The sequence below is a fragment of the Mobula birostris genome, chromosome 12 (genome assembly GCF_030028105.1).
Source record: "Mobula birostris isolate sMobBir1 chromosome 12, sMobBir1.hap1, whole genome shotgun sequence".
In the NCBI taxonomy this organism is placed as follows: domain Eukaryota; kingdom Metazoa; phylum Chordata; class Chondrichthyes; order Myliobatiformes; family Myliobatidae; genus Mobula; species Mobula birostris.
The window spans coordinates 18,036,464-18,108,552 of record NC_092381.1 but is presented as its reverse complement, the minus strand read 5'-3'; positions in this window follow the sequence as shown (position 1 = coordinate 18,108,552).

Here is a 72,089-nt window from a genome sequence, read left to right as displayed (position 1 = left end):
TTGGGCACAGGAGTACATTCCGCCAGAGACTCATTCCACCGAGATGCAACTCTGAGCGTCATAGGAAGTCATTCCTGCCTGTGGCTAGTAAACTTTACAACTCCTCCCTTGGAGGGTCAGACTCCCTGAGCTAATTAGGCTGGTCCTGGACTTATTTCCATCTGGCATAATTTACATATTATTATCTAATTATTTATGGTTTTATATTGTTATATTTATATTCTATGCTTGGTTGGTGCAACTGTAACGAAACTCAATTTCCCTTGGGATCAATAAGGTATGTCTGTCTGTCTCTGTCTGTCATCTGGGAGATACATTTGGCTTTGGAGCATTGTTTTTCAGTTGCTCTCTCTGCTTGAAAAGAAGATGGGATATCACATAGGGAGATAATTGATTGGGGGGGGGGGTCATGCCGTTTCAGGATGACCATGGGTAGAAGGAGAGGGTATCTGTTGAAAGGGTGAACAGGGTAAACTTGAGGACATCAGCTTAGGTTGAGGGGGTGGAGGAAGTAATAGGAGTCTTGAATGACAAAGAGAATTGAAAGGTGCCACCTCTCAGCCCATCATGGTTGAAACTTGTGCAACAACACTGGTCAGAGACCGTCAGTTCGGAAACCACCCCTCTGTCAGTGCCCTCTGATTCCCATGGCCAGATCAAGTTTGTATTCAACCTCCCAACTCACCGTGGATCCCATGTGACTTAATCTCATGGAACAGCCTTCGGGGGGGGGGGGGACAAATGTTTTACTAAAGTCCACGTGGATTGCCCTACTCTCATTAATCATCTTTGTTATCTCTTCTAAAAACTTGAGCAAATTTGGAAGATGACTTCCATTACACAAAGTCGTGCTGACCAAGCTTAATAAGTCCATTTTCCAAATGCAAGTATGGTATTGGATTATCATTGTCTCATGTGCCAAGATATAGTCAAAAGCTTGTCTTGCACACTGTTCATACAGATTAAATCATTACATGATGCATTGAGGTACATTAGAATAAGATAAAACAATAACAGTATGGAATAATGTGTGTGCTTGCCCATCATCGATGTCGATGAGGACCTCAACACCATTATGATGGTGTCGAGACTAGCGTGTGATTTGGATTTAAGTGAGGGAGAGTTGTGCAGCGTCAGCCTCGCTCTCTCTTCCCAATTCCCATCTGGATCCAGTGGCAAGACAGAGTCGAGACGGCTGGAGATGGGACCAGGCGCAGTGGATGACCAGGATGTCTTCTGTGTCTTGTCCTGCTCTACACGTTCCATGAAGATTGCAGAGACCGCCGTCTTGAACGTTGGACCTTCCATTGGTCTCGTCCACTCAATCCGCCGGAGTCTGTCTTCACATGCTGGGATAGACAACTCCCTATCTCACCGAGGGTTTGAGACCTGTTGGCTACCCTCACCTGGTTTAGCCGGCTTGTCGAAGCCATTGCCCGGGGTGTGGCCGCTGTCGCATGCAAACAGCTACGGGGAGCCACAGGTGAGAGCTGAGTGCCAGGTGGGGACCGAAGGTGGACTAACCACCTTGAAAAGGACGCAAACAACAGGAATTCTGCAGATGCTGGAAATTCAAGCAACACACATCAAAGTTGCTGGTGAACGCAGCAGGCCAGGCAGCATCTGTAGGAAGAGGTGCAGTCGACGTTTCAGGCCGAGACCCTTCGTCAGGACTAACTGAAGGAAGAGTGAGTGATTACTGGCCTGCTGCGTTCACCAGCAACTTTGATGTATGTTGCTTGAAAAGGATGCGACATGTTACCCCACCAGAGGTGCTACCCCTCCCTGACACCCTATACACCTCAAATAATGTGTAAAAGCTACCAAAAAAGCAGTGCAGGTAAATGGTAAAAATGCAATATCAAAGAGGTAGTTTGTGAAGCGAAAAATCCAACTAATCCATACACGAGGTCCATTTATGAGTCTGATTACCGTGGGATGGAAGCTGTCCTTGAGCCTGGTGGTATGTGCTTTCTGGATTTCATATCTTCTGCCCGATAGGAGAGAGGATAAAAGAGAGTATCGGCGGTGGGCTCTTTCATTTTGAGGCAGCAAGAAGTGTTCTCCAGTAATTTCTCAATAACTGTAAGGCTCACTAGCCCCTGGAATTTCCCTGTTTCTTAAACAAAGGAACAACATTGGTTATTCTCCCCCAGCATCGGGGAGAGGTACAGGAGTCTAAAGGCCCACACTCAACATTTTAGGAACATCTTCTTGCTTTTGCCATCAAATTTCTGAACAGTTCATGAACCCACAACACCACCTCATTGTTCATCTTTTGCACTTTATTTATTTTTCGAACTATAATGACTTTCATGTATTGCACTGTACTGCTGTTGCAAAACAAGCACATTTCACGACATATGCCAATGATAATAAACTGATTTTGATTCTTATACCAACTTCACCTATCCAAAGAGGACAGAAGAATCTTCGTTAAGGCCTCAGCAATCTTCTCCCTTGCCTTCGTCAGTATTCTGAGATAGTTTCCATCAGACCCTGGGTACTTATCCTTCTTAATATTTCATAAGATATCTAACCCCTTCTTGTTAATATGAAAATGCCCTAGAATATGAACAGAGCTGTCCTTGATCTCACCATCATCTATGTCTTCCTTAGTGAATACTGATGTGAAATATTTATTCAGGACCTTCACCCACTTCCTCTGCCTCCAAGCATAATTTCCTTCCTTTGTCCTTGAGTGGTCCCACTCTTTCCCTAGCAAACCTCTTGCTCCTAATATATGTATTAAATGCCTTGGGATACTTGCCAAGGGCATTTCATGAACCCTTTTAGCCTTCCAAATTCCATGTTTAAACTCTCTCTTGCTTCCTTTATATTCCTCAAGGGTCTTAAGTGATTTCAGCCCTCTGGGATATTACACCTGCTTCTTTTTTATTTTTGATTAAATTTATAGTATCTCTTGTCATCCAAGTCTCCCGAATTTTTCACACTAGTCTTGAACTGGTCTTTAATATTCCAACATCAAATGTGGATTTCCCTGAAAGCAGCTGCTGCCAATCAGATTACGTTTGTTACAGTGGATAAATATTTGTCAGGGCACTGAGAATTTGGGCGGTATCCTGTTTCAAATCTCTTCTCAAAGGCAGTGCTGCCAACAGAGCAGCTCCTCCTCATTTCTGTATAGGAGTACCACCTTGGAAAGTCTAAGAACTAGGGCAGACACTCCCTCAAGCCAAATCTGTCATTCAATAAGATTGTGGCAAATCTGATTAACTTTATCTTCATTTTTTTTTGCCTGATCTCTATAACCCTTGATTTCATCATAGACAAAAATATCCATTGCAGCCCTAATTCATGTCACATTGTGAGAAGTTCCACCCTATATCCACCTAAAGTGGCCAGTCTTTTAATTGCCCCCCTGTTCTACACTTTTCCACCAAGGATCCACTTTATCAAATCCTCTCAGAATCTTGTATAATTCAGGGAGTCACAGAGTCTACAGAATAGAAACAACCCCCTCAACCCACCCTATCGTTGATGATCACCAAATATCTAACCAGACTAAAATTGAGAAATTGTTTTATGATTGTCACATGTACAGTGAAAAACTTTGTTTTGCTTGCCTACCATTTCATCACGCCAGTACATTGACTTGGTGTGATGGAAATTCAATTACAGAATGCAGAGTAAAGTGTTAAAGAACAGAGAAAGAGTAGACAATATACACTCTGGACACGTAATTAGGTACACCTGTACACTTGCTCATTAATGCAAATATATCTAATTAGTCAATCATGTGGCAGCAACTCAATGTATAAAAGCATGCAGACATGGTCATGAGGTTCAGTTGTTGTTCAGACTGAACATCAGAATGGAGAGGAAGTGTGATCCAAGTGACTTTGAGTGCGGAATGATTGTTGGTGCCAGGCAGGGTGGTTTGAGTATCTCAGAAACTTCTGACCTCCTGGGATTTTTACACATAAGTCTCTGGAGTTTACGGAGAATGGCACAAAAAACAAAACAAAAAAAATCCTAGGGAGTAACACACACAGAATATTGGAGGAACTCAACAGGCCAAGCAGCATCTGTGGAAAATAGTACAGTCAACGTATTCTTTTCCATAGATGCTGCCTGGCCTGCTGAGTTCCTCCAGCATTCTGTGTGTTGCTTGAATTTCCAGCATCTGCAGATTTTCTCTTGTTTGTGATATCCCAGTGAGTGGCAGCTCTGTGGGAAAAAATACCTTGTTAATGAAAGATGTCAGAGGAGAATGGACAAACTGGTTCAAGCCTACATGAAGGTAACAGTAACTCAACTAACCATGCATTTTGACAGTGGCGTGCAGGAGAGCATCTTAAACTCACAGAACATCAATACTTGAGGTGGGTAGGCTACAGCAGCAGAAGACTACAAGTCTGCACTCAACAATTACTTTAATTGGTACAGGATTGCCTAATGAAGTGGCCACTGAGTGTAGATGTGCAGTGATGAGTATACGGACTGGCTGCATACGGCCTGGCATGGAATCCCCGGTGCAAAAGGACAGAATCACCTACAAAGGGCGGTAGATACAGCTCAGTCTGTCACAAAAAGAGCCCTTCCCACTACTGAGCACATCTACAAGTAGTGGTGCTGCAAGAAAGCAGTGTCTGTTACCAAAGACCCCCACCATCCAGGCCATACACTCTTTTCACTGCTGCTAACGGGCAGTGGGTACATGAGCCTTTGTGTCACACACCACTAGGTCAGGAACAGTTGTTACCCTTCAACCATTAGGCTCCTAAATTACCGTGGATAACTTCACTCACCACAACACTGAACTGATCATCAAACACAACCTGTGGACTCACTTTCAAAGGCTCTACAACTCATGTTCTCAGTACACTTTATTTATTTATTTATCATTTATATTGGCACCGTTTCTCTTTTGACAATTGGTTGCTTGTCTGCCTTTATGTGCACTTTCTCATTGATTCCATTGTATTCCTTTGTTCTTTCTGTGAATGCCTGCAAGAAAATAATCTCAGGATAATATCCGGCGATATTTGCCCACTTTGTTAATAAATTTACTTTGAACTTTGAGAGTAAGGTGTATGTCTACACACAAAATGATGGAGGAACTCAGCAGGCCAGGTAGCATCCATGGAAAAGAGTACGGTCGATGTTTCGGGCCGAGACCCTTCAGCGGGACTGGAGATAAAAAGATGAGGAGTAGAGTTAAAAGGTTATGGGGGGGGGGTGGTGGGAGAAATGCGAGGTGATAGGTGAAACTGGGAGGGGGAGTGGTGAAGTAAAGAGCTGGGAAGTTGATTGGGGAAGCTGCCTGACCTGTTGAGTTCCTCCAGCATTTTGTGTGTGTTGCTTGGATTTCTAGCATCGGCAGATTTTCTTGTGTAAGTGTTAGTCCATGATGAGTTAGACTGTGAGGTCAAAATTTCATCTCATTATACAAGAAGTGAATTTACTAGTCTTACAACAGCTGGACAGAAGCTGTTGTTCAACCTGGTGGTACATGCTTTTGGGCTTTTCTATGTTCAGCCTGAGGGAAGGAGGGATAAAAAGTGCATGTTAAGGTTTGGACGAGTTTTTGATTATATTGACTGCTTTGCTGTGGCAGGGAGAAGTGTAGCCAGAATCCACGGAGGGGAAGCTGGTCTCTGTGATATGGTGAGTTGTTTCCACAACTCTCTGCAGTTTCTTACATTACAAAACCATAACACTGTTGAACTCTGTGGGCATGCTATTTTGTCACCAGAAGCATGGCAACGCTAATGAGTTGCCCTCAGCATAACCTCAGACAGTGTTGGTTGTTAACGCAATCAACATATTTCACTATATGAGTCGATGTACATGCGACAATAAACCTAATCCTGAAATCTTGAACCTTGAATCATCTGACAGAAGGCTTTTTATGGAGCACCTATAAAAAATTAGTGAGGGTCAATAGGTTCATGCCAAATTTCTTTAGCCTCCTGATGAAGTAGAGGTGCTGGTGGGCTTCCTTGGTAAATTCCATTTATCAGCTCTTGGTCCAGAGACTTCTATATCTTTGCAGTTCAAGTGGTTACCTAGAGAGTTGCCAAATACTGTGAGAGTTTTTGCCTGCACTGCTAATGGTCCAACAAGAAGACCACAGCCTTGTGGTTTGGAGAATGGCGTGCCTCAATGACCTGGAGTGCTACTGTTGGCTGGAGTCAGGGCTTTGTGCTTTGGCTCTTGGTAGGGTCACCCATGCCAAACAAGTGCAAGGGTAGAGGTCAGACTGAGTGGTCCACTGGTCCTCCCGGTTCGGGGGTTCAGCACAGGGCTAGCAATCCTGACTGGTAAAACAAAATACTTACAGAAACAGCAGTGAAGAATCCTTCCACATCTGAGTGAGACGATATTTCCGAGTCTGCACCCGAGACTTGTGTGACTGACGGTAGTGAAGACCGAGAGAAGGTTACTGAGATGATGAAGGAAACCCTGAACACCACCAGGGATGGGGACCTTCATCGCTGCCCTAAACATCAGTGCCATAAGAGGCAGTAACACACACATTTGGGCAGTGCGTTCCAGATTCTGATCATCATCTGTGTAAAGAAGATGTCTTCCTTTTATTCCTCTGAATCCTTTACTCCTCATCTTACATCAATGGCTAATGGTTATAAATATCTCTGTTCTGGGGAAAAATTTACTATCTTTTACCTCATATTTTTGTCCACTTCTAGCATATCCTCCCCCACCTTTTCTACTCAAAGTGGAGCAAACCCAGCTTTAGTTGCTTCTTCTCACAACTCAGGCATTCTAACCAAGTAGGCTCTTCAGTGCAATCATGTCCTCTCTATATCCTGATGACTAAAATTTCATACTATATACTAGTTGCAGTCTTACAATGCTTCATTAAGCTGTACTGCAAATCTCTTGTTATTATATTCTGTTCTGCTGCTGATGAAGGCTAGAATCCTGTTTGTCTTCTTTGCCCCCTCTCTATCCGTGTTGCCAATTTGGGATCTTCCGAACCTGTATGCCAAATTCTCTCTGTTTATCAGTACTTCCTATTACCCTACCACCCATTGTGGATGTCCTACCCTTATTTAACCTCAAATGCATATTTCCATAAGACCATAAGATATAGGAACAGAATTAGGCCATTGTCCCGTTGAGTCTGCTCTCCAACTTTCCCTCTCAGCTCTAATCTCCCGTCTTTTCCCCGTGTCCCTTCATGCCCTGATCAATACCAATTTCAATACAGTCAACTCTCATTGTTCTAAATCTTCAAGACTGTGGACATAATTTTTCCTCATAAGGCAACATTCTCACCCTCGGATTCAACCCAATAAATCTCCACGTTAAGGACCCCCAACACCCTCTTCTCATTGCTACATCAGGGAGGAGGTACAGGAGCCCGAAGACTCAACATTTTAGAAACAGCTTCTTCTCCTTTGCTATCAGATGTCTGAACAGTCCACAAACTGATCCATGAACATTACCTCACTTTTTTTCTTTCTTTTTTGAACTAATTACTGTATTTTTATATGTAAATTTCTTCCAGTGTCCTATTGTATTTTTAATATATTGCACTGTACTGTTGCTGGAAAACAACAGATTTCACAATATACACATCAGTGATATTAAACATGATTCTGATTCTACTTCTAACAACCTCCAAAGCATGTGTATCCATTAAAAAGTAAAACTCTATTCTTAGCATAGTCTCAATAAACCCAAGAACAATATATTATTTTCTTATTTTCTTTTCACTATTATTTTCTTACTTTGCTCCCTTTTTGAACTGCTTGTTCATTTAATTATATACAGTTTATTTTTTTTATTGTAATTTGTAGTTTTGCACTGTACTGCTGGTGCATAACAAGAGATTTCATGCCATACGCCAATGATATTAAACCTCATTCTGAAAGACCAGAACAGGACTTGAGCCCACAATTATCTGACTCGGAGGTAAAAGTGTTATCAAATGAGCTGCATTTGACAATGGCAGCAATGCCCAGTTTATAGGTGTAATGATGAGGCCTGAAAGCTTTACACGACAATATTTTCACTCAACCTTGGCACATATGGAAGGGTTGCTGAGGGAAATAATGTGATTTGCCTCTGCCCCTGTCAGCGAATTGGCTGAATCAACACCAAGTGTGTAAAACCTATTTCGAGGGGCCTGCTGTAGTGACAATTGAGCAGAGTGAGGCAACAGAGTGCTCCTGGGGAGCTTTTTGTTAAAACATTGCTTTGGAAGTGACCGGCATGGTATCACACCTGTACTTCTGGATGCTGTTATTACTGTCGACTGGAAAGAAATAAACCATTCGCGCAGCTGACATTGTCATCCCACCCCTTGACAGGAACAGCTATTAAAATTAATAATAAGAAAGATCAACATGATTCACTTTGTCAAAGCAGAGGCTTCTGTCCTAGTTAGGTGTGGTTCTGTGGCATTTTCAATAAGAGAGTTGCAATGCCAGTAAACTTATTGCCTTTCTCTCTTTCCCCAGACACCATGTGAGGATGCAAAATTGATTCTCAGGGGAAAAGAGGAGCTACACTCCAGCTGCACACCCTCCTGATTAAGGGTAGGGTCATACTTCTTCAACACATTGAACTTTTATCTGGTCCGGCTGCATTATTAGCCACATAAATTAAATCCCTATGGTCTAATTTGATTGCAAAGGTTACCAAGACGGGCCTCCGGCTGAAGATTGCAGTTATTCAGATTTCTGCAATAGATTCTTTTCTTTAAACTTGACTTCTTGAAAAATATTCAGCTTGATTTTAAGTGTTTTAAAAGCAGTTAAATCTTGCTTCATTGAGAGCTGGTCAGAGTTAATGAAAACACTCCATTATTGTTGTCAAGTCTAATCGTGGGTTCAGGAGGTTTTTCCCTTTTCTTTAAGGTACATTTGTAGCTTAATGACATTACACATTTCTCGCAGAAACCACGTTCCAGACTCCGGTTTCTATCACGGAACTGAGCCTGAGGAAGTTTGATCATACTTGAAGGTTTCTAGAGCACCTTTCCATTTTGTGACTCAGATTCAGTTTAATTTATCATGTGTACTTCAGAACATACAGTGAAATTCAAATTCAAAGATTGAAAATATATTTATTATCAAACTATGTATGCAGTATACAACCCTGAGATTCATCTTCCCACAGTCAGCTATGGAACAAAGAAACACCATGGAACCGGTTCAAAGAAAACTTCAATTACCCAACGTGCAAAAAAAGAACAGATCACGCAAATGGGGAAAAAGGAGTGAAAACCACAGAATTTAAAAAAAAACAAACCACAAAGTCATTGATACAGTCTAGGAATATTCAGTTTAGTTCAGTTCAGTTTAATTTAGCGTTGTGTCATTCACTGACTTCAGGCCACAGAGCCCAATCAAAATCACACAAAATAGCAACAAATAAGGAGTAACCACAAACCAGAAACATATCATAACATGAACTGGAGTCCAATCCACAAACCACATTGATTAATCCTTACCCAAGGACCCGACTCCTGCAGCATTGGGAGAGGGGGAGGGGCGGGTGAGAGGGAGAGATACCTGCTTGTCTTCCATTCTGTCCTCATTTCTTTCAGTCTTCCTCAGCACTTTAATTGGCAAGAAATGGTGTTGATCATGGGCCTGCGCCCTGTCGCCAGGTTTCTTGGCCTTCAAGCTGCACACTTCACTCGAAACCTCACTGAATTCCTTTGAGAACAGCAAAGCTCTAGATCACTCAATCAGCTGGAAAAGACCCCATCAAAATGTAAATCATAGGTTCCAAAAGTAGCAGAATCATATTCGAAAGAAGTAAAAGAAGTAGTTTTGTGAACTTTCTGAAGGATGTCTCCTTTAGTTGCATTGTTTGCTGGCGCCATCTTCATCAGATAAGATTGTATATAGGTGTTTGTTTTAACAAACAACACCCTCCCCAACAACCTAAAGATGTGCTGGAGGCAACCTGCAAGTGTTGTCACACATTCTAGTACTAACTTAGCAGAGACATAACAAACAAACACGGACAGTCCCCGGACTCCAGAGCTGGGCTCCAGGCCATCAGATAGTGGATTTCAACTTCCAGATTTCTGATTGACCATCGAGAAATGAGTTTTGCTGCTAAGCTCTGGACTAGTTGATAAGAGGATACCCAAATACCAGACTTAAACTCCGGGCTCACCAACTTGCTGACCCTGGCATCTCCATGTGCCTTCTGCTCGCAGTGACATCCAGTCCCAAGACCCATGGATCTGGGATGGCCTGACATTTATGATTGCACTGCATCTGAACCTGGTGGAGGGAATCGGCCTGAAATGTTGACTGTTTATTCCTCTCCATAGATGCTGCTTGACCTGTAGAGTTATTCTAGCATTTTGTGTGTGTTTATGTGTGCTTTTTAAATGTATTTGTACATGGACATAGATATGCCGTGGCAGTGTGGTGGTTAGCACAACACTATTACAGCTTGGGACATCGGAGTTCGGAATTCAATTCCAACATCATCTATAAGGAGTTTGTACGACCTCCCTGTTGAATGTGCGGGTTTTCTGCAGGTGCTTCGGTTTCCTCGCACAGCTCAAAGACATATAGTTTAGTAGGTTAATTGGTCATTGTAAGTTGTCCTGTGATGGTGATAGGGTTAAACTGAGATTGTTGGGCTGTGCTGCTTGAAAGGCCAGAAGGGATTATTCTGCGCTGAATCTCTAAATGAAATAAATAAATAGCTTGGGCCAGAAAAGAGAGAAGGTCAGCTGAGAATTGATGGGGGAAGAAGAGTGAAGCAAGGCAGAAGATTGTGGGAGATGCAGTCTGGAAAAATCACTGATTCCCGTTCCCATTCCCATTAAAGATACTCTCTGATGTACTCAAGTCAAGTCTATTATGAAAGTATATACCTAACTACAACGATGCCAGAACACCCAATGGCATCATTGTTCTTGAGTTTAATGGGGATTAGTGACAAGGGCCGTTTCTCACTATTTCTAGTTAGGGTGAGGCCTGTTTATAATGTTGATGTAATTGGAGCTATGAACCATTACAGTTCAGTGATTTCATTAATGACAGAATATCAAGGATGTCGATAAGCATGAAGACTAGGGCAAAATAGATAGTTCTTCCAATAGCCAATACAAATCCTCTTGTAGTGATTTTAAGATATTGATTTTACACTTCTATTCTCACTCAGATGGTTGAGAAGGGTCAGAGAGTTCCCCTGGGGTTTGAAAAGGAGAGATGGATGACTTGTGCGTCGCTCTCTATCTCTGTTACAACATCGACATTAACTCACAACAGCATGATAAAACATACTGAACCACTGCTCGAGAATGTTAACAAACAAAATTTGATGCCAAGACACACAAGAACTTTTCAATTAGTGTGTTGATGTTCAGATGAAATTTGAACCCTGCATTTGAGGTAAACAAAAAATAGACTAAAATTGGGAAGAAAACTTGATCAAAGCATAAAATTGAGGTTTTCTAATGCACCACAAATCACTGCTTTTGAGGAATGTGCAATGAGTTAATATTCTCAATGCTTGTGTTTTGTGTAACTCTGGAATTTACTGGAGCTGTGATAATTCAATTCTAAAACAAAATTGTTCAGGAAAATGGGCACCTCAATTTCTTTACTAACTTCAGAAAAATTGCTGGATTTGGTTAATCCTCTGCATGCTACAGTTCCTGAGGTGACATTAGAATTGAGTAACTGGAGAGAGATTTCTAAAGAAGCCAATGGAGCAGTCAGGACAATCTATGTTCCAGAGTTTCCCAGGAGGTGTAGCAGAAGGGAGACTTCAAAAGAAATGACTGAAGCAGTTGGGACATTCTGTGTGCTACAGATCCATAGGATTCTTTGAGGTGTGCATAATTAGGCACTTTGCAAGGGTCAATAAAAATAAGTTAGGTTTAAGCTCAAGTGGCCATTGTGGGAATGGCCATAGTATGAGTGGGCCTGTGTTAGAGTGGGGAGGCTACAGCAAGGAGAGGCAGAGGCGGTAGGTAGATTTTTTTCATTTAATATTTTTTTCTTTCTTATTGCATATTTAGAGGAGTAGGGACACCAGGCAGGATATTGGAATGCTCCTTTTGTGAGATGTGGAAAGGCAGGGATGTGTCCATGACGACTACACATGTAAGAAGTGCATCCAGCTGCAACTTCTTTCAGGCTGTGCTGAGGAGTTGGAGGTGGAACTCGATGAGCTCCAGATTTTTCAGGAGGCTGAGGGGTTGGTAGGCAGGACATACAAGAAGGTAGTTACACCCAAGGTAAAAGACACAGGTAACTGGGTGACTGTCAAGAGGGGGAAGGGGATAAGCAGCCCGTGCAGAGTACCCCTGTGATTGTTCCCTTCAGTAACAGGTACACCACTTTGGATACTGCTGGGAGGGATAACTTAGCAGAGGAAAGTCACAGCAGTCAGGTCTCTGACACTGAGTTTGACTCTGTGGTTCAGAAGGGAAGGGATGATAAGACGTGAGCTGTAGTGATAAGGGATTAATTGGTTAGGGAAACGTATAGCAGGTTCTGTGAGATGAGAATGAGATTGCTGGATGGTATGTTGCCTCTCAGGTGCCAGGGTCTAGGATATCTCTGATCGAGTCCATAGCATTCTTAAGTGGGAGGGTGAGTAGATAGAGGTCGTTTTCCGATGACATGGGTAGAAAGGGTGATGAGGTCCTTCAAAGTTCACAGTTCAAAGTAAATTTATTATCAAAGTACATAAATATCACCATATCAAACCCAGAGATTTACTTTCTTGTGGGAAGACTCAACTAATCTATAGAATAGTAACTATAACAGAATCAGTGAATGACCACCAGACTAGCACTTTCAACCAGAGTGCAGAAGACAACAAACTGTGCAAATGCAAAAAGAAGAAACAATAATATAAATAAATAAGGTGAACTTGAGATGCAGAGTCCTTAAGGGTCAGTCCATTGGTTGTGGGAACATTTCAATAATGGGGCAAGTGAAGTTATCTCCTTTGTTCAGCAGCTGATGGTTGAGGGGTAATAACTGTTCCTAAAACTGGTGGTGCCAGACCCAAGGCTCTTGTACCTCCTTCCTGATGGCAGCAGTGAGAAGAGAGCATGTCCTGGGTGGAGGGGTTCCCTGATGATAGATGCTGATTTCTGTTCAAGGGCATTGGTGTTTCCATACCAGGCTATGATGTAGCCAGTCAATACACTCTCCACAACACATCAATGGAAGTTTGTCAAAGTTTTAGATGTCATGCCAAAAGAAGTAGTGGCACTGTTGTGCTTTCTTCACCACCTGATTCATCACCATCTTTGACTTGGCCCACAATAGTGGTGCTATCAGCAAACTTGAATATGGCATTGGAGCTGTACTTAGCCACAAAGTTGTAAGGGTAAAGCAAGCAGAGCAGGAGGCTAATCACACAGCCTTCAGGTGCACTTGTGCTGATGGAGATCGTGGAGGAGATGTTGCCAATCTGAGCTGACTGGGGTCTACAATTGCACAAGGAGGTATTGAGGTCAAGGTCTTGGAGCTTTTTGATTTGTTCTGAGGTGATGATAGAAGCATAGAAAACACACAGCACAATACAAGCCCTTTGGCCCACAAAGCTGTGCCGAACATATCCCCTCCTTAGAACTACCTAGGCTTTACCCATAGCCCTTTATTTTTCTAAGCTCCATGTAGCCATCCAGGAGTCTCTTAAAAGACCCTATCATTTCCGCCTCCACCACTGCTGGCAGCCCATTCCACGCACTCACCACACTCCGCATAAAAAACTCACCCCTGACATCTCCTCTGTATCTACTTCCAAGCACCTTAAAACTATGCCCTCTCGTGCTAGCCATTTCAGCCCTGGGCAAAAGCCTCTGACTATCCACATGATAAATACCTCCCATTATCTTGTACACCCCTATCAACTCACCTCTCATCCTCCATCACTCCAAGGAGAAAAGACCGAGTTCACTCAACCTATTCTCATAAGGCATGCTCCCCAATCCAGGCAACATCCTTGTAAATCTCCTCTGCACCCTTTCTATGGTTTCCACATCCTTCCTATAGTGAGGCGACCAGAAATGAGCACAGTATTCCAAATGTGGTCTGACCAGGGTCCTATATAGCTGCAATATTACCTCTCGGCTCTTAAACTCAATCCCATGATTGATGAAGGCCAATGCACCGTATACCTTCTTAACCACAGATTCAACCTGCTCAGCAGCTTTGAGTGTCCTCTGGACTCAGACCACAAGATCCCTCTGATCCTTCACACTGCCAAGAGTTTTACCATTAATGCTACATCCTGCTATCATATTTGACCTACCAAAATGGACTACCTCACACTTAACTGGGTTGAACTCCATCTGCCACTTCTCAGCCCACTTTTGCATCCTATCAATGTCCCATTGTAACCTCTGACAGTCCTCCACACTATCCACAACACCCCCAACCTTTGTGTCTTCAGAAAATTTACTAACCCATCCCTCCACTTCCTCATCCAGATCATTTATAAAAATCACAAAGAGTAGGGGTCCTAGGCACACCACTGGTCATCGGCCTCCATGCAGAATATAACCCATCTACAACCACTCTTTGTCTTCTATGGGCAAACCAGTTCTGGATCCACAAAGCAATGTCCCCTTGGATCCCATGCCTCCTTACTTTCTCAATAAATGTTGCATGGGGTACCTTATCAAATGCTTTGCTAAAATCCATGTACACTACATCTAAGGCTCTACCTTCATCAATGTGCTTAGTCACATCCTCAAAAAATTCAGTCAGCCTCGTAAGGCACGACCTGCTTTTGACAAAGCCATGCTGACTATTCCTAATCATATTATGCCTCTCCAAATGATCATAAATCCTGCCTCTCAGGATCTTCTCCATCAACTTATCAACCACTGAAGTAAGACTCACTGATCTATAATTTCCTGCGCTATCCCTACTCCCTTTCTTGAATAAGGAAACAACATCCGCAACACTCCAATCCTCTGGAACCTCTCCCATCCCCATTGATGTTGCAAAGATCATTGCCAGAGGCTCATCAATCTCCTCCCTCACTTCCCAGAGTAGCCTTGGGTACATCCTGTCTGGTCCCAGTGACTTATCCAACTTGGTGCTTTCCAAAAGCTCCAGCACATCCTCTTCCTTAATATCTACATTCTCAAGCTTTTCAGTCCACTGCAAGTCATCCCTACAATCACCTTTTCTGTAGTGAATACTGAAGCAAAGTATTCATTATGTACCTCAGCTATTTCCTCCGGTTCCATACACACTTCCTTTGTCACACTTGATTGGTCCTATTCTCTCACGTCTTAACCTCTTTCTCTTCACATACTTGTAGAATGCCTTGGGGTTTTCCTTAATCCTGTCCACCAAGGCCTTCTCATGGCCCCTTCTGGCTCTCCTGATTTCATTCTTAAGCTCCTTCCTGCTAGTCTTATAATCTTCTAGACTCATATCATTATTGAATGATATTGAATGTTGAGCTGCAGTTGATAAAAGAGTATCTTGATGTATGCATCTTTGCTGTCCAGATGTTCCAGAGTTGAGTGAAGACCCAAACTGATATCATTTGCTGTAGACATGTTGCTCCGATAGGCAAATTGGAGTGGATATAAGTTGCTTCTCAGGCAACAGTTGATATGTTTCATCACCAGCCTCTCAAAGCACTTCATCACTGTGGATGTAAGAGCTACTGAGGGATAGTGGTTGAGGTAGATCACTATGTTCTTCTTCGGTACCGGTATAACTGAAACCTGCTTGAACCAGTTGGGTACCTCAGATTGCCAAAGTGAAAGGGTTAAAGTTCTCATTGAACACTCCAGCCAGTTGATCTGCACAGGTCTTTAGTACTTGGCTAGATACCCTGTCTGGGCTGGATGTTTTATGTGGGTTAACCCTCTTAAAGGATGCTCTTATGTCAGTCTCAGAGAATGAAATCACAGGATCACTGGGGACCGTCTGTTTTTGTGACAGTTCCTCCACATTTTTACAGTTAACGCAAGCATAGAAGGCATTGAGCATATTTGGAAGTGAAACCCTGCTGTTGCCTCTGTTGCTTAATTTAACTCTGTAAGAAATGAGAGTATTCAAGCTCTGCCACAATTGTCGAGCATCCTTAGTTGATCCAAGTTTAGTCTGGAATTGTCACTTTGCCTGTGAGATGGTTTTCCGGAGATTGTACCCGGACCTCTTGTGACTTTCCTGGTCAGCAAACTTGAATGCCTCTGATCTGGCTCTCAGCAGATTGTGGATCTTACGGTTCATCCAGGGTTTCTGATTGGGGAGGACTCTGAATGATTTTGTAGGGACACACTTGTCAACAACTGTTTTAATAAACTCAGTGACACCATGGTGCGTTCATTCAGATCCACAGATGAGTCCTTGAACATGGCCCAGTCCACTGACTCAAAGCAATCCCATCGCTGCTCCTCTGCCTCCTGTGGCCACCTCTTTGTTGTCTTAATCACTGGAGCTTTGCTCTTTAGCTTTTGTCTGCATGCAGGGAGGAGAAGGACAATCAAGTGATCAGATTTACTGAAATGCACTTTGGACATGGAATGGTAGGAATTCCTTAACCACAGTGGTCTAGTGTGTTAGGACCTGTGGTGCTACAGGTCGTATGCTGATGATCATTTGACAGGGTTTTTTTTAAACAAGCCTGGTTGAAATCTCTGTCTATGATTTGAAATTCATTGGGATGGACTTTTTCCAGTTTGGATATGGCATCATGCAGTATCTCAGGCCCTTGATTATAGTTGGATGTTATGCAGTCACGATTATGGAGGAGAACTCCCTAGGTAAATAGAATGGATGGTATTGGATCACTTGGTGTTCAAGGTCAGGGGAACATAATTCAACAAAACCACCACTGTGGAGCACTGAGAGTTTATCATGAAATGCTCATCTCCACCTTTCGCCTTTTCCGAATCAGCAGTTCAACCCATATGCAAAATCAAGATGCCTTCTGGTTTGATTGCTGTATCTGGCGTGCCTGGAGAAAGCCATGTCTCGCTCAGACATAGAACACAACAATCCCTCATTTCTCTCTGATACAGCAATCCTGCCCTCATGTTCTCAATTTTGTTTTCCAGCATCCTAAAGTGTACTTAGCCGTGGGTGAGTCATCAGAGGGTGAAGGATATCTAATGTTGCTCAATTGTTCGAAAGCATCTAAGAATATGCCAGGAAGTTATAGGCTGATGAGCCTGACATGTGAAGTGGGGAAGTTATTGGAACGTATTCTAACAAGCCAGATATATAAGTATTTGGATAGACAGGGACTGATTAGGGATAATCAACATGGCTTTGTTCATGGCAGGTTGTGTCTGATAAATCTTTTCAAGGAAGTTACCAGGAAAGTTGATGAAGCCAAGGCAGTGGATGTTGTCTACATGGACTTTAGCAAGGCCTTTGGCAAGGTCCTACATGAGAGGTTTCACAAGAAAGTTCCATCGCTTGGCATTCAAGATTAAGTAGTAAATTGGATTAGATATTGGGTTCACGGAAGAAGCCAGAGAGTGGTTGTTGTAGATGGCTGCCTCTCGGACTGGTGGCCCTTGACTAGTGGAGTGGTGTAGGGATCTGTGTTGGATCTGCTGTTGTCTGTCATCTCTATCAACAATCTGGATGATAATGAGGTCAATTGGATTAGCAAATTTGCAGAAGACATCAATATTTGGGGTGTAATAGACAGTGAGGAAGACCATCAAAGCTTGCAATGGGATCTGAACCAGCTGGAAGAATAGGCTGAAAAATGGCAGATGGAATTTAATGTAGACAAATGTGAGGTGTTACACTTTTGGAGTCTAACCAGGATTTGTCATCCAAAATAGGGTTGACTATAAATACACAGAGAGTAGTAGGGCACTGAGGAGTGTCCTAGAACAGAGGGATCTGTGAGTAGAGATACATAATTCCTTGAAAGTGACGTCACAGGTAGATAGGTTTGTAAAGAATGCCTTTTGGCACATTGGCCTTCATAAATCAATGTTTTGGGTACAGGAGTTTGGGTGCTATTTTGAAATGATAAAAGATATTGGTGAGGTCTAATTTGGAGTATTGTGTGCAGTTTTGGTCACCTACCTAGAGGAAAGATTTAAATAAGATTGAAAGAATGTGAAGAAAATTTACAAGGGTGTTGCCAGGACTTGAGGAGCTGAGTTACAGAGAAAGTTTGAACAGGTTTGGACTTTATTCCCGAGAGCACAGAAGAACGAGGGAAAATTTGATAGAGGTATACAAAATTATGAGGCTATAGATTAGGGTAAATGCAAGAAAGCTTTTTCCACTGAGGGTGGGTAAGACTAGAGGTCCTGGGTTAAGGGTGAAAGGTGAAAAGTTTAAGGGGAACATGAGGGGAAACTTTTTCTCTTAGAAGGTAACGAGAGTGTGCAACAACCTGCCAGTGGATTTGGGTTTGTTTTCAACATTTAAGAGAACTTTGGATTTGTACATGGATGGAAAGTGTATGGGCAGCTAGGGTTTGGAGGCAGATTGATAGGACTAGGCAGACCAATAATTCTTTATGGACTAGACAGTCTGAAGGGCTGTTTTTGTGCTATATTTTTCTATCACTCTATGACTCTATGGCTCAGTGGCAGATTCAAAACATCGCTGTTTGTCTGAGTAACACTAATCTTAGATTGTTCCATCTTTGGTCCATAGCTCTCAGTGCCAGCTCACACATAATCCTATAATTCACAAGAACGTTAGAGACAGGAGCAGGAGTGAGCTAACCAGCCTTTCAAGGGTAGTCTGTCATGCATCAAGATCATGACCTATCTTTTACCTCAGTACCATTTCCCTGCATGATCCCTATTTTCCTTGATACTATTAATATCCAAAAATCTTCAGTCACAACATGCTGGAGGAACTCAGCAGGTCGGGCAGCATCCATGGAAACGATCAGTCAACGTTTCGGGCTGGAACCCTTCGTCAGGACTGAAGAGGGAAGGGGCAGAGGTCCTATAAAGAAGGTGGGGGGAGGGTGGGAAGGAGAAGGCTGGTAGGTGCCAGGTGAAAAACCAGTAAGGGGAAAGATCAAGGGGTGGGGGAGGGCAAGCAAGGAGGTGATAGGCAGGAAAAGTGAAGAAGGAATAGGGGAAAACACAGTGGGTAGTAGAAGGAGGCGGAACCATGAGGGAGGTAGTAGGCAGCTGGAGGAGGGGGCAGAGTGACATAGGGATACGGGAAGGGAGGGGGAGGGAATTACCAGAAGTTGGAGAATTCAATGTTCATACCAAGGGGCTGGAGACTACCTAGACGGTAAATGAGGTGTTGCTCCTCCAACATGAGTTTAGCCTCATCATGGCAGTAGAGGAGGCCATGTAAACCTGATGCAGATTGGGGGACAACTTCGTCGAGCGCCTCCGCTCCGTCCGCCACAACAGATAGAATTTCCCGGTTGCCTCCCACTTCAACCCTGCTTCACATTTCCTGTTTGGATATGTCCATACATGGCCTCCTCTACTGCCATGATGAAGCTAAACTCAGGTTGGAGGAGCAACACCTCACAACCCATCTAGGTAGTCTCCAGCCCCTTGGTATGAATGTAGAATTCTCCAACTTCCGATAATTCCTTACCCCTCCCTTCCCCTATCCCAGTTTCACTCTACCCCCTCCCCCAGCTGCCTACTACCTCCCTCATGGTTCTGCTTCCTTCTACTACCCATTGTGTTTTCCCCTATTCCTTCATCACCTTTCCTGCCTATCACCTCCCTGCTTCCCCTCCCCCACCCCTTTATCTTTCCCCTCACTGGCTTTTCACCTGGAACCTACCAGCTTTCTCCTTCCCACCCCCCCCCACCTTCTTTATAGGGCCTCTGCACCTTCCCTCTTCAGTCCTGACGAAGGGTTCTGGCCCGAAACGTTGACTGATCGTTTCCATGGATGCTGCCTGACCTGCTGAGTTCCTCCAGCGTGTTGTGAGTGTTGCTTTGACCCCAGCATCTGCAGAGTATTTTGTGTTTACAAAAATCTTCAGTCTGAGTGAACACAATGCCTAAGCCTCTGCAGCTGTCCAGGGTTGGGAATTTCAAAGATTATTTGGGTGAAGAAATTTTTCATCATCTTGGTTATATATGGCCTGTGCTTGTTTTAAAAATGTGCTCCACTGGCTCTAGAGTCCTCAGTTAGAGGAAACATCGTTTCTGCATCAAATCTGTCATGCTTTTTCAGAATTTTGTAAGATTTGATGTGTCTCTTCTCATTATTTCTAAAGTCTAGAGAATACTGGTTTTGTCTGCTAAATCATATACAATCGACCTTCTTGTCTGGAACTAGTTTAGTGAACCTTTGCTTCCCTCCCTCTATGACAAAGTAGATAAGGAGACCACAAATACATGATGAGTGTTTGATAGTTTTGGGCCTGCACTTGCTGGAGTTTAGAAAAATATGGGTGGGTTCTCATTGAAATTTATGGAATAATGAAAGGCTTTATGAGTGAATGCAGAGAGGATGTTTCCTGTAGTGGAAGAGTCTAGGATCAGAGTGCACAGCCTTAGAATACAACAATATCTCTTTAGAACAGAGATGAGGAGCAACTTCTTCAACCAGAAGGTGATGAATCTGTGGAATTCATTGCCACAAATTGCTGTGGAGGACAAATCATAGGGGATATTTACTGCAGAGGTTGATAGGTAGTTGGTTGGTAAGGATGTCAAAGGTTATGTGGAGAAGCAAGGAGAATGGGTTGAGAAGGAAAATAAACTAGCCATGATTGAATGGTGGAGCAGACTCGTTGGGTCAAATGGCCTAATTCTGCTCCTATGTCTTATAAATGTGCGTGGTGGTCCAGGTATGGTTTCTCCAAAGACAATTGCAATAAGAATTCCCTCATACTGTAATCTAATTCGATCATTTTAAAGACTAACATGCTATCTGCCCTCCTCCTGGATTTTGGAATGCATTCTTTACAGGAACAATACCTTTCAAAGTTTTTGCCTTTTGCTGAAGCCAGGTCACAGGAATATACAGTATACAGCAAGTTCCTGGATTAGCACCCAGAGGCCTGAACCAGTGAATCCCCATCACAGCAGTGGGGAATGTATATTTAATTAATGAAATATATCTGGTGTTGGCAATGATGTCCACGATTGGACTGATGTAAAATTCCATAAAGCTCAGTAATGTCCTTCACAGAAATAAATCTGCCATCTTTACCCATTCTAGACTAAATGAGAATTCAAAGAAATGTGTTTGTTTGTTATGTGCTGTGTCGTATGACGTGGGTGATCATGGTCTTTCTATGACCATGATTGTACTTGCCAATTTTTTCTACAGAAGTTGTTTGTAATTGTCTTCTTCTGGGCAGGGTCTTTACGGTCGGGTGACCTGAGCCATTGTGAAAACTCTTCAGAGGTTGTCTGCTTGGCGTCAGTGGTCACATAACCAGGACTTGTGAATGCACCAGCTGCTCATATGACCATCCACTGCCTCCTCCCATGGCTTCATGCGACCCTGATCAGGAGGACAAAGCAGGTGCTACTCCTTGCCCAAGAGTGAACTACGGGCTAGTGGAGGGAAGAAGCACCTTAGACCTCCTTTGCTTGAGATGTATTTTCAACCCACCACTCACCCCCAAAGAAATTATTTTTAAAAAGTCTGGAGGAAATCCCCCAACCCTGGTGATTTGCATCCCAAGATGTTTTAAAGGAGGTGGAAATGAGGTAATGCAAAATTCCAGATTCGAAAATGGTTCCCTCAAATGGAAAGTAGGACATTTCCTAAATGGGGGAGTACAGGACCAGAGGAGATAGCCTCAGAGTATGACATCGCTTTAGAGCAGAGACGAGCAGGAATTTCTTTAGTCAGAGGGTGATGAATCTGTGAATTTCATTGCCACAAATGGCTGTGGAGGAAAAGTCACTGGGTGTATTTAAAGTGGAGGTTGATATATTCTTGATGAGTCAGGGCATCAAAAGTTACAGGGAGTAGGCAGGAGAATGAGGTTGAGAAGGAAAATAAATCAGCTATGACGATATGGTGGTGCAGACTCAATGTTTTAATGCTGGTCCCATGTCTTGTGGCCATTTGGTTTAAATGAAATCACAGTATTTATACAAAGGAAAGACGTGAAAGTTAGGAATCACTGACCAGTTAGTTGAAACCAGCAAGAAGGAAAATTGCTGGAAAGTATGATTATTAAAGTGGTAAAAAGACACTCAGTAAGAATAGGACTGGGCAGAGATAATGAAGATTTATGAAAAGGAAATTATATTAGACAGATCAAATGGATTTTTTTGCAATTGTAACTGACATAAAAGTGAATTGTGAAACAGTTAGTGTAGTATACTTGGAATTTCAGAAGGAGTGAAAAGGATAAGGTGCCATACAAGAAGTTTCAAATGAAGTTAGAAGGTATGTAGTTCAGGGTTATATAACTATTAAGAATTGATTAATAAATAAAAACAGAGAATAGGAATGAACGCAATACACATAAAATGGTGGAGGAACTCAGAAGGCCAGGCAGCATCTACGGAAAAGACTACAGTCAACGTTTCGGGCTGTACTCTTCTCCACTGATGCTGCATGGATTGCTGAGTTCTTCCAGCATTTTGTGTGTGTTGCTTCGGATTTCTAACAGCTGCAGATTTTCCCTTGTTTGTGATAGGAACGAATGGGCCATTGTCAGGTTGGGGAGCTGTGATCATGAAGAACTGCACGGATAGCAGCTCCAGCTGTTCACAATGATTTGTCGGTGTGATCAGATACAATATAGCCAGATCTGTTAATGGTACTAAACTGTGTGAGGTTGGAATGTGAAGAGAATGGAGAGAAAATGTCTGTTAAATTAAGTGAATGGCCATGGACACGAGTGATGGAAAATGATGTTGGAGAATGTGAGGTCATCCATTTTGGTGCAAAAAGTGAAGAAGTATTTTTAAAAGGAGTTAAGTTTATATCATAATGATACGAAGATAAGTAGATAGGTGGAGGTGGACTTAGATAGTTTAAGGGAATGGACAAATGAATTAATGGCAAATGAAATACAATGTAGGAAAGGTATGGTCATGCACTTTGGTGGAAAAAATAAATGGGCAGACTATTATTTAGATGGGAAGAGAATTCAAAATGCAGAGGTGCAAAGGGGCTTGGGAGTCCTTGTGCAGGATACCCTAAAGGTTAACCTTCAGGTTGAGTTGGTGGTGCAGAAGGTGAATACAATGTTGGCATTCATTTCTAGAGGTATAGAATATAAGAGCAGGGATGTGATGTTAAGGCTCTATAAGGCATTCGTGAGACCACACTTGGAGTATTGTGTGCAGTGTTGGGGTCCTTATTTTAGAAAGGACATACTGATGTTGGAGAGGGTTCAGAGAAGATTCACAAGAATGATTCCAGGAATTAAAGGGTTACCATATGAGGAACCTTTGGCAGCTCTTGGGCTGTATTCCCTGGAGTTCGGGAGAATGAGGGGGGCATCTCATAGAAACATTCCCAATGTTAAAAGGCCTGAACAGATTAGATATGACAAAGTTACTTCCCATGGTAGGGGAGTCTACGACAAGAGGGCAGGACATCAGGATTGAAGGATGTACATTTAGAACAGAGATGCAGATAAATTACTTTAATCAGAGGGTGGTAAATCTGTGGAATTTGTTGCTATGAGCGGCTGTGGAGGCCAAGTCATTGGGTGCATTTAAGTCAGAGATAGATAGGTCCTTGGAGAAGGCAGGGGAGTGGGATTGACTGGAAGAATTGGATCAGCCCATGAATGGTGGAGCAGACTCAATGAGCCGAATGGTCGACTTCTGCTCCTATACCTTATGGTCTTATGGTCAACTTATGGAGTTGGTGACTAGAGACACCTTGTGTTGGAATCACTGAAATTTAGCATAAAGGGACAGAAATTGATGAAGAAGGGAAATAGTATGCTGGCTTTTATTATAGAAATATTTGGGTGTAAGAATACAGAAGCTTTCTTCAATTACATTGTGCCCGAGTGTAACTACGACTAGAATGTTGCTTGCCAGTCTGGTCACACCAGCTAATTACATCGTGCCCGGGTATAACTATGTCTAGAGTTTTGCTTGCCAGTCTGGTCACACTAACCAATGACATTGTGCCCGGGTATAACTATGTCTAGAGTTTTGCTTGCCAGTCTGGTCACACTAACCGATGACATTGTGCCCGGGTATAACTATGTCTAGAGGTTTGCTTGCTAGTCTGGTCACACTAACCAATGACATCGTGCCCAGGTGTATCTGTGCCTGGAGCGTTGCTTGCCATTCTTGTCACACTAATTTACGAAGGATATTCTGGCAATAAAGGGATTGAAAGAAAAGTTTACCAGGCTGAATTCTAAGATTATGCAGATGCTGGAAATCCAGAGCAACAGACACAAAATGTTGGAGGAACTCAGCAGGTTAGGCAGCATCTATGGAAATGAATAAATAGTTTAGCTTCGAGTCAAAATCCTTCTTTAGGACTGGAAAGAAAGGGGGAAGGAGCCAGAATAAGAAGGTGGTGTGAGGGGAAATAGTACAAGTGATAGGTAAAGCCCGGTGGATGGAGGATGGGATGAAGTAGGAAGCTAGGCAGTGATTGGTGGAAAAGGAAAAGGGCTGAAGAAAAAAGAATCTGATAGGAGAGTAGTGGGGCCATGGGTGAAAGTAAATAAGGAGGGTATGGGGGGAATGTGATAGGCAGACGAGGAAAGGAGAAGAAATAAAGGAGGAGGAGAGGTGCAGAGTGAGGAATTGAAAAGCGGGAGGAGTGAGGAGGAAAATTTACCGGATGTTGGTGAAATTCATGTTCATGCCATCAGGTTGGAGGCTATCCAGACGTAATAGGAGGCGTTGCTCTTTATTGTGGCAGTAGGAGAGGCCATGGACTGACATATCAGTTGGGAATGAGAATGAGAATCAGGTTTAATATCACTGGTGTATGTTGAGAAACTTGTTAAATTAGCGGCAGCAGTACAATGCAATACATAATGAATATAGAAAAAAGTAAGTGAATCAATTACAATAAGTATATATGTATATTAAATAGTTAGATTAAAAGTAGTGTAATATCAGAAAAAAAAGTGAGGTGGTGTTCAATGTCCATTTAGGAATTGGATGGCAAAGGGGATGAAGCTGTTCCTGAATTATTGAGTGTGTGCCTTCAAGCGTCTGTACCTCTGTCTGACGGTGACAATGAGAAGAGGGCATGTCCTGGGTGATGAGGGTCCTTAATAATGGATGCTGCCCTTCTGAGACACCGCTCCTTAATTTTAGTCTTATGGGAAATCCTGCTTTTTGCAGATGGAGTGCTGGTGCTCGACTATGTGGTCCCCCAGACCACGTTAGGTCTCACCAATGAAGAAGAGTCTGCATTGGGCGCCCGGATACAGTAGATGACCCCAACAGGTTCACAGGTGAAGTGTTGTCTCACCTGGCCTCACCCTGTTTAGGGCTCTGAATGGAGACGAGAGAGGTAGTAAGTAGGCAGGTGTGGCTTGCTGAGAAAAGTGCTAGGAGGGAGTTTCGTAGGAAGGAAGGAATGGACAAGGGAGTGATCCTGTGGAAAACAGTGAGTGGGGGGAGGTAAAGATGTGTTTGCTGGCAGGGTCCTGTTGAAGATGGCAGAAACTGCAGATAATGACGTGTCAGACATGAGGCTGATAGGGTGGTGAGTGGGGACAAGAGGAAGTCTATCCTTGTTAAGGTGGTGGGAAGATAGGGTGAGAACAGAGGTCTGGGAATTGGAGGAGCTTTCTAAGATGAAGGGTTTCTTACCTGCTAAGCAGATTGAGCCTGTACTTTCATAATCATAGAGAATAAGAAGTCATCACTTTGGAACATCCTCAGTTCTTATGGGGATTAACAGGGTAGAGGTAAGGTTGAACTTACCCCTGGCTGGGATGTCTTGAAACAGGGGACACAGTCTCAAAATAAAGGGTTGCCTTTGGAAAAACAGTTTATCGGAACCAGGTTTATAATCACTAACACAGTATGCTACGAAATTCATTAGTTTTCAGCAGCAGTACAGTGCAAGACATAAAAATTGTTATAAGTTGCAAAAGATGAATAACGAGGTAGTGTTCATGGGTTCATGGACTGTTCAGAATCAAAATTGGAATCATTTTATTGCCAATGTGTGAAACATAACAGAATTGATTATGGTTCAGTACCAAACATAGGACAACATAATAGCAACCAGCAATTTACAAGACTGTTGTGCAAACAGCCATAAGCAATCAACAGTTAGCAGAATGTCATGCACAAATATCAATAATCAAACTTAAATAAATGTGAACATACGAACAGGCTAACTAATTATCAACAGAACAAGGAGAGCAGGAAAGAAATTTAGTGGATGTTGTACAGGGACAGTCAGGGTATTACACCTGAATGAGTTTTGTTGAGATGCTGGATACCTACAGGGAAAAAAAAGCTTTGGAAATGACACATAGTTCTGGTGGTGTTAGACTTGTAGCATCTCCCTGATGGCAATGTGGTGAATAGGTGACTACTAGTGTGGGTAGAGTCAGCAGTAATTTTTTTCACCACTCTGGCGGTGAACAGGTCTTTAAATGTTGGTAGTTGACAGGATAGTTGTCCACAGGTTGTTGACAAACTTCATCAGGATATGCCCTGGGATGTTAAGTTTCCAAAACTGGCGTAGGAAGAACAATCTCTGCTGGGCATCTCTCCTGGTGATGAGCATATAGCATGCTTGGCCCGCTTCAATATATTGGGAATGGTAGTCCCCAGTAGTTTGAATGCCTCGACCACAGACACAGTCTGACCATTAAGTGAGGTGGGGGCAGCAGGGGGGTGGTTGTTGGCGGAAGTCAACTCTCATTTCCATTGGTGTGATAACATTGAGCTCCAAGTTGTTACGAATACACCACACTGCGAAAGTCTACTTCTCTTTGACATTATCATTAGAGATGAGCCCAACACAGGATACAATCGATGACCCCAACAGATTCATAGGTGAAGTGTTGCGTCACCGGAAAGGACTGTATGGGGCCTTGAATGGAGGTGAATGGACAGGTGGCATAGTTTGGCTGCTTGCAGAGATACGTTCCAGTAGGCAGGTTATTGAGGAGGGATGAATGGATGAGGGAATCACTGAGGGAGTGATTCCTGTGGAAAGTGGAGGGGGGCTGGTAAAGATGTGCTTCATGGTAGGATCCCCTTGGCGTTGGTAGAGGTTGCAGAGAATGCTGTGTTCGATCTGGAGGCTCATGGCACTGCAGGTACGGACAAGAGGAACTCTATCACTGTTAAGATGGCGGGAATATGGTGGGATTTTGGGAAATGGAAGCGATACGGTTGAGGGCAGCATCAATGGTGGAGGAAGAGAAAGCCTATTCTTTGAGGAAAGCTACATCCTGGGAACAAATGCAGCGGAGACAAAGGAACTGAGAAAAGGGAATAGCATTTTTACAGGGGCCAGCATGGGAAGAGGTACAGCCAAGGTAACTGTGAAAATTGGTAGGATTACAAAAGACGTTGATCAACAGTTTGTCTCCAGAAATGGAGACCGAGAGATTGAGGAAGGGGAGGAAGGTGTCAGAAGTAGACCATGTGGATGAAAGGACAGGATGGAAGTTGGAGGCAAAGCTGATGAAATTTATGAGCACGAAGCAACATCAATGCAGAGTCAGGGAAGGCCTGGAACATGGACAGTTCTACGCAGCTAATGAAAAAGCAGGCCTTGCTGGGGCCATGTGGTTCTCATGGCTTCCCCATGAGTCTGGAGAAAGTGGAAGGAGCCGAAGGAAAAATTGTTGAGAGTGAAGGCCAGTTTTGCCAGATGGAGGAGGGTAGTGGTGGAGAAGAACTGTTTTTTTTATTGAGAGAAAAGAACCTTTAAGGTCTTCTTGATGGGGCATAGATGTGTATAGGGACTGGACATCCATGGTGAAAATGAGGCCGTCTGGGCCAGTGAATTGAAAGCTATTGAGGATATCGAGATCATGAGAATTATTGCGGATGTGGGAAGAGATTGAATCAAGGGGGATATCATGGAGTTGAGGTGTGAGGTCATGAATACAGTGGGGCAGGAGCAGGCAGAGCGAAAGGGTCTATCCAGACAGTCAGGTTTGTGGATCTTGGCTCGGAGGTAGAAGTGAGCAGGGCGGAGTAAGGGAACTATGAGTTTGGTGGCAGTGGATAGAAGTTCTCCAGAGTTGATGAGGTGAGTCATGGTGTCAGAGACAGTTTTCTGATAGTCTGAAGTGGGGTCATCTTCAAGGGGTAGGTATGAGAACGTGTCTGAAAGTTGCTGTCTGGCCTCAACAAGGTAGAGGTCAACCCACCACACTACAATGGCACTCCCTTTGTCTGTGGGTTTGATGGTAAAGGTTGGGGTTGGAGCAGAGAAATTGGAGGGAAGTGCGTTCAGAGGAGGAGAGAAGAGTGCTGAAATTGAGTTGATTGATGTCTTGTTGGTAATTTGAGATGAAAAGATCCAGAGCAGGCAGAGAACTAGAGTGGGGTGTCTAAGAAGAGTAGGAGGGCTGGAGATGGGAGAAGGGATAATCAGTGTTGGGGGGGTGTTGGAATTTTTGCCAAAGAAGTGGTCTCAGAGATGAAGGTGACAGAAGAAGAACTTGATGTTGTAATGGGCTCGGAACTCACTGAGGTGCAGGTGAAGGGGAATAAAGGTAAGGCCTTTGCTGAGGATGGAACTTTTCGCTTCAGAGAGGGGAAGGTTGGAGGGAAGATAGGGCAAGGAATAGAGCTGGGATCAGAGAAGGGTTCGGGGTGGGGGGAAAGAGAATTGGTGATGACGGAGGAGAAGGAGGGTTGGGGTGTACAGGGAAGGTGGATTGGGAGGAAGATGGATGAGCCGAGGACCCAATAGTTGATGGTAAAGCCTGAGAGACCTGGGTTGTGGAGTGGTGGTCAGGTAAGGGGAACCTGGGGGCCCAGTGGCAGTGAGGAAAGTCTCAGCCTTAAGGTGCCGGTGGCCAAGAACCAGACCAGTGCTGGGGCTAGCAGTCACACAATTTGCAGCCTGAAGAGATCTGGGCCATAGGAACTGGAGTTAGTGGTGGAGGAATCTGGGATCCGGATCTGCTCGGGGCCATTGGAATTAGAGTTGGTGACAACCAGCGCTGTAGGAGCTGGGGTTGGATTCGTTGAGTCTGGGGGTGTCCAGAACTGCATTTGGAGATGGCAAGATCCGCGGTCTGGAGATGGGCGATCTGATGTTTACTGGACGTAAGAAAGGTAAAAAAACTGATGGTTGAAGGCGTGGACCTGGTGGACGATGAAATATTGGAGAGGTACATGATAGATGAGGGGGAGAAAGACGCCCAGAGCTATGGCAGAGACTGAGACAGGGTCACCAGGTACCTCAGCACAGTAGAGAGAGAGAGGCACATAGAATTTGGAGTGAGAAGCCACGGGAGAAACAATCAATTGAGCATAATTGCCTGGGATCCTTATTGAGTCCAAACTGTGCACCCTCAAAACGGAGCTGGAAACCAGGTGGAACAAGATGGCAGCGAAGCAAGTTCCTAGGAAGGATATGTGGCTGTGATAGTGGACCTGGGTGAGTACATGGTCAAAGAGTTGGAGGGCAGCAGAGAGCATAGAGGGGGAGCAGTGAGAGAGTGTTTCACTGAACTCCTGTTGAAGGGAAGATCTAAACTTCTTCACGGTTGGCATCCCTCGAAGAGACTTTGCCTTGGAGCAGAAAATCATGAACACGAGGAATTCTGCAGATGCTGGAAATCCAAAGCAGTGCACACACAAAATGCTGGAGCAACTCAGCCAGTCAGGCTATGGAAATGAATAAACAGTTGACGTTTTAGGCTGAGACCCTTGATCAGGACTGGAAAGGAAGGGGTGAGATGGCAGGATAAAAAGGTGAGGGGAGGGGAAGGAGATAGCTAGAAGGTGATAGGTAAAGCCAGGTGGCTGGACAAGGGAATGGGCCGGAGAGGAAGGAATTTGACAGGAGAGGGAACGGGAAAGAGGAGGGGACCCAGGAGGAGGTGACTGCCAGGTGAGACGAGGTAAGAGGCCACAATAGGGGATGGAAGAAGAGGGGAAGGGGTGGGATGATCGCATAGAGTGATTGACCCAGGAAAGATGGGCCAAATGGCCTACACCTGCATCAATTTCTTATATTTTTCTGTTGATTCCAGATCAACCAATGTGGCTGCTTCAGTGCAGGCTGGACTATAAATGTAAGTGTTGTCAGTGGGCCACTATCCTGTGAAGGATTCAATAAAAATTGCTTTGCATCTTACATTTATTTCATCCATACTGTTTTAAATTTAAAACAAGCTAGCTTTTAAATTTTATTGTTTTAATATTTTATGGATATCTCTGTTTCTGACTTATCCATTGTGTACATGGACCATCTGTTACCCATTCAGAATCTATGAATCAACCTAAATTGGTTGACTGCTGGAACACTGATCTTGTACTGCAGTACATAGAAATAAGACTGTGGCTTGCTTCACCAGTTCCTACATAAGATACTTTTGATGGTACAATTTTGATGTAAAATAAAGCTTCCTAAAATGGTGCTCTTTAAGAGAATGAGAGATGATTTCACTGAAATATATGCAATCCCAAAAAGATAGAAGAGTCTATCTCTTCTTCTGCCACAATGAAGCCATTTTCAGGATGGAGGAGCAACACCTCAAAAACTGTCTGATTGACCTCCAATCTGAAGACATGAACATCAATTTCTCTAACTTCCGTTAATTTCTCCCCCTACCACTTCTCCTTTTTTCCATTTCCCATTCTGCTCCCCTCTTACCCCTTCTGTTCTCTTCAGTCTATCACCTCCTTCTGGTGCCCTCCTCTTTCCCTTTCTCCCATGGTCCACTCTCCTCTCCTCCTTCTTCTGTCCTTGACCTTTTCGACCTATACCTCCCAGCTTCTCACTTCACCTCTCCTCCCCCACCACCCACCTTCTCCTTCACCTGGCTTCATCTATTACCTGCCACTTGTACTCCTTACCGACCCTTCACCTTCTTACTCTGGCTTCTTCCTCTTACCTTTCCAGTTCTGATGTAGGGTCTCGGCCCAAAATATCACCTGTTTTTTCCTCTCCATAGATACTGCCTGATTTGCTGAATTCATCCAACATCTTGTGCACGTGTCACTCTGGATTTCCTGCATCTGCAGAATCTCTTGTGTTTGTAAGAAGAGTCTATGCTCACAGATGTTCCCTCAGTTTGTAGAGTCCAGAAAAAAACTCAAAGTTCAAGTCCGAGTCAAATTTTATGTCATTTGCACAAGTACCCCTCCAGGAGGACCACAATCTTGTGGTTTGGAGGCTTGCGTGCCTCAATGACCATGAGATCTGTGTTGGCTGGAGTCTGGGCTTTATGCTTTTGCTCTTGGGAGGGTCACCCATGCCAAACAGGTCAAAGTGTAGAGGCCAGACTAAGAGTGGTCCACCGATCCTCCAGGTTCAGGGGTTCAGCTCAGGGCTAACAACCTTGACTGGTAAACAAAAACTATTATGGAAACAGCAATGAAGAATCCTTCTACATCTAAGTGGCCAGGGACAGACAGAGACTTGCTGCCTTTAGCAATGTTTGCCAATGGCAAGCATTTAAAGATTGCATGGATGAACTACAACAATTGTTCATCCCAGTTTGGCAAAAGAATAAATCAAGGAAGGTAGTGCACCCGCGGCTGACAAGAGAAATTAGGGATAGTATCAATTCCAAAGAAGAAGCATACAAATTAGCCAGAGAAAGTGGCTCATCTGAGGACTGGGAGAAATTCAGAGTTCAGCAGAGGAGGACAAAGGGCTTAATTAGGAAGGGGAAAAAAGATTATGAGAGAAAACTGGCAGGGAACATAAAAATGGACTGTGAAAGCTTTTATAGATATGTAAAAAGGAAAAGACTGGTAAAGACAAATGTAGGTCCCCTGCAGACAGAAACAGGTGAATTGATTATGGGGAGCAAGGACATGGCAGACCAATTGAATAATTACTTTGGTTCTGTCTTCACTAAGGAGGACATAAATAATCTTCCAGAAATAGTAGGGGACAGAGGGTCCAGTGAGATGGAGGAACTGAGTGAAATACATGTTAGTAGGGAAGTGGTGTTAGGTAAATTGAAGGGATTGAAGGCAGATAAATCCCCAGGGCCAGATGGTCTGCATCCTAGAGTGCTTAAGGAAGTAGCCCAAGAAATAATGGATGCATTAGTGATAATTTTTCAAAACTCGTTAGATTCTGGACTAGTTCCTGAGGATTGGAGGGTGGCTAATGTAACTCCACTTTTTAAAAAAGGAGGGAGAGAGAAACCGGGGAATTATAGACCAGTTAGCCTAACGTCGGTGGTGGGGAAACTGCTGGAGTCAGTTATCAAGGATGTGACAACAGCACATTTGGAAAGCGGTGAAATGATCGGACAAAGTCAGCATGAATTTGTGAAAGGAAAATCATGTCTGACGAATCTCATAGAATTTTTTGAGAATGTAACTAGTAGAGTGGATAGGGGAGAACCAGTGGATGTGGTATATTTGGATTTTCAAAAGGCTTTTGACAAGGTCCCACACAGGAGACTAGTGTGCAAACTTAAAGCACACGGTATTGGGGGTAAGGTATTGGTGTGGGTGGAGAGTTGGTTAGCAGACAGGAAGCAAAGAGTGGGAATAAACGGGACCTTTTCAGAATGGCAGGCGGTGACTAGTGGGGTACCGCAAGGATCAGTGCTGGGACCCCAGTTGTTTACAATATATATTAATGACTTGGATGAGGGAATTAAATGCAGCATCTCCAAGTTTGCGGATGACACGAAGCTGGGTGGCAGTGTTAGCTGTGAGGAGGATGCTAAGAGGATGCAGGGTGACTTGGATAGGTTGGGTGAGTGGGCAAATTCATGGCAGATGCAATTTAATGTGGATAAATGTGAAGTTATCCACTTTGGTGGCAAAAATAGGAAAACAGATTATTATCTGAATGGTGGCCGATTAAGAAAAGGGGAGGTGCAACGAGACCTGGGTGTCATTATACACCAGTCATTGAAAGTGGGCATGCAGGTACAGCAGGCGGTGAAAAAGGCGAATGGTATGCTGGCATTTATAGCGAGAGGATTCGAGTACAGGTGCAGGGAGGTACTACTGCAGTTGTACAAGGCCTTGGTGAGACCACACCTGGAGTATTGTGTGCAGTTTTGGTCCCCTAATCTGAGGAAAGACATCCTTGCCATAGAAGGAGTACAAAGAAGGTTCACCAGATTGATTCCTGGGATGGCAGGACTTTCATATGAAGAAAGACTGGATGAACTGGGCTTGTACTCGTCGGAATTTAGAAGATTGAGGGGGGATCTGATTGAAACGTATAAGATCCTAAAGGGATTGGACAGGATAGATGCAGGAAGATTGTTCCCGATGTTGGGGAAGTCCAGAACGAGGGGCCACAGTTTGAGGATAGAGGGGAAGCCTTTTAGGACTGAAATTAGGAAAAACTTCTTCACACAGAGAGTGGTGAATCTGTGGAATTCTCTGCCACAGGAAACAGTTGAGGCCAGTTCATTGGCTATACTTAAGAGGGAGTTAGATGCGGCCCTTGTGGCTACGGGGGTCAGGGGGTATGGAGGGAAGGCTGGGGTGGGGTTCTGAGTTGGATGATCAGCCATGATCATAATAAATGGCGGTGCAGGCTCGAAGGGCCGAATGGCCTACTCCTGCACCTATTTTCTATGTTCCTATCTTTTTATGTTTAGGGAGGGTTAGGTGATGGCACACAAACCAGTCCTCATCGCGGGGTCAACAGTGGAAAATGTGGATAGATTCGAATTCCTGGAGGACAGCACCTCTGAAAATCTATCCTGTGTCGAACATATTGGTGCAATTATGAAAAGGTTATGCCAGCAGATACATTTTGTTAGGAACCACCTCACCAAGGATAGGTTTCCTCTTGTCCTCACCTGCCACCCCACCGCCCTCTGCGTCCAGCACATAATTCTCTGGAACATTCACCATCTCCAACGGGATCCCACCACCAAGCACATCTTTCCTTTCCCCCCACCCCCTCCACTTTCTCCTTTCCTTTCCACTGGGATCGCTCCCTACACAACTCCCTTGTGCATTTGTCCCTCCACACTGATCTCCCTCCTGAATCTTACCCTTGCTAGTGGAACAAGTGTTACACCCACCCCTACACCTCCTCCCTCACTACCATTCAGGACCCCAAACAATCCTTCCAGGTGAGGTGATGCTTCATCTGTGAGTCTGTTGGGGTCATATACTGTGTCGGGTGCTCCTGGTGTGGCCTCTTGTATATCAGTGAGACCCAATGTAGATTGGGAGACTGCTGCGCCAAGAACCTACGCTCTGTTCACCAGAAAATGCGGGATCTCCCAGAGGCCACCCATTTTAATTCTACTTCCCATTCCCATCCTGACATGTCAGTCCATGGCCTCCTCTACTGCTGCAATGAGGCCACATTCAGGTTGGAGGAGCAACACCGTATATTCCTTCTGGGTAGCCTCCAATCTGATGGCATGAACTTTGATTTCTCAAGCTTCTGGTAATGCTCTTCCCCCTTCACCATTCCACGTTCCCATTTCCCTCTCTCACCTTATCTCCTTACCTGCCCATCACCTCCTTCTGGTGCTCCTCCCCTTCCCTTTCTTCCATGGCCTTCTGTCCTCTCCTATCAGATTCCCCCTTCTCCAGCCCTTTATCTCTTTCACCAGTCGACTTCCCAGCTCTTTAATTCACCTCTCCTCCTCTGCCGGTTTCATCTATCACCTACCCTCATGTACTTCTTTCTCCCCCTCCCTCCCACCTTCTTACTTTGAAATCTTTTTTCCCCAGTCCTGATGAAGAGTCTTGGCCTGAAACGTCGACTGTTTACTCTTTTCCATAGATGCTGCCTGGCATGCTGAGCTCCTCCCGCATTTTGTGCGTGTTGCTTTCTTCCATTAGGAATTTGAGGAGAATTGGTATGACCCAAAGAACAGCAAATTTCTAAATATTTACCACAGAGAGTATTCTGACGAGTTGCATCAATGTCTGGTGTGGAGGTGCCAGTGCACAAGATTGGAAAAAGCTGCAGAGGGTTGCAATCTCAGCCAGCTCTATCATGGGCACCAGTCTCCCCTCTATCACCAGGAGATGCCTCAAAAATGTGCCACCCGTTATTAAGGGCCCTCAACATTCAACACATGCCTCTTCTCATTACTACCATTATGGAGGAAGTGCAGGACCCTGAGGACACACACTCAAATGTTTTAGGAGCAGCTGCTCCCCCTCTGCTGTCAGATTCCTTAATAGTCCATAACCTATGACCACTACCACACTATTTTGCTCTGTTTTGGTTTTTATATTTCTTATAGTAACTTGTAGTAATTTTTAAGGATTTCACTGTTCCACTGCCACAACAGTAACACATTTTCTGACATAGATCAGTGATAATAAAGCTGATTCTGATTCTGAGGTCTCAGGATAAGGGGCCAGCCATTCAGGATGAAGATGAGGAGACTCTCTTCAGTCAGGTGGTCTTATACCTCTGAAATTCTCTGTTCCAGATGTCTTTGGATGCTCAGTTAATGAGTGCCTTCAAAGCACAGAGTGATAGATTTGTCAACTGAAGGAATCGAGGGAAATACAGATCAGTAACATAGTGGGAAACCTATTGAACCAGCAGCCAGTCTGACTCTTTTATTGAGGGATATGAGTTCAAATCCCTCCGGATTTAAATTCAATTAATTAGATAAACCTCCAATAAAAAAAAAACTAGTATCAGTGATGGTAACAATGGAACTATTGGATTGTTGTAAAGAAAATCTATTGCAGTAAACTCCTTCAGGGAGGGCGATCTATTACCTGTATCTGGGCCTGGTCTAAATTTGACTCTGGACCCATTAATATAGTAATGGACAATAATGTCATCACGGTAGCGTAGTGAAAAGCGAAACACCTTTACAGTCCCAGCTATTTGTACACTCTCCCCGTGACCACGTGGGTTTCCTCCTCTTGCTCAGGTTTCCTCACACATTCCAAAGCTGCACAGTTAGGGTCAGGGAGCTGTGCTGGTGCCGTGACCGTGGTGACATTTGCGGGCTGCCCCCCAGCACAATCCCTGCTGATTTGATTTGAGACAAAATCAAACCAGCAACATCCTGTGAATGAACATTTATTTTAAAGTTGGCATAATGGGGTTGAGATTTTAGATCAGCCTTGATCTTACAAATAAGCAGCGCATGTTCCAGGTCCACCTCCAAGACAATGACAACCTTGTCATAGGGTTTGGAGACTTGTGTGCCTCACTGACCCGGAAAGCTATGTCCGCTGGAGTAAGGGCTTTATGCTTTAGCTCTTGGTAGGGTCACCGATGTCAAACAGGTCAAAGGGTAGAGGCCAGACTAAAAGTGGTCCACCGGTCCTCTGGGTCTGGAGGTTCATCTCAGAGTTAACAACCCTGACTGCTAAAACAAAATTGTTACGGAAACAGCAATGAAGAATCCTTCTACATCTGAGTGCGGTGGTATTCCTGAGTCTCTATCTGGGACTTGCGTTACTGACAGTAGTGAAAACCGAGAGGAAGCTACTGACACGATGAAGGAAGCCCTGAACACCTCCAGAAATGGAGAACCTTCATTGCTGCCCTAAACACCAGTGACATAATGGGCAGTAAGTAACTAATTTCAAGGTACTAGTCCTCCATAGGTAAGAATGCTTGGACTTAAGTTTGGGCGACTGCTGGACTTCAAATCTGTTGCACCGCTGAAGGCATCTTCTGCTGCCTGGAAACTAGGTTTTGGCTATGCTTCCATGTAACCTCAGGTTAACTCAAGTTACAGACAATTCACAGGAAAAGAAAGCTGCCTAAACTGATAACGACCTGTACTGGAAACATTTAGTCTAACCTCAGTGCTCTTAGTGAAGCAATGTAGTACAGAGGCTCACGTGATGACAGGATATACTGTATCTACAGTGGATTGAAGGATCCACTTGCTAGTGCAGGTAAGTCTGAGGCCTCCACTGCTCAGGGTTGGTCATGGAAGTTACATCCCAGCTGTCTAGATATGCAAGCCTGGTCAGTACAATATGGAGAGCAAGCTCCCCCTCTCCATACATCGGACGAACCCAAAGGAACGGCAGAGAGCAATACAGTTTGGCACCAGCAGCGTCGCAGGAGTTGGCAGGCAGCGTTGAACTCAACGTGGGACTGCCTGAGGGACTTTCCAGATTTTCCCCTTTGGGTTTACTCTCACAGCCTTCTCCATGATTGTTTATAGCCAGAAGGCAGTGGTTTGAGATCAGAATTTTCCTTCTCCATCTGAGCTGCCAACCATGGCTGATGAGCCCCATCTGCCCAAAGTGACTGGTTTTAAGGTGCCAGTAACCCACCTTTGCTCCTTCTCCTGTCAGTAGAAATGGTTCTGCCGGACTTAGTAGCTAAGAAACACGTGAAGGCCAGGGGCTGGATTTGGTTGTCAGAGGCTATTTGAGGTGCACACCATTGGGAATATTTAATTGGTAGTGGGAGCTTATCCCATAACATTAACGAACCAAGAGATACTACAAGTGGTACTGTGGAAAAGAATCAAGCAGATTTCGTTGAAAGGTGGACCAAGCCTGGTAGGCTAAATTCCTCACTCCTGGAGAGCGCAGCGGACAGTGGACAGCGCTCAACAATTCCACAACGCCCTGCACATGCAGCAACTGTGACAGAGCCTGCCGTCCCGGGATTGGCCTCAATAGCCACAGTCGACGCTGCTCGACAAACCAGTGATTACCAGAGGCACAGTACCTATGGTCGACTGCGACCGACGGAGGCCACACACACATTAGTTCTTATGTAAGGGTATGTAGGGTTGGTTGCTAAAGATGGTATTTCTCTGCAGCTGGACATCCTGGGTGAAAACTCAACAAGGATATCCACTGTTCAGCAAAGGGAAAGCTTTGAGTGAATAGATCTTTGCAGATATTGCTGAGTACAACAGATACAACATATTAATGCAATTACAAAGAAGGCAAGCCAGCAATTATACTTTATTAGGAGTTTGATGAGATTTGGTAAGTCACCAAAGACCCTCGCAAATTTCTACAGATGTACAATGGAGAGCATGATATTTATTGGTTATTTATTTATATTATTGTTTCTTAATTTTGCATCCGCACAGTTTGTTGTCTTTTTGGTTGAAAACCCTAGTTTGGCTGTTGTTCATTGATTCTGTTATAGTTACTATTCTATAGGTTTGTTGAGTATGCTCACAAGAAAATGAAGGGTTGTATATGGTGACCTCTGTGTACTTTGGTAATAAAATGTACTTTGTATTTGGGGGGAGAAAGCTGCAGAGGGTCGTTCTCTCAGCCGGCTCCATCATGGCACAGGCCTCCCCAGCATCGAGGACATCTTCAAAAGGTAATGTCTCAAAAAGGTGGCATTCATCATTAGGTATCCCATCACCCAAGGCATGCCTTCTTCCCATTACCACCAACAGAGAGAAGGTATAGGAGGAGCCTGAAGACACACATGTTCTAGGAACAGCATCGTTCCCTCCGCCGTCAGATCTGACAATAAATCCATGGACAATGCCTCACTATTTTTGCTCTCCTTGTGCTTTACTTATTTATCTTTATATATATATATTTCTTATTATAATTTATCACATTTTATGGGCTGCACTCTAGTGCTGCACAAAACAACAAGTTTCACAATATGTGTCAGTGATAATAACCTGGTTCTGATTCATTGTATGAGACAGGAAACACTGAACAATTGCACACAGTGAGCTACCATAAACAGCTTTGTGAGATCGATTAAATAACTTCTTTTTTTCTCAAGAGTGCAGAAAGCCTGAAGTCATTGTTAACTGTGTTTTTTTTTCCCCCCCCGGACTATAGTCCTTGTGGAGTTCAACAGAGCTGTATGAAGTTGAGGAGATACCAACCACTCCTGCGGGGTATCTGCCTGAACGTGTTATGGCAAGTGGATCCCAACTCAGGTAATTCTTCTGCCTTGAGGAGAACAGATACAAGTTTCTGAGATATCAACTAGATATTAATTTTTTTTTGTAAGTTTGAGTTTTATACAGATACGTTTTTAACGTGGAGACAATTCAGAAATCAGAGGCACAAAGGGGCTTGGGAAATCTAGTTCAGGATTTACAGAAGGTGAACATGCATGAAGAGTTGGTAGTAACAAAGGAAAATAAAATCTTAGTATTCACTTTGAGAGTACTAAAACATAGAACACAGAAAATGGTGGATACAGCCCTGTCCCTCACAGGCAAAGCCCTTTCTACCATTAAATACATATAGATGGAGCACTGCCACAAGAAAGCAGCAACAAGGACCCCCACTATCCAGGCCATGCTCTCTTCTCACTACTGCCATCAAGCAGGAGGTAGAGGGGACTTAGGTCCTACAGCATCAAGGTTTCAGGAACAGTTATCACCCTACAGATATCAGGCTCCTAAACTGGCACAGGTAACTTACAGTCATAGAATCATAGAAAAATACAGCACAGAAGCAGGCCTTTCAGCCCATCTTGTCTATGCTGTACTGTTTAAATTGCCTACTCCCATCGAAGTGCATCCAGACCATAGCCTCCATACCCTTACCATTCATGTGGCTATCCAAACTACTCTTTAATGTTGAGATAGAGCTTACATGCACCACTTGCACTGGAAATGTGTTCCACACTCTTATGACCTTCTGAGTGAAAAAATTTCCTCTCATGTTCCCCTTAATCTTTTCATCACTTAGCCTTGTCCTATGACCTCCAGTTGTAATCCCACCTAACCTCAGTGAAACAAGCCTTATCTATTTCCTCAACTTCACTCATCACAACTCTGAACTGACTTCACAACCTACAGACTCATTTTTAAGGACCCTACAACTCATTTCAGTTTCATTTTTTTTTTATCTGCACAATGGAACTTCTTTTACACATTGGTTGTTTGTCAGTCTTTGTTTACATATGCTCAGCGGCCACCTTATTAGGTAAACCTTAATCCCTGTTCATTAGTCTAATCAACCAATCATGTGACAGCAATACATAAAAGCATGCAGACATGATCAAGAGGTTCAGTTGTTGTTCAGACCAAACATCAGAATAGGGAAGAAATATGATCTAAGTGATTTTAACTGTGGAATGATAATGGTGCCAGATAGGGTGGTTTGATTATCTCAGAAAGTGCTGATCTCCTAGGATTTTCACAGGCAACAGTTTCTAGAGTTTCCAGAGAACAGCGTGAAAAACAAAAATATCCCCAGGAAGTGGCAGTTCTGTGGTAGAAAACACCTTGTTAATGACAGAGGTCAGAGGAGAATGACCAGACTGGGTTCAAGTTGACAGGAAGGTGACAGTAACTCAAATAACCAAGTGTTACAACAGTGGCGTGCAGAAGGTGCACAGCATATCGAGCCTTGAAGTGGACGGGCTACAGCAGCAGGAGTCCATGACATACACTCAGTGGCCGCATTATTAGGTGCAGGAGGTACCTAATCAAGTGCCCACTAAGGTATAATAATGGATTAATTCGTTTTTATTTATTTATTGGGATACAGAACAGGACCCTCAGGCACTTTAAGCTGTGGCACCCAACAACCCTTGACTTAACCACTAGCCTAATCACAGGATAATTGACAATGACCAGTTAACCTACTAACCGGCATGTCGCTGCACTGTGGGAGAAACCTGAAGGCCCGAAGAAAACCCACGCATTCCACAGGGAGGATGTCCAGACTCCTTACATATGATGTCAGAATTGAACTCCCAACTTAATTGTGACTTCTTTCCTCTGTTCTTTACCTTGGCATTTTTTAGAAACTGTGATGAAACGTTTAACAGTGCACAGTGAGATTTCCCCCTCCTCGCTAATTGTTCGGCTATGTTCAGCCCAAGGATCTGAATGGATCAGAGGCAGCACCTTCTAATCAAAGAATTCAGAAAGTCAAAATGGATATTTGCGGCGATGACATGTCATTCTGCCTTCTTAATGAAAGCTGCATGTAGTAACTTCAACAACCATGAACACACATAGGATTTGGCCTGTTCCCCGCACCACAGCACTAATTACCTCATACAATGCAACATTTCTTCATCTGCTGATCCAAGTGATCCATTGATAACTCCATACTGACCACAGGTCCACTTACAGTGTGTAAATGCATTAGAATGGTCTTAAACAAACAGTCTTATATTAAACTGCCTGTTTCTAATCAACGCGGTTAAGTAGCTTCCATTAATCTTTCATTGGGATGTCGTTTGTCTGCAGCTCATACAGAGCGCTAATGTTAGCAAGACCACTTAACAAACATGACCAGTTAATCAATGAGAATTTAACACTACCAACAAGAAAGATTAGTTGTCAAGCCCTGGTTGTCATAATTACAATAGATGTAACTTAGTTAAAAATTAAAAGGTATCCATTAGCGCTGTCATTATAGATTATCCTCCTCAGTCTGGTTATTGCTTTTAAATAAAGCACAGTTTCTAAAAGGCTTTCAAGAATTGTAATAAAAGGTACATTATTGCATTTTTTGCTAATACATCTTCCAACTCGAGGTCTGTGGATTAATCAGCGTAGTGAAATGTAAATTGTACATGTCAGGAGAACTTATGTTAAACGTAGTCATACATGCACTCAAAATAGAACTGCTCATAGCTGGGGAAAATACTGTTAATAACTAAGTACAATGCACAATTCCTGCTTTGCAATATGTCAGTTCATATTGAGTCCTTTTTCCACATTACCTACATTATTTTGTCAATGGGACTGAGAGCCATGACGGATGATGCTACAGTTTGCAAAACCAAACTTTCTGCGAGTTACTTAGGCAGAAACTAAGTGCTTTTACGTTCAAGGGCTTATTGATAATAGTGAATTTATATTTATCACCCTGTCACTTCAGTTGACAGTGTCAGCCTCCTTGCTGTTAAAGTATGGACACTAATGGAGGTGTGTCCTTATTCCTTAACAGGAGTTCAAGAATTCATTTGGAGAACACATCTGTGGAGTAACAACTAACATACAAAACACAAGAGATGCTGGAAATTCAGAGCAACACACACAAAGTGCTGCAGGCCGGGAAGCACCTATGGAAAGGAATAAATAGTTGACGTTTCGGGCCAAGATCCTTCATCAGGATTTATGGAGGGTTTCGGCCTGAAATGTTGACTGTTTATTCTTTTCCACGGGTGCTGCCTGACCTGCTGAGTTTCAACTAGCATAGAAACTTTGTTTACAGCACTAGTTCAAGAAAGAACTACCAGCAGTTCTTGTTGCTAGGCCGCAAGGATTGAACCTCTGATTGGCTTCCACAGTTCTGTGACCTTTGTGACCCCCTAGCTCACAGCTCTCAGGGAAAACTAATATACTGCTCCTATCTAACAGTCTTGCCATTAGTTAGTGTATCAGGCTGAGAGAAGTCTGTGTTTTGATTGCAAGCCTTTGGTTATGAGAAATTCTGTCCAAGATCAATACCAGTCTTCCTGCTTTAATAATAGTTTGATATGATTTGTCACAGGCTGGCCCATCGAATCTTCCAGTTTTTATTGTCTGGCTTGCCTGACTGTACCTCTTTCTTGAGATATGAGCTCAAATAGGGAAAGTGTTTTTAAAGCCATATTTTGAACAGCTTTGTTACTGCACAAACTTGCTGCCTCGATCGTATTTCTTGAAGGGTGTACTCTCACCGACTCACACTTAACCCTGCTGCGTAAAAGGGTAAATTTAAACGCAGGGTGGCTATTTATCACAGCACTAACGTTGGTTTATGGATGGTCCTGGGATTTTAACGAGCTGCTCAGTATTTTTGCTGAGACATCTTCCCTACTTTCTTCCAAGCCCATTGTGCTAACGACTACGCTTTACAGTACTAGCAACCCAGTTCAATTCCTGCTGCTACCGGCAAGGAGTTTGTAAGTTCTCCCTGTTACTGCATGGGTTTCCTCTGGGCGCTCTGATTTCTTCCCACAGTCCAAAGGTGGACCGGTTGGTAGGATAATTGGTCATTGTAAATTGTCTCGTGATCAGGCTAAGGTTAAGTCGGGGGTTGCTGGGCAGTGTGGCTTGAAAGGCCAGAAGGGCCTATTTTGTGCTACCTCAATAAAAAAATAAGTAATTTTTGTAGAACCAGGGAAGGGCAGCATGGGAGCACAATAATTTTACAGCATCAGTGATCATCAATCAGGGTTCAATTCCCACCGTTGTCTATAAGGAGTTTGTACCTTCTCCCCATGACTGTGTGGATTTCCTCTGGGTGCTCTGGTTTCCTCCCCCATTCCAAAGATGTTCAAAGTGTAGTGGCAATTGTGGGCTTCTCCCAGTGCAATCCTCTGATTTGACACAATCAAAACATTTCACTGTATGTTTTGATGTACAAATAAAGTTAATATTTATCTTTATAAGGGGAAGTCAGGAGTAAATTCTTCACACAGAGAGTGGTGGGTGCTGGCGGCGGTGGTGGAAGCAAATATAATGGGGTCTTTTAAGAGCCTCTTAGAGAGGTACATGGAGCTTAGAAAAATAGAGGGCTCTTCACTAGGGAAATTCTAGGCAGTCTCTAAAGTAGATTACATGGACGGCACAACATTATGGGCCGAAGGGCCTGTAAAGGGCTGTAAATTTCTATGTTCTGTGTTTATACAGCACAGAAGCAACAATATTCCCTGGACATGCCTGCCTTTGACAGAGATGCCCAATTCATGCCATATCCCAATGTTCTCCCATAGCCTGGAAATATTTTCCTTCCAGGTAATTATTCCATTTCCTTTACAAAAGAAACATTGGGGAATTAATGGATCACTTCCACATGGAAACAGGACATTTGGCCCATCGAGTGATCCGACAAGTTCTTGACAGGATGGATATAGGTCAAATGCAAGGCAATGGGACAAACTTAGATCAACATCTTGGTCGGCATGGATGTGTTAGGTCAAAGGGCATGTCTCCATGATGTATGACTCTTAGACAGTTACAAAGTAATTCTGTTAGTTCCAATCTTCCAAAGTTATATCTGAGCCCTGGAATTATTTTTCCTACACATCTTTATCTTATTACATTTTGAAAACTGCAACTGGATTTGTGTGAACCACGGTTCCAGGCCAAGCATTCTGGTTACGACCACTTGCGGGTTAAAGTTCAAAGTTCAGAGTACTTACAACCTTGGGATGCATCTCTTTACAGGCATTACTTCATTACAGGCTGCCACAGAACAAAGAAACCCAATAGAAACCACTTGAAAAAATAGACCATCAACACCCAATGTGCAGAAGGAAAACCAAATCATACGAACAATAAAAGTTAGTAAATAGAATTCGGAACGGAAGTTCACAAAGGTGAGTCCACAGCCACGAATCTGGTCACAGCTAATCCAGGAGCCTGTTAGTTGCAGACCACAGCCTGAGTCCAGCACAGAGATGAGTAAACCTCATGAGCAGCAAGCTGAATGCTGGCCCGTCCCTCGCCACTGGCTTTGTCAATCCGGCCCAGTGCTTAAACTGGCCAAACCATGATTCGATCCCCACTCTCATAGTCAGGCCCTGCCACTTTGATATGCTCTCAGGTTGGGACCTCTCTCCTCGATTCTGCCTGCACTCGATCGTTCCGATCTGACCCAGCACCTTAATCTGCTAAACATCGGCTTGTTCCTCGCTCTCAAGCCCAGGCCCTGCCACTTTGACTTTGCCTCGCCTCGCCTCGCTTCTGCTGCTTTGAATCGCCTCCAAGTCTGTTCCAGCATTGGCCAAACATAGTTCATTTTATGCTCTCGGGCCCAGGCCCAACCACAAGCATCCTGTATCTTCGAGACTTCAGCTGACATCGCAAAAATGCCATGTTGTGCAGGTGGATCAAAAACTCAATTCCAAAAGTGAAGTTACCTATTGATTGCAGTGACTGTTTTTGCAAAAAATTGTGATTGATAAAGTAGTTAATAGTTCTGCTGCGGCCAGCAAGTCTTCACTGTACTTCACCACTGCCATCTTAAACCAAAACCATATGTTTTCCTTACATTCTGTTTCGATCTTTTCCCAATACCTCGGTCCTTGTCCTCTCTCCTCACGGACTACTAATGCCTCAACTCAATGTAAACTTGTCCTGCTTCTGTGTCAAATCTCTCTTTTCCAGGAAGAACAGGACAGGTTCTCCAGATAATCCTTTTAACTGAAACCCTTGATCCTTGGACCTACTCCAGTGACCCTTTTCTATACTGACCTTTGGGCACAAACATCCTCCTTCAGTGACACATTTTGGCATTTTCCACCATGTTTGCTGATCACAAGAAAGCAGTATCTGTCTTCAAGCAACCTTACCATCTAGGCAATGCCCTTTCCTCACTAGCTTCATTGGGAAGAAGGTATAGAAGCATCAGGTCCCACACCCCCCAGGTTCAGGAACAGTTTTTACCCAACATCCAAACGGCTGCTGAACCAGTGTGGATAAATTCACTCACCTCAGTACTGAATCGATTCCATAACCTATAGCCTTATTTTCAGAGTCATGTTGAAAATAACTCATGTTCTCTGCATTACTAATTAATTAATTTGTTTTTGTTTTTAATTACTTTAAAGTATTTACACAATTTGTCTTCTTGTTGTTTGTCAGTCTTTGCTTCTGTGAAGTTTTTCATTGATTATATTGCATTTCTTTGTTGTACTATGAATGCCTGCAGGAAAATAAATCTCAGGGTAGTATACGATGATAAACACATACTTTTATAATAAAAAAAATTGGATGGACTTTGAACTTGGAATGCTAGGTTCAATCCTGTAGAAATCCTCAAACACCACCATTAGCACCTTATCCTTTTGTGCTCGATTACTGCACCCCTGTTCTGGAAGTAGCTTATCCTTAGTTGCTGCAAGAAAAACCATCTGTATACTTCCCAATGAAATTCCCTCTGAATGTCCTTTCGCTGGAAAGAAGCATTCCCATTCCCAGTGCTAATTGTGTAAAAATGTTACAACATTTCTAAGAGCAGGGAAACCAACTACCTCACAGCCTTTACATTACAAACAAGAGAAAATCTGCAAATGCTGGAAATCCGAGCAACACACACAAAACCCTTCGGCCCCAGATGTCGGCTGTACTCGTTTCCATAGATGCTACCTGACCAGCTGAGTTCCTCCAGCATTTTGTGTGTGTACTTGATAGCATTTTTGCAGGATCCTTTTGTGTAAAATTGGTGGTCTGGTTTTGCTATGCTGTTTCCAAGTCTTGGCTTCTTTCTGTCTGTCAGCTCATAAACATAAGCCTTTGTTTATTTTAAGAGTAAATTTTAAAGCAGTAAATTCATGTTTCTTTATAATATTACTTCACTTCAGAAGGAAAACATCTGTGATATTATTAAAGTATGTTGACTTCTCCCATCCCTAACTAGGCTAATCACTGTCACTGCCTTTACAGAGTGTTTTGTAGTTTTCTGCTGTTATCAAATATCGTCTTCTGTGTGCTTTGGCTCTGTCTAGATGAAAAAATTCTCAAATGGAGTAGTCAGTTGTTTATACAACTTTAGTCAGACTCAAGCTAAGAGATAGGCTGAATTTACCACCGAAGTGGATACAAACGTGATCACTCAGTGGGGATCACAGAATAATACCACCACAGCTTGAACATTTTGATTTCATAAACTGTAGAAATACTCTCGAAGGCCTCCTTGAAAAAATACATTCAGGGGTCACTTTACTTAAGTGCACCTAGTCATTGATGCAAATATCTAAACAGCCAATCATGAGGCAGAAACACAGACAGGATCAAAAGGTTCAATTGTTGTTCAGACCAAACATCAGAATGGGGAAGAAATGTGATCTGAGTGACTTTTGACCATGGTGCCAGACAGGGTGGTTTGAGTATCTCAAAAACTGCTGATCTTCTGGGATTTTTACTCACAGCAGTCTCTAGAGCTTTCAGAGAATGCTGTGAAAAAAGAGGGGGAAAAAAACACCCAGTGAGTGGCAGTTTTGTGGATGAAATGCATTCTTAAAGAGAGGGGTCAGAGGAGAATGACAAAACTGGTTCAAGCTGACAGGAAGACAACAGTAACTTAAATAACCATAGGTTACAACAGTGGTGTGAAGATGAATATCTCTGAACACACAACATGTTGAACCTTGAAATAGATGGGCTATAGCAGCAGAAGACCATGGACATACACCCAGTGGCCATTTTGTTAGGTACAGGAGGTTAGGTACCTCATAAAGTTGTCACTGAGTGTATCATTACAGAATAATTTTTGTCTATGCAGTTGCATGCCATCAATAAATGTTAACCATGCCAAGTTTACAATTTAATTCATATTGTTTTAAAAGTGCTACATTTGGTGTTGAACTGTTTGCGTAAACTCCTGACCAAACGCATTTATTTGTGGGATGTGTTGGTAGGTTCCATGAGGGAGGTGGGAGTAAGCTGGAAGAGTAAATGTGTGAGCCAAAGTGTGGCGCAATGCAAAAAGGACCTGTGATAGTGAGAGAGGTAATGAAGATCCAAAGAATAATTAAGGGAAAACTCAAACCTGCCTTTAATTGTGGTGGTTGCAATTTTAGATTAGTTGTGTTTTATTGAGATTAGTAATAAATAGGAATCCGTTAGTCTTGTGAGACCATAGATTTGCACCTTGGAAGGTTTCCAGGGCACAGGCCTGGGCAAGGTTGTATGGAAGACTGGCAGTTGCCCATGCTGCAAGTCTTTTCTCTCCACGCCACCAATGTTGCCCAAGGGAAGGGCACTAGGGCAGATACAGCTTGGCACCAGTGTCCTCGCAGAGCAATGTGTGGTTAAGTGCCTTGCTTAAGGACACACCACGCTGCCTCAGCTGAGGCTCGAACTAGCGACCTTCAGATCACTAGACCGACACCTTAACCACTTGGCCACATGCCTTCCAAGGAGCAAATCCATCGTCTCACGAGACTAACGGATGCCTATTAGTGATAGCATTTCTTAAGTGTTTACTAACCAAAGTTGCATGTTATGGCCTGGTGTGGAAACACCAATACCCAAGAATGGAAAAGCCTGCAAAGAGTGATGGATATAGCCCTGCCCATCACAAGGAAAGCACCCCCCCCCCCCCACTGTTGACCACATCTACAAGGAGCGCTGTCACAGGAAAGCAGCATCTACCATCCAGGCCATGCTCTCTTCTCACTGCTGACATCAGGAAGGTAGAACAGGAGCCTTAGGTCCCATACCACCAGGTCCACAAACAGGTATTACCCCTCAACCATCAGGCTCCTGAACCAGTGTGGATAACTTGACTCACCTCAACACTGACAGTCAGGAGGCAGTGAGTGGGAATGAAGATAACCTTTTCTGGTTGGCTGCCAGTGACTAATGGTGTTCCTCAGGGGTCAGTATTGGGACTGCTACTTTTCACATTGTTTAACAATGATTCAGATAATGGAATTGGTGGCTTTGTGGCAAAGTTTGTGGATGATAAGAAGATAGGTGGAAGGGTAGGTAGTGCTGAGAAAGCAATGTGATTTCAGCAGGAGGTGGATAAAATGGAAGAATGGGTAAAAAAGTGGCAGATGGAATAGAGTGTTGGGAAATGTATGATAATGCATTTTGGTAAAAGGAACAATAGTGTGGACTGTTATCTAAATCCTGGTGGGAAAGTTTAATAGAGCTGTTAGGGAGGGTTTAAGCTAATTTGGCAGGGGGATGGGAACCAGAATGATAGAGCGGAGGAAGGGGAAAACAGAAATAAATCTAAGATAGTGAGCAGTAAAGATGTCAGGAAAGACAGGCAGGTGATGGGGCAAATGTGTAGCCATTGGGATGAGTTGCAGTGCAATAAAATTGCAGTGAAATCAAAGCAAAAAGTATCAAATACTGGTCTTAAGGTGTTGTACTTAAATACACGCAGCATAAGGAATAAGGTGGATGATCTTGTTGTACAGCTACAGATTGGCAGGTATGATATTGTGGCCATCACTGAGACCTGGCTAAAGGATGCATGTCTCTGGGAGTTGAACGTCCAAGGATACACGGTGTATTGGAAGGTTAGGAAGATAGGCAGAGGGGGAGGCATGGCTTTATTGGTAAGAAATGATATTAAATCATTAGAAAGAGGTGATACAGGATCGGAAGGTGCAGAATCTTTATGGGTTGAGCTAAGGAATAGCAGGGGTAAAAAGACCCTGATGGCAGTTATTTATAGGCCTCCAAACAGCTGCAGGGATGTGGACTACAAATTACAACTGGAAAGAGAAAAGGCTTGTCAGAAGGGCAGTGTTATGATAATTGTGGGGGATTTTAACATGCGAGTAGATTGGAAAAATCAGGTCGGCACTGGATCTCAAGACAGAGAATTTGTAGAATGTCTGCGAGATGGCTTTTTAGAACAGCTTGTTGTTGAGCCCACTAGGGGATCGGCTGTACTGGATTGGGTATTGTGTAATGAACCGGAGGTGATTGGAGAGATTGAGGTGAAAGAACCCTTAGGAGGCAGTGATCATAACATGATTGAGTTCACTGTGAAATTAGAAAAAGAGAAGCCGAAATCTGATATGTCGGTGTTTCAGTGGAGTAAAGGAAACTACAGTGGCATGAGAGAGGAACTGGCCAAAGTTGACTGGAAAGAAACACTGGCAGGAAAGACGGCAGAGCAGCCGTGGCTGGAGTTTATGTGAGAAATGAGGAATGTGCAAGACAGGTATATTCCAAAATAGAAGAAATTTTCGAGTGGAAAAAGGATGCAACCGTGGTTGACAAGAGAAGTCAAAGCCAAAGTTAAAGCTAAGGAGAGGGCATACAAGGAAGCAAAAATTAGTGGGAAGACAGAGGATTGGGAAGTCTTTAAAACCTTACAAAAGGAAACCAAGAAGGTCATTAAGAGAGAAAAGATTAACTATGAAAGGAAACTAGCAAATAATATCAAAGAGGACACTAAAAGCTTTTTCAAGTATATAAAGAGTAAAAGACAGGTGAGAGTAGATATAGGACCGATAGAAAATGATACTGGAGAAATTGTAATGGGAGATGAGGAGATGGCAGAAGAACTGAACAAGTATTTTGCATCAGTCTTCACTGAGGAAGACAGCAGGATACCGGACACTCAAGGGTGGCAGGGAAGAGAAGTGTGTGCAGTCACAATTATGACAGAGAAAGTACTCAGGAAGCTGAATAGGCTAAAGGTCGATAAATCTCCTGGACCAGATGGAATGCACCCTCGTGTTCTGAAGGAAGTAGCTGTGGAGATTGCTGAGGCATTAGCGATGATCTTTCAAAAGTCGATAGATTCTGGCATGGTTCCGGAAGACTGGAAGATTGCAAATGTCACTCCGCTATTTAAGAAGGGGGCAAGGAAGCAAAAAGGAAATTATAGACCTGTTAGCTTGACGTCGGTGGTTGGGAAGTTGTTGGAGTCGATTGTCAAGGATGAGGTTACAGAGTACCTGGAGGCATATGACAAGATAGGCAAAACTCAGCATGGATTCCTTAAAGGAAAATCCTGCCTGACAAACCTATTACAATTTTTTGAGGAAATTACCAGTAGACAAGGGAGATGCAGTGGATGTTGTCTATTTGGATTTTCAGAAGGCCTTTGACAAGGTGCCACACATGAGGCTGCTTAACAAGATAAGAGCCCATGGAATTACAGGAAAGTTACATACGTGGATAGAGCGTTGGCTGATTGGCAGGAAACAGAGAGTGGGAATAAAGGGATCCTATTCTGGTTGGCTGCCGGTTACCAGTGGTGTTCCACAGGGATCAGTGTTGGGGCCGCTTCTTTTTACATTGTACATCAACGATTTGGATTATGGAATAGATGGCTTTGTGGCTAAGTTTGCTGACGATACGAAGATAGGTGGAGGGGCCGGTAGTGCTGAGGAAACGGAGAGTCTGCAGAGAGACTTGGATAGATTGGAAGAATGGGCAGAGAAGTGGCAAATGAAGTACAATGTTGGAAAGTGTATGGTTATGCACTTTGGCAGAAAAAATAAAGGGGCAGACTATTATTTAAATGGGGAAAGAATTCAAAGTTCTGAGATGCAACGGGACTTGGGAGTCCTCGTACAGGATTCCTTTAAAGTTAACCTCCATGTTGAGTCGGTAGTGAAGAAGGCGAATGCAATGTTGGCATTCATTTCTAGAGGAATAGAGTATAGGAGCAGGGATGTGATGTTGAGGCTCTATAAGGCGCTGGTGAGATTTCACTTGGAGTACTGTGGGCAGTTTTGGTCTCCTTATTTAAGAAAGGATGTGCTGACATTGGAGAGGGTTCAGAGAAGATTCACTAGAATGATTCCGGGAATGGGAGGGTTAACATATGAGGAACGTTTGTCCGCTCTTGGACTGTATTCGTTGGAGTTTAGAAGAATGAGGGGAGACCTCATAGAAACATTTCGAATGTTAAAAGGCATGGACAGAGTGGATGTGGCAAAGTTGTTTCCCATGATGGGGGAGTCTAGTACGAAAGGGCATGACTTCAGGATTGAAGGGCGCCCTTTCAGAACAGAAATGCGAAAAAATTTTTTTAGTCAGAGGGTGGTGAATCTATGGAATTTGTTGCCACGGGCAGCAGTGGAGGCCAAGTCATTGGGTGTATTCAAGGCAGAGATTGATAGGTATCTGAGTAGCCAGGGCATCAAAGGTTATGGTGAGAAGGCGGGGCAGTGGGACTAAATAGGATAAAATGGATCAGCTCATGATAAGATGGCGGAGCAGACTCGATGGGCCAAATGGCCTACTTCTGCTCCTTTGTCTTATGGTCTTATGGTCTTATGGTCTATGGTCTAAATGGGAGAAAATTCAAACATCAGAGATGAAGAGTGACTTAGGAGTCTTTGTGCAAGACTCCCTGAAGGTTATCCACAGTTTGAGTCTGTGGTAAAGAAGGTAAATGCATTGTTGGCACTTAATTCAAGAACAATAGAATATGAAAGAAGGAGATAATACTGAGACTTTATAAGACACTGAACATGGCCACACTTGGAGTATTGACAACAGTTTTTGACCCCATATCTCAGAAAAGATGTGCTGTCATTGGAGAGAGTCCAGAGGAGGTTCATGAGGATGATTGTGGGAATGAAGGGGTTAATATATGAGGAGCACTTGGCAGCTTTGGGCCTGTATTCACAGGAGTTTAGCAGAATGCTGGGGGATCTCATTGCAACCTACCGAATGTTTAAAGGACTAGATATGGTGGATGTGAAGAGGATGTTTCCCATGGTGGAGATATCCAGAACTAGAGGGCATAGAATCAAAACTGAGGGGTGCCCCTTAGAACAGATGTAAGGAGGAATTTTTTTAGCCAGCGAGTAGTAAATCTGTGGAATGCTCTGCCACAAACTGCAGTGGAGGTCAAATATTTAAGGTGGAAGTTGATTGTTTCCTGATTGGTCTGGGCATCAAAGGATATGATGAGAAGGCAGGTGTATGAAGTTGAGTGGGATCCAGGATCGGCCATGATGAAATGGCAGAGCAGACTCGATGGGCTGAATGGCCTAATTCTGCTCTGATGTCTTACGGTGTAACACTGAACTAATTCCACAACTATGAACTTACTTTCAGGAATTCTATACTTGTGTTCTCAGTATTATCTATTTTTCTATCTCTCTATCTATTATTTGTTGTTTTTACATTCGTTGTTTTCCTTCTTTTGCATATTGATTGTTTGTCAGTCTTTGTGTGCAGTTTTACATTGATTCTATTGTGTTTCTTTGTTCTACTGTGAATGCCTGTAAGAAAATAAACAACATAGAACATAGAAATCTACAGCACATTACAGGCCCTTCGGCCTACAATGTTGTGCCGACTATGTTGTACTCTAGAGACTGCCTAGAATTCCCCTAGCACATAGCCCTCTATATTTCTAAGCTCCATGTACCTAAATCTCAGTTAGTACATAGTAACATATACGTATTTGATAATAAATTTACATTTAACTTTGAAGAATATTCCAGCTTGCCAAACACTGACAGAAAACCAAAAGAAACATTCCAAAAAGCCCAAACTGCAAACCTGTGCCACAGACGGTTCTCAATTGGCCTTTTGTCAAGCTAAAAGACCTACACAAACATCACAATTCCCTTTCCCTCACAGTCAGTTTTCCAAACCCTCGTATTATTCCTTTAGAAAGCGGGTCAAACCTTAACAGCTCACTGCATGGAGCCAACTTGCCTCATCTTTGGTAAGATTTGGTAAAGTTTGGTAACTTTGATGTGTGTTGCTTGAATTTTCAGCATCTGCAGAATTCCTCGTGTTTTCATCTTTGGTAAGTTTGCTGACTTAAATGTCTCAAGTATGTTTTTGTTGGTTACCAATCTTTCTGGGAATGGTCTTTTCCAAATACTCTATCAGAATATTTTGAAAAAATTGCCCTTCATAAACTGGAAATAAGCACTTATTTCAAAGTTCAAGGTGCATTATTATCAAAGTATGCATATTATATACTACCTTGATATTTGGCTCCTTCCTGGCAGCCACGAAACAAAGAAAGCCAATAGAACCCATTTAAAAAAAAGACTGAACACCCAATGTGCAGAAAAAACAAATCATGCAGACAATAAAAGTAAACAAATAGCATTTAGAACTGAAGTTCATGAAGCCAGGTGTCACTGCAACTGATTCAGGAGCAGGCCGCAGCCTCAGTAAACCTCATGGAGCAGCAAGCTGAGCTGGCTCCTTCCCTCACCTCTGGCCCCAACACCCTGACCTTTTCAATCTGGCTCGCCGCAAAAATTGTCCAAACCTCGGGTCATTCGTGGCTCTTGGACCCAGGCCCTGGCGCTTTGATATGCTCTTGGGCTGGAGCCCGAGAAGCCACCAGGCATCAGGGGTCTATTGAGCAGAAATAGTTGCCGGGAATATGAATTACAGTATTTTCTGTGCACAGTGTACCATGGAGAGCATACTGACTGGTCGCATCACAGTCTGATACGGAGGCGTCAACGTACGGGATCAGACAAAGCTGCTGACTCAGTCTGTTCTGTCATTAGCACCAGCCTCCCCACTATCGAGGATATCTTCCAAAAGGCATATCAAAAGGCAATGTCCCAAGAAGGCGGGATCCATAATTAAGGACTCCCATCACCTAAGGCATGTCCTCTTCTCATTGCTACCATCAAGGAGGAGTTACAGGAGCTTGTAGTCCCACAGTCAAACCCACATACAACATTTTAGGAACAGCTTCTTCCCCTCTGCCTTTAGATTTATGAACGGTTCATGAACCTATGAGCACTACCTCACTATTTTGTCGAACTTCGAGCTCTGTGACGTCCTACTGATGCTCACCACTAAAACCGAGGCGAGAAGACTGCAACTAGCAGGGCACTGTCTACGCCACCCCGAGCTACCTGCCAGCCTAGTCATCATATGGGAGCCCAAGCACGGGAGGATGAAACCTGGGTGCCCTCCCAAAACTATGGTCAACACGCTTCTAGATGACAGCGGCGCGGCTAATGTAGATGAACTGAACACACCGATGAAGGAGAGGGAGAAGTGGAGGGTCCGTCATTGTGCCCGATGCCAGCCCCCTAGGCCTGAGTCGACATAGTAGTAGCTCTATTTATTTCTCATATTTCTTATTGTACCTTATAGTAATTTTTAGAATTATTATTAGGTATTGCACTGCAGTGCTACTGCAAAGCAACACATTTCATGACATAAACCTGATTCTGATTCCGATGAAAGTAACATCTGTAGGGAGAGAAACTGAGTTAATGCATCAGATCATAGGCCTTTATAGATCAAGGTACTGAGTACAGGAGTTGTGAGGTTATGTTGAAGCTGCATAAAACATTGGTGAAACCTTACTTGGAGTATTGTGTGCAATTTGGTCACTGACCTTCAGGAAAGATGTAAATAAGATTGAAAGAGTACAGAGAAAATGTATAAGGATGTTATTGGGACTGGAAGACCTGAGTTATCAGGAGATAATTGGCAGATATGATAGGGTCTTTTAAGAGATTTTTGGATAGGTACATGGAGCTTAGAAATTGCTAGGCTTACCCATAGCCGTCTATTTTTCTAAGGTAGGGACATGTTCAGCACAACTTTGTGGGCTGAGGGGCCTGTATTGTGCTGTAGGTTTTCTATGTTTCTAGGTTAAGATTTTGTTCCTTGGAACGTAGAATATTGAGGGGAGATTTGATAGAGGCATACAAAGTTGAGGGGTATAGATAGGATAAATGCAAGCAGGCTTTTTCCACTGAGGTTCGGTGGGACTACAACTAGAAGTCATGAGTTAAGGATGAAAGGTAAAAGTTTAAGGGGAACACAAAGGGAAATCCCTTCACTCAGAAGATGGTGAGAGCATGGTATGAGCTGCCAGTGCAAGTGGTCATATGAACATTTAAGAAAATTTTGGATAGGTACATGGGTGGTAGGGGCATGGAAGGCGATGGTCCTGATGCAGGTCAATGGGAGTCAGCAGTTTAAATAGTTCGGAATAGACTAGATGAGCTACAGGGTCTGTTTCTCTCCTGTACTATGATTCTATGACTCTATCGCATTCTTCGCATCACCTCTTACTTCGGGTTTGCAGAACCTGCAGCATTTTGCTTTGCAACTTCCACTGACAAAGTGTTGAGCTTCTGATAGCACAGGTACTCAAGAGCTGCTTGAGATGGACGAGCCAGCAATCAACTTGAGTCAGCAGGAAAGGTAAACGGGAAAGGAAGCTCAAGGTGAAGACAAAGAAAAGATGACTCCACTCATCAGAAGCCCTTTTAGAGCTTCTCTATCTTCTGAAGGAGACTAACACATAACAACCAAACTAGATACACAAAAGATTCTGCAGATGTGGGAAATCCAGAGCAGATAGGTGAAGCCAATTGAGGGGAAGGTGTGTGGGTGGTGGAGAGGGATTGAAGTGAGAATCTGGGAAGTGATATGTGGAATAGGTAAAGGGCTGAAGAAGAATGAATCAAATAGGACAACGTACAATGGGAGAAATGGAATGAGAAGGGGCACCATTGAGAGGTGATAGGCAGGTGAGGAGAAGGTATAGATTTGCATGACTTTATTGCTTTTATATCAGAGTTATGAAATAAGTGTATCAGAACTATATTTATAATCCATGCTTCCACTGCTTTCTATTATTAAAACTGTCTTGTCTAGAGAATCAAAAGGATTATTGCACAATGGCACATCACTGCAAGTGCAATTAGCACTGTGCTGGCTTGGCGCTAATGCTTGCACTCACTCGGTCCTTAAGTGGAAGTTTGTTATTTCATAGTCATTTGGCAATTGCTCAGAATTATTATTTAAATAAACACTTAATGCAATCTCTTTATTCAGTGGTGACTCAATTGAGGTCGAGAGATTAACGCCATGGGGAAGGAAACAATAATTTCCTAATTTCAGAATCCCCAGAACCGGAGCGGAAGCAAGTTATCCTTAATCCCACAAGACTCGAGATTGAATAACTTACTACTTAATGCTCATTACGCCGCTGGCATTTTAGGGTATCAATGAAGGTCCTCCATCTCTGGTGGTGTTCAGGGCTTCCTTCATTGTGCCAGTAGCTTCCTCTCGGTTTTCACTCCTGTCAGTCATGCAAGTCCTCAGCATAGACTCAGGAATACTGTTGCAATCAGATATAGGAAAGTTCTTCATTGCTGTTTCTGTGACAATTGTTTTTTTTTTTGGATCGGTCAGGGGTGTTAGCCCTGAACTGAATCCCTGAACCTGGAGGACCAGTGGACCACTCTTATTCTTGCCTCCACCCTCTATCCTTTGGCATGGGTGACCCTACCAAGAACCAAAGCATAGAGCCCTGGCTCCAGCCATCAGCGCTCTCTGGTTCATTGAGGCACACAAGTATCCAAACCTAATGACAGGTTGTGGTCCTTTTGGTGTGAGAAGGATTAAGCACAAAAGATTCTGCAGATACTGAGTTCTGCTAAAAGATCTCAGTCCCAAACATCAACTGCTTATTCCTCTCCATAGATGCTGCCTGGATTACTGAGTTCCTCCTGCATTTTAGTCTGGAACCAGAGGGTACAGCCTCAGAATACAACAACGTCCCATTAGAACAGAGATGAGGAGGAATTTCTTTAGCCGAAGGGTGGTGAGTCTGTGGAATTCATTGCCACAGACTGTGGAGGCCAAGTCATTTGGTTTATTTATAGTGGAGGTTCATAGGTTCTTGATTAGAAAAGTGGTAAAGGTTATGAGGGGAAGGCAGGAGATTGGGGTTGTGTCAGGATGCTGGAGCAGGGATCCAATCGCAGACCCAGTACTGTGCACTCAGTGAGATTACTTGAGTAACAAATCCCGAGGTACAAACAAAGTCGGCATCAAAGTTCAGGCAGAGATCGAAACATCCAGAGAAATCCAAAATCAAGAATCAGGAAACAGGCAGAGTCGACAGACAGGAGTTCAGCTACAAATGCTCAAAAGGGTCAGGACAACTCATTGGCACAGGCTGGCAACAAATAGGTGAAAACACAGGACTAAAATACACCGAGCAATAAACAGAGAGGCAGATGATAGGTGGAGCACAATGAGACACAGGTGGCAGCAAAACAGGTAATGATGAGAAACAGGTGAGAGGGGGAGTACTCAGTAACACAGGGGCTGGAGTAGAGCAGGAGCAGGGACAGGAGTACATGGGGCATGAAAACAAACAAGAGTACATGACAATACAAAACCACGGACTGACAGCTAGGGGGAAAACACACAAAAAACCAGAGTTCAACCGGAGGTACTGACAGGTTAAAAGGGAAAATAAATCAGCCATGATGGAATGAAGGAGCAGACTTGATGGGTTGAATGGCCTAATTCTGATCCTATGTCTTATGGTCTTATTTTGTGTGTATTGCTGCTAAGGAATAATTTGCTTTGGGTAAATAGAAGGAGCCACCATAAACCTAAGGAATGAAATGGCTCCCTTCAACACCCTAAGAATTCTATTGTTCTGTGGTGCATGTCTCATCTTGGCTGCTTTACAAAAACTATTTTGCATTGTGTATTGGAGATTTACGACTTGAAAAAATTAGCAATGATTAATGAGTTCTGGAGAACACAATGTGCCGAAACTTTCAATTCATACACCAGTATGGCTGGCAGATCCACTCAAAATCTTTGATTTCACAAGGTGATTATTCTGACATGAAATATTTCTCATCATATTCATTCTGATGACAGAGCAAGGGGCTTTGGCAGCCTGCATTTAAGTTGTAAGATAAGCCCACATTTCTACAGAAGACACCAATGCCTGTGGAAAGATACCAAGAGTGGCCAGAAGGAGTAGTCAAGGACATTTTAATGAACAATTTGGTGTCAACAAGGAGAAATATGTCAAAATAATTGAAGATGCTAGAGATCAGAAGTATAAAATGAAAAAGCTGTAAGAGCATGCCAGATCAGCTGGGAAAAGCTGTAGAAAGTTCTGAACTCAGCCAGCTCTATCATGGGCACTAGCATCCCCAGCATCGAGGACATCGTCAAAAAATGATGCCTCAAAGAGGTATTAAGGACTCCCATCACCCAGGGCATGCCCTCTTCTCATTGCTACTATCAAGGAGAAGGTACAGGGGCCTGAAGATGCATGCTCAATATTTCAGGACAGCTTCTTACCCCCCCCCCCCAGCATCAGATTTCTGAATGGACATTGAACCCATGAACACTACCTCGTAATTTTTTTCTATTTTTGCTCTCTATTTGTACTACTTCTTTAAGTTAATTTTTATAAGTATGCTTCTTATTGTAATGTTATGTATTGCAATGTACTGCTGCCTCAAAACAACACGTACTTCACGACATTCTGATTCTGACTCTGAGTTAATGATCTAGGTCAGAAGGTTTATCAGACTGAAGCAGTTTCCATTTTCACAGAACCTGACAGACCTGATAAGTGTTTCCTACATTCCCAGCTTTTAGTGAACTAAAGTGGGGAGGCACAGTAGCATACTGCCATCACAGAAACCGACGACCTGGGTTCAAATCTCCCCCACTGTCAATAAGGAGTTTGAACATCCTCCTCGTGACCATGTGGGTTTCCTCTGGGTGCTCCGGTTTCCTCCCACAGTCCAAAGACGATTGAGTTAGTAGCTTAATCGGTCACATGGTGTAAATGTGTGGTGTAGACCTGAAGATCGTGAGTTCGAGCCCCAGCCGAGCCATCATGTTGTGTCCTTGAGCAAGGCACTTAATCACACATTGCTCTGCGACAACACTGGTGCCAAGCTGTATGGGTCCTAATGTCCTTCCCTTGGACAACATTGGTGTTGTGGAGAGGGGAGACTTGCAGCATGGGCAACTGCTGGTCTTCCATACAACCTTGTCCAGGCCTGCGCCCTGGAGAGTGAAGACTTTCCAGGCGCAGATCCATGGTCTTGCAAGACTAACGGATGCCTTTACTTTTAGACCTGTTGGGTAGGAAGGGCCTGATACCATGCTTTATCTCTAAATAATATATATATAGAACATAAGGGATAGGGTGAGAATTTCAGAGCTCGTGACCTAGACTACTTAAAGGCACTAGTGTCAGTCGTGGAATGAGGGGATAGGGAATGTAAAAAAGAGCCCTAAATTAGAGAGGCATAGAGATCTGGGATCATTATGGCCATGTAAGGAGGGAAGGTGCATGAGGAAGGATTTGGACATAGAGTATTACCATAGTGCCATGGTCAGACCTTTGGCCAAGGTAGGCAATACTTGGTATGAATTAGCATAGAGCCACAGAGCTGTAGTGAGCTCAGGTTTGCAAAGGAAAGGAAGAGGGAGGAAGGTGTGGTGGAAAACTCCCCAAGAGCTCCTAGAAAGAGGGAGTTTCATGATAAAATAAATGGCAGCAGAGCCAATATGGCAGTATTTTGCATTCAAATCCATGAGCAGATATTTTCTTTTAAACATTCACTCCCTCCACCACTCCACACTAATACGCTTCTGAGGCGGTTCCTTATCTACCAGTTCAAGTTGTAGGGAGAGGGTGTGCGGGCTAGGACTTTATCCCTTTGAGCATAATGGTGACTTTAAAGATGTGTATAAAATCATAAGGAGTAATGGACAGCGTGAACACATTGAATTTGGAGAATGAGAAGGAATTTCTTGGCCAGAAGGCTGTGAATCTGTGCTATTCATAACCACAGATGCTGTGGAGGCCCAGTTATTGGATATATTTAAAGTGGAGGTTGATAGGTTCTTGATTATTAAAGGAATCAAAGTTGTGGGGAGATGTGAGGAGAATGAGGTTGAGAGGGATAATGTCAACCATGGCACGTGAACCATAATGTGAACCATGTTCCTATTTGTTCTGGTCTTTTTCCCTAGGGAAGTGGATCTATAAGCAAGAGGACACATGTTTAAGGCAAGAGGTGAAAGTTTTAAAAGGGATCCAAGGGGAAACTGCTTCATCCAGAGATGGGGCATATGGAACATGGCTGAGGTAGGTACTACACCAAAATTCAAAGATCATTTGGGTAATTACATGGAAAGGAGGAGTATAGAGAGACGTGTGTAATGTTGCTTCTACAGATGCACAGTGGAGAGTATCCTGACTGGTTGCATCAGGCCTGGTATGCAAACACCAATGTCCAAGGACAGAAAAGCATACAGAAACTGGTGGATACAGCCCTGTCCATCATGGGAAAAGCACTCCCCATCATCAAGGACCCCCTCTATTCAGGCATGCTCTCTTCTCACTGTTGCCATTGGAGAGGAGGTAAGGAGAGTTAGGTCCCACATCATGAAATACAGGAACAGTTACTACCTTTCAACCATCAGACTCCTGAACCAGCATGGGCTCCAAAATAATTCCACAATTTATGGATTCATTTTCGAGAACACAACTCTTGTTCTCAATATTATTTATTATTTACTTATTCTTTTTGAGGTACTTGCACAATTTGTCTTTGTTTGCACATTGGTTGCTTATCAGCCTTTGTGTGTAGTTTTTCATTGATTCTATTCTATTTTTTTGTTCTCATGTAAATGTCCGCAAATAAATGAATCTCGGGGTAGTATCTGGTGACATACTGTATATGTACCTCAAAGTTCAAAGTAAATTCATTATCAAAGGACATTTATGTCGATGTATACACCACTGAGATTTGTTTTGAATGTAAATTCAAGAACCATAATAGAGTCAATGAAAGACCACCTAACAGGATGGTCAAACAACCAATGTGCAAAAGATAACAAACTGTGCCAATACAAAAAAGAACAATCAATATCGAGAATACGAGACGAAGAGTCCTTGAAAGTGAGTCCATAGGTTGTGGGAACAGTTCAGTGATGGGGTGAGTGAAGTTGAGTGAGATTATCCCGTTTGATTAAGAATCTCATGGTTGAGGGGCAATGATGTCCCTGAACCTGGTGGTGTGGGTCCTGAAGCTCGTGTCCCTCTTTCCTGATGGCAGCAGGTATGTCCTGGGTGGTAGGTTCCTTGATGATGGATGCTGCTTTCCTGCGACAGGACTCCATGTAGGTGTGCTCAGTGGAGGAAAGGGTTTTACCTATGATGGACTGGGCCATTTCCGTTACTTTTTGTAGGATTTTCTGTTCAAGGGCAATAGTGTTTCTGTACCAGGCTTTGATGCAACAAGCCAATATACTCTCCACCACACATATGCAGAGGTTTGTCAAAGTTTTAGATGGCATACTGAATCTTTGCAAGTTTTCAAAGAAGTAGAGGCACTGCCGAGCTTTCTTTATAATTGCACTTACATTCTGGGCTCAGGACAGATCCACTGAAATGATAACACTGAGGGATTTAAAGTTGCTGACCCTCTCCACCTCTGATCCCCTACTGAGGACTGGCCCATGGACCTCCCGTTTCCTCCTCCTGAAGTCAGTAATCAGCTCCTTGGTCTTGCCGACGAGGGAGAGGTTGTTATTTTGGCACCACTCAGCCAGACTTTCAATCTCTCTCCTATATGCCGATTTGTCACCACCTTTTCTTTGAGTAACGACAGTGGTGTCAGCAAAATTAAACATGAATTTAAATACTTTAATAATACATACTGTGTGGGCCCGTGGCCAAGTGGTTAAGGCATTTGACTAGCGACCTGAAGGTCGTGAGTTCGAGCCCCAGCCGAGGCAGCGTGTTGTGTCCTTGAGCAAGGCACTTAACCACACAGTGCTCTGTGACGATGCAGGTGCCAAGCTGTATTGGCCCTTGCCCTTCCCTTGGACAACATCAGTGTGGTGGAGAGGGGAGACTTGCAGCATGGGCAACTGCTGGTCTTCCATATAACCTTGCCCAGGCCTGCGCCCTGGAGAGTGAAGACTTTCCAGGTGCAGATCCATAGTCTCGCAAGACTAACTGATGCCTTTACATACTGTGATAATAAATTTACTTTGAGCTTTGAAATACATGCGAATGGGACTAGTTGGTGTACAGCACGGCCAGCATGGCCAATGTATAGTTGACTCTGTAGCACCTGATAGAGGAGAAGATGCATGAGGAAGCACCACCCTTGCATGTTCACCTCCAAATCTCACCACACCCCATCCTGAAAGTAAATTATCCTTCATTGTGACTGGGCCTAACTCCTGAACTACAGTTCAAGAATGCAAGCCGTTACCCCCATCTTCAAGGCCTGGTCATGTCGGTGAAGCACATGTGCGAAAAGTAAGACAAAATCAGACAACAGACTGGATGGGTCAAACCTGTGGCAAGCAAAATTACTCCAACATGACGAATGTGGTGCCCTGGAAACAGTTAAAGTGAAACCTATCAGCAAACATCAATTGAAGTGGATGAGTGGAAGAAATTAAATGTAAATAATAATTTTGTACTAAATAAATAATAGAGCAGAGACCAAACAGGAATAAACAGGAGGCTGATTTGTGCACTGGAGAGGGAGTGTGGCAGGGAAACACTGGCGGTGCTTACTTAGCTGGGCGAATACACCAAAGTCAGCCATATTGAACTGTCAGTGAGCTTCCCATCAGATGCATTGTGGTTCTCTGACCCTCTGTCACAATAATCAAAGAAAAAAAATTAAAAAGGCACTTGAAGAAGTTTGAGTTAATACAGAAGAGCAGGCAAGGATTTGTTAAAGGTAAATTGTGTTTGACTAACCCGATTGAATTTTTTGATGAGGTATCAGGGGTTGATGAAGGAATGGTTTGTAGGTGTCATTTATGTGGATTTTTCAGAAGGTATTTGACAATGTCCCACATCAAAGGCTGATTACTATCGCTGAACCCATGGATTAGAGGGAACATTGAGAACATGGACAAAACATTGGCTGAAAACAACGACACAAAAGTTCTGCAGATGCTGGAAATTTTGAGCAAAACACTTACAATGCTGGAAGTACTCAGCAGTTCAGACAGCAGCTATGAGGGGAAGAAACAGTCGATTTTTGGAACTATAAGGCCATAAAACATAGGAGCAGAATTAGAGATTTCTGCCTATTGAGTCTGCTTTGCCATTCAATCATGGCTGATTTATTATGCTTCCCAATCCCATTCTCCCGCCTTTTCCCTGTAACCTTTGGTGCACTTCCTAATCAAGAATCTATCCCCTTCAACTCTGCTTCCCACTCCCATTCAGATATGTCCATACATGGCCTCCTCTACTGCCATGATGAGGCTAAACTCAGGTTAGAGGAGCAACACCTCATATACCGTCTGGGTAGTCTCCATCCCCTTGGTATGAACATTGAATTCTCCAACTTCCGGTAATTCCACCCCCACCCTCCCTTCCCCTATCCCTATTTCACTCTGCCCCCTCCCCCAGCTGCCTATCACCTCCCTCATGGTTTCACCTCCTTCTACTACCCATTGTGCTTTCCCCTATTCCTTCTTCACCTTTCCTGCCTATCACCTCCCTGCCTCTCCTCCCCACCCCTTTATCTTTCTCCTTACTGGTTTTTCACCTGGAACCTACCAGCCTTCTCCTTCCCACCCTCCCCCCACCTTCTTTATAGGGCCTCTGCCCTCTCCCTCTTCAGTCCTGACGAAGGGTTCCGGCCTGAAACGTCGATTGATCGTTTCCATGAATGCTGCCTGACTTGCTGAGTTCCTCCAGCGTGTTGTGAGTGTTGCTTTGACCCCAGCATCTGCAGAGTATTTTGTCTTATCTATCAAACTCCAATTTAAATATACTAAATGAAGATCCATCTGTGGCAACAAATTCCACAGAGTCTCCACCCTCTGGCTTCCTCCTCATCTCTATTCTAAAGAGATGTCCTTCAATTCTGAGGCTGTGCCCTTTGGTCTTAACCTTCGCGCTATTGGGAATATCCTCCCCATGTCCACTCTGTCTTGACCTTTCAATATTCAATAGGTTTCTATGAGATCCCTCTTCATTCTTCTAGTGAGGATAGGCCTAAGGCCATCAAATGCTCCTCATACATGAACCCTTTCAGTCCCAGAAGCATTCTCCTAAACCTCCTCTGGACCCTCTCCAATGCCAGCACATCCTTTCATAGATATAGAACCCGAAGCTGCTCACAATACGCCAAGTGTGGTCTGACCGATGCCTTAAAAAGTCCAGTATTACACCCTTGTTTTTATATCCTTGATGACCATCCCAAATGCCTGTACCTGTCACTCAACCACCAAACTACTGCCCTCTGAAGCACCCTACTCATTCACCATAACTATTACCTTCATCTCTTTCCCCTGCCATTCGGAATCCACTATTTAATATCACTTTAAAATTATCAGAATTAAATAATTTAAGTCTTGAAGAAGAGTCTCAGCCTAAAATTTCAATTCTGTATTCGCCTCCATTGATGCTGCCTGACTTGTAGAGTTCCTCCAGCATTTTGTATGTGTTAAGCAATTTAGGAGGTATGCCTGCATCTGAAAGGAGCTCCAGTATTGATTGGCTTCCATGTTTCTAAGTGTCTGTGCTCTCTAATTAATATTTTAGTGATATTTGAGTAATGGTGTAAATATATAGTTTGATTAAGTATTCTTTGTTTCTTTACATAATTCATTATGGGTTATATGTAAGAGTAAGTGAATGGCGAATGTCATTATGCTATCACGTCATAATTGCATGCCTCCCTAAAGTAAAAAAAAATATAGCATGTTATCCACAGCTCTGTGTTTTTTTTCCAATTAGTTTTATGTCTTGCAGTTACAAAACATAACATGGCAATGAAGAGGTTTTAAATCAAACCCGAGTTGACTAGCAAGATGAGGCGCAGCAAGATGTTCAGTGTTTTTTATAAAGCCTGTGCGTTTTCTTCATGAGAGGAGAGAAATGGTCAGGTGAAAGAAAAAGTACAGCACATTTTTTTCTTTGCAAGAGGAGTGAGATATTTGAGTTAAAAAAAAAGCACAGTACGTGTCTCTTCAGAAGAGTGAGAGAGAAAGCTGAGCTGAAAAAAAGGCAGAAAATGGACAAAATTCATGTGTTCATAACAGTGAGAACTGGCTGATAATAATAATAATAGATAATAAAAATAGCAGAGATGTCTAGCTACTTTGAAAAGATAGATGTGTTCCATTGCACAACAGTTGTACACTGATCAAATTGAGCAGTACTTTGAAACAGCCAATAAGAAATATGTGCAACTATAGCTGAGCGCAACAGGTGCAATTTGCTTAGATGCTTGACTGCTCCTATGAAACCAGCTGAAATGAGCTTTGCTGATATTGTAAAAGAAATGCAGGAACATTTAGAACCAAAGCCATTGTTGATTGCAAAATGCTTTAGGTTTTATAAATGGAATCAAAAGGCGGGGGAGTCCATTTCAGCTTACGTGGCTAAATTGAAGAGATTGGCTGAGCATTGCCAGTTCAATGATAGGCTTAATGATTCACTGAGAGATCACTTAGTTTGTGGAATCTTATAAGAAGACATTCAAAAATGGATCCCAATTGAAGAACAACTCACAGATCAGTTGAAATCGATGGAATGAAAGTGAGCATGAACTTAATTGCAATGTTTAATCAGAAACCAGCCTAGCCAAACAAATTGTGTTCATTGTGGCAGGGGCTCATATATACCAGACCAGGGTTTCTTAACTGGATTTCTGTAGAGGTCATTAGGGGTTTCACGAGAGATTGTGATTTTAAAAAATTAACATAATTTATTGAACTTTACACAATGTGTGATGCTAGTGCTTGCAGTGGTGGACAGTGACCTAGCAGCCCAGATAGCAATCTCAACTCAGTTACCAGTATGGCAGTGCACACTAGGACCATGTTTATATTGTTGAGTCCATTCTCAGATTTTGATGTGAGATAGAGGAGGCTGTTGATAATTCGTGAGCACTGTATATGCACTGAGGGGAGGAAGGTATGCTGATAATTGGTGAGTGCTGTATTACACGGAGGGGAGGACAGTAGGCTGATGAGCGTGAGGTACGTTTTCCAAGTGTTGAAAGGACTCACCCAACTTGGGCTGTGACGTCAGCCTCTCCCTCCCAAATTACCTCCCACAACTTCCTCTTACATGCTGCTGATTGACTTACCGGAGTGAATAAACTACCAGTGTAGTAGAAAATTGGAGAGAAATTTTCCTTCTAAAGACAGTCCAGTATGGCGATTTTTGAAGAGGAGATATGAGATGGAAGAGAAGGATTCTAGACCTAGGAAAATTCTGAAAAGGTTAATGATGAAGAATTACAATCTTCTGAATCATTTCACAGCACTAGTGCAAGAATGGACACAAAACGTCCATGTTTACAATGAAAGCTACTTGTCAATTGGTTTTACATGGACTGGTGATCCAAGTTGTCCTACTTCCATTGTGCCTAGTCTGTGACAAACAAATTACAAATGTAGCAATGCCTCCAGCAAAATTGAAGAGACACTTAACTACAAATCACAGCCATATGACATGTAAAAGTGCTGATTATTTTAAAAGGCTATTGGAATCTAAAACAAACAGATTAAAACTTTTGAAAATAATGTCAGGGTCAGTAAGTGATTCAGGAAGCAAGTTATATAGTAGCTTTAAGACCAGTTCCCTAGAGAATGTTTAAAAAACCTGGACAAAGAGCACTCCAACCTCCTGCTACATAGAGAAAGCTGATGGCTTAGTAGAGGAAGAGTTCTCGGCAGGATGCTTGAGCAGAATGGTGAATTGCGGGAGTAATTTCAAGAAAGTAATAGACCAGATTTTGCTAAGTGCTTTGAAGATGAAGAAGGGCTGCACAAACTGACCTTCTTAACAGACATTTTTCATCATATGAGCCCGTTGAACAAGTCTCTGCAAGACCCTGGAGAAAATATTTTGACTTTAATTTAAAAAGAAACAGAATCTTTGGAATGATCATGTTGCAAAAGGAAATCTTGAAATGTCTTTAAAAACGCAAACACGAGGAATTCTGCAGATGCTGGAAATTCAAGCAACACACATCAAAGTTGCTGGTGAACACAGCAGGCCAGGCAGCATCTCCAGTTGCTTGAGCTAGACTGAAGAAGGATATCAAAAAGTCTTGAGTCTTATTGAAAACCACTTAGAACAACTGCAGAACAAATTTAACTGTGTAGGTCTGTAGTCTAGTGTAGTTTTTGTGTTGTCTTATGTAGTCTAGTGTAGCCTTGTCTCGTGCACTTAGTACACTACACTTAGTCTAGTGTAGTTTTGTGTTGTTTCATGTAGCACCATGATCCTGGAGGAACGTTGTTTCATTTTTACTGTGTACTGTACCCGCAGTTTATGGTCGAAATGACAATAAAAAGTGACTTGACTTGAACTGTATTTTTGCTCCCTTTTAACAAAAGTGTATGACTAGGTGAGGGACCCTTTCTCTGAATCTTCTGCTCTGCCTGAGAACTTGACATTGAGAGAAGAAGAAGAACTTTGTGAGCTGCAGTCTGATTATCCACTCATTGAAATTTACTGACCTGCCCCTGGACAAGTTCTGGATTTCTGTGAAGAGTATTCTGCCATTCATAAGAAAGCAGTGAATATTTTGCTGCAGTTTTCAACTTCTTACATGTGTGAGAAAGCATTTTCTTGTTTAACAAGCACCAAGAGCAAAGATAGAAATCATCTCATTGCAGGTGAAGGTGAAATCCATGTGTGCTTATCTCAAGTTTGGCCCAGAATTGAGAAATTTGTCATGTTTGTCTTATGAGTTTTTAAAATTTATGAAGGGGAAAGAAAGAGATTAATTCCAAGAATAGTTGGCTAAAAATTCATTCTCTACTTAAAAGATCATTGACAATTATTTTTGAATTAATATATTGAATTGAATGATCTTTATTGTTATTATACATAGGTACAATGAAACTCTGTTTGGCTTCCTCTCAGGTAATGAAATACAGCAGTAGATAAAAACAAGACAGTAGCAGAAAAACAGTATTAAATAGATAAGTAGCAGAAAATAAGTAGCAGCAGCACCAGAGTTAAGCACAAAGTGCTGTTAGTGCAAGTATTTGAGTCCTTGTGTGTGCTCACAGTTTCAGTCATTGTTCTGTGGGAGTGGTGTGATGGAGGCCACAGCTCTGGGATAGAAGCTGTTCCTCCATCTATTTGCTCTGGCTTTTGGTGTCCAGAACCTTTTGCTGGACGACAGCGGGTCAAACAGGGAGTGGCCGGGGTGTGTGGTGTCTCTGGTTATGCTGATTGCTTTTTGCTGATTGGTTATGCTGATTAATATCTACAACTTATTGATCATGCTAAGGTACCGTGAGCTGTAGATATAATGACTTTTATGCAGAAGGTTCCTAAGACCTTAAAATGATTTCAAGGGCTCCTCCAGGGCAAAATGTTTGAGGAAGGCTGCACCAGACCAATGCTGGTTTAAAGGTGAAACTTGCAGAAAACTTAACAACGTAGGACATGTAGAAAAAACATGTTGGACAGACAGAAAAAAAATGGACTGCACAGGGAAGAGATAAAGATTTAAAAAATCAAATTGCAGTTTTGAAAAGAGCACTAATCTGCATGCTGTTGATGAAAAATCCCATAGTAATAAGAGTGACAAAGATTGAGTAGCCTTGAGATTTACAATGTGAAAACTAACAATAGACAATCAATATGGCTTACAGCTGAAGTGAATGGTAAATTAATTAAAATAGAATTGAACACTAGCTCAGATGCTTCAGTCTCCACAAAATGAGTTTGAATGGCATTTCAAAGATATTGAACTGAAGACTGCAAATATTCAACTAAGAATTTATACCGGAGAAAGATAACTGCTGTGGGAATGACATACATAACAGTGAAACCCAACAACCACATTGGAATTGTATGTGGTAAACCCAGGAGTCAGTGGTGAGTGGACATGATTTGCTGAGACTACAACAACTTGATTGGAGATCCACCCACCATTTGCATGTCACATCCCCTCTAACAGAGTCAACTGAAAGCAAATTAAGAAAGGTACTGGATAATGCCACAGCTGTGTTCAAAGATAGCATGGGAAAATTCAAACATATTAAGGCTAAAATAATGCTAAATAAAAATGTCCCACACAAGTTCTGAAAAGCCCATACCATTCATGATAAATTAGCCAGTGAGCTAGAATGCATGGAGACTGAAGCAGTTCTTTCCAAGATTAGGTGGTGCCCATGAATAAAGCCAGTGGTCGCAGTAGCCATGAAGAATGGGTTTGTCAGGATCAGTGGTGATTTTAATGTCACTATTGACCCAGTACTGAAAGTCAATAGATGCCCTCTGCAGAGGATCTATTTGCAAACCCTTCTGGAAGGAAACACTTCAGCAAAGTGGACTTAGCTGGAGCTTACCAACAGATGGAGATGGAAGAGCCCAAAGTGCTTCTTACCATAGACATGCACAAGGGGCATTATCATTTTAAGAGGTTTCTTTTTGGAATAGCATCTGCACCTGCAAACTGGCAGGAAACTATGGACCTGGTGCTGAAGTCTGCCCAGGCACTCAGTGTTACCAGGATGACATCATTGTTACCAATAAGGATGACAAGGGACATCTCCAAAACCTCAAGACAGTGTTAAAAAGATGAAGGATTATGGGCTCAGAGCACCATGCGAAAAGTGTGAATTCCTTAAACCAAGCATCACTTCTGTGGTCACACCATTGATGCAGAAGGTTTATACAAATGTGCTGAGAAAACTCAAGCAGTGGTGGATGCTCCAATGTCAAAGTACATGTCACAGTTGTGATTCTTTTCAGTATTTGTCAATTACTCTAATAGGTTCCTGCCAAACCTGGCTACTGTGCTCTACCCCTTGAACTCACTACTACAGTTTGGGAAGAAATGGCAATGGACAAAGCAGTGTGAGGTTGCTTTCCAAAAGGTAGAGGAAATGGTGACGTCAGGCACAGTACTCACACATTATGATCCACGTTGTCCAGTGAAACTTGCCTGTGATGCCTCACCTTATGGTATAGGTGCAGTCACGTCATGTTATGAATGATAGATGTGAACGTCCTAACCTTTGCATCACGTTCCCTTACTGCTGCAGAGAAAAATTATAACTATATTGATAGAGAAAGCTTGAGTCCAGTTTGGGGTGTAAAATATTTCAACCAGTAGCCATATGGGAGAGAGTTTACCCTCATTACTAATCATTGCTGTCCATTTTCAATCCACAAAAGGTGTTCCACCAACGACAGTGGCATGAATACGGAGATCAGCTCTTCTTCTTGGACAACACAGTTACACGATTGAATTCAAGAGGACAACTAATCATGGAAACGCTAATGGATTGTCCCGTCTACCCTTGGAAAAAGAAATAGTGGAAAATTCTACAAAAGAGGACACACCTCATGACATACTGTATTCTCCCTAATGCAAATCAAAAGTCTCCCTATTATGGCAGAGGTTATCCAAACGGAAAGTAGAAAAGACCACACTCTGTCTCAGGTCTACACAACAGCCCAAAATGGCTAGAATATACAGCAGAGACTCCAGTGCCAGGATGAACTTGCCCTTGATGGGGGTTGCCTTATGTGGGGATTGAGAGCTGTTGTGTCATTCAAGCTGAGAGCTAAAGTGTTAGAGGAGCTGCAGTACTTTCCAATCGCCTAGGTGCGGACAAAATAAAAGCATTGGCTCAAAGCTTTGTCTGGTGGCCTGTGATAGATCAGTAGATTGAGCAGGTTGCCATGCACTGTTTGGGATGCTCACATGTCCAGAGCTGTCAGAACTGCGTCATAGAACACAGAAGAGTACAGCGTAGGAACAGGCCTGTTGGCCCAGAGTATCGTGTCGAAAGGAGCAAATCAAAACCACTCAGACTCTAATCCCTCCTACCTACACCGTGTCCACATCCCTCCAACTTCCTTATATCCACGTGCCTATCCAGGTGTCCCTTAAAAGCCTCTAATGTATTTGCCTCTTCCACCAGGCAGTACATTCACATGTTGACTAAACAAACCTTCCTAGATATACTTAAATTCACCCCCATCTAAACCCCTTCAACTAAAAGGTTCCCAGTTTATATTAGGGAAGTTGAAATCTCCCTGACAACAACCCTATTATTTTTTCCACATTGCCTTAATCTGATTACATATCTGTTCCTCAATGTTCCAGTGGCTATTAGGGGGCCTGTACTGCAATCCCATCAGTGTGATGCACCCTTCCTGTTCCTGAGTTTCATCCAAATGGACTGTGCCTGACCCTCCATTATGTTTCCTCTGAGTTCATCTGTGATATTGTCCCTGATTAGTAGTACAACTCCAGCCCCTCTTTTACCTTCTCCTCTATCCTTTCTAAAATTCAAAAACCTGGTACAATAATCACCCATTCTGTCCCTCTCTCAACCAGATTTCCTTAATGGCTACAACATCGTAGTTCTGCGTGCTGATCCATGCTCTAAGTTTATCACCCTTACCCATAATACTCTTAGCATTAAAATATACACACTATCTGACCCATCATACCTGCTATTTCGTTTCTCGCCTTTCAATACTTTCCCTGACGTGCACCTTCTGGTCCGATCCTTTCCTTACTGACCTGGGGCTCCAGTTCCAATAGTCCTCCTGCAGTCCCAGAGCTGAGCCCTACAACTACCACGGAGGAGGCTCTGGAAACTGAGATTGTTTCACAGCCACAAGTCTCACAGTATATATGATCACTAGAGAGCAATATATTATATACTTGAATTGAGATGCATTGCATATTGAGTTATGTCTAAGCAGGGAGGAGTTTTGTGTATTTAACTCAACACAAATACAGTGATATTTGAGTAATATTGTAAATATATTGTTTGATGAAGCATTCTTTGTTTGTTTACATTATTAATTATGGGTTATATGTAAAAGTACATGAATAAGTCAATATGCCATCACGTAATAGGTGTACGCCTCACTAAACAACTAAATGTACACGAGTTGTCCTCGGCCCCTTATTTTCCTTTCAATTAGTTTTATGTTTTAGAGTTGCAATACATAACAAATTGAACCCCGTTTCCTGTGCCTGTAATATCATTCCAGTATCTGCTTTCCCAAGTCACTGAGTGCTCTGCTTGCTTCCTTTGTC